Below are 72,089 nucleotides of genomic sequence, written 5' to 3'. Positions count from 1 at the left end.
GGTTCTAATAAGGGTGAAAGAAGCGCGTAGTCAACACCAACACAAAACGCAAAGGCTCTACTATGTTCTGACAAAGAAATGAAGTTCAAATGAGGAGAGAGAAGGTGGCAGCCTCCCTTGGGCTGCCATGGAAGCTTCAGGTCGTGCAAGAGAGTGGGGAAGATGAAAAAATAAAATATCTCATCCCCCTTTTATAGAAATCTCAAAAAGTGCCCCGAATGGACCCCGCCAGGTCCGGAAAAGTGAAATTTGAGTAGACGCGCTCAAATGATGAAACTCTGTGAACGAAAAAGATTCAAAATTAGAAAATAAGAGTAACGGAATTAACAGTGTCAAAAACTGAGTCCCGAGTAGAAAGTTATGCCCCAAACAAGTTTGGCGCAAACTGGGCCAAAAACCCTAAAACTGGAAAACATCGACCAGAAGGGACTTCTAAGAGTTTACGACTCAACGAAAAGTGAAAATGAATCCCGTACGAGGATCTAGGTTCAAAACAAGATAATTTGCAACAACTTTCGTTAGTTGCACAATGGCCCCCACAAAAAGGGTTAACTATAAAACTGCCCCAGAATGAAAATATCTTCCAAAAGATATTTTCTTAGATACTCCTGAAATAAAATATCTTCAAAAGATATTTATGAAAAATACCCCAAGAAAAGAAATTAATTTCAAAGAATTATGCATTCATACCCCTATGGATACCGGGAGCAACTAGAGTACTTTCCTGCAAAAGTAAAGATACATATTTTGTGGAAACCACTCACGATAAAGATACGTGAAGTCAAAAACCAACTCCGAGCACAAGAAGTGAGGTTTTGCCAACAAAGTGACAAACGGGGAAAAGACGAAATAGGGAAAATGACGAAATAGGAATAAGGACAAAAAGTGAATAGTGTCAAAAAATGAAAATTGTGGAAATGACTCGGTCCTCAAAGGAAGTTGTCAATCCAAAGGAAAGAGTCTCAAAAACCATTTTCAAGCACTTGAGATGACACTAAGCGACGAGAAACCGAACTTAGAAAAGGAATTTCAACGAAAAAAATTCATTCGTAAAATTCTAAGGAAAAAGGAAAGAAAGGAAATGATCGGGTCATTACAGCCCCCTAGTAACTTCAGGGTGAGTAAATAAGTTTACTCGTAGGAAATGAGTATGCATAGACTCGATTTCTTTAAAGATTTTTATATTAACTTGAAACAATTCAAAAAGGGTCTTGCCACCTAACGTCTATGTCAAGGTGAGACTCAGGGAGCATCCTAAGTTACCTTAGAGTATAAATCAACAAGAATCATGATATATAGACATATATGAAACGAATCAAAGTTGGGATAATCCAAAGAGCATGATAAGAAGGATACTTGAATATAGATCAACATGAATTGCATTATCAATACAATTAAGCAAGGTTTGGAATAATCCATACAACACGATGAGAAGAATACTCGGATGTAAATTAACAAGAATTATATTATCAATGCAATTAACATGATTGGGACATTCCAATAACACGACAAAAGTTAACAAGGCATAATATCTATGCATTTAAACAAGGATGGAATATTCCATAAAACATGAAAAAGCAAGTATACGAGACACGAGCATACTTAATGGAATCTAGATACAAGAAACAAGTGTACAGTTTCAAGAATGCTGAATGAGATCTAAATACACGAAGTAAGCATAATGTTTATGCAATTAAACAAGGGTAGGAAATACTCCACATAACACGACAAGGTTTTTAGATCTTCAAGAGATAACACTTGAAATCTAAGGGTTCAGAGATTTTGTATGTTGATATAAATCATTACATGTGGTCCATGCCGCCTAGAATCTAAGTCAAGTTACATGTATAGGATCATTCCTAAGTCACGATAGCATAAAGTAACATGAAACGAGATAACTAAAAAAATTAACAAGATTGAAACAATTCAATTAACACAACAAGGACAATGCGTGAAATCAAGGATAATGCATAATATCTATGCAATTAAACAAGAATAGAATATTCCATAGAACACGAAAAGGTATTAAATCTTCAAGGAACACAACACTTGAAATTTAAGAAGAAAAATCTCAGATAAAGCAAAGTATCTATGCAAGTAAACAAGATTGGAACATTCCAATTAATACGATAAGAGTTATACATGAAATCAAGAACAAGGCATAATATCTATGCAAGTAAACAAGACTGGAACATTCTAATTAACACGAAAATGTCTTAAATCTTAAAGGAATAGCAACTTGAAATTTAAAGAGTGAAATCAACCAATGTGGATACTCGGATATCGCCCGAATTAAAACCATACTCTTAGGATCACTTTAGGGCTACTAACCCATGGGTACCTTCCCCTAGTGCACACTATAGTATAGAGAGCTCTCTATCTCCCATACTAGAACCAAGTCCTAGTCATGTCAATTCTTGATTGATATCCCAAGTTCCAAAATCAATAAGTTGTGCAAGTCAAGATAGCATCAAGATACAAGTAATGCATTAACCACATTTCATGCACAACTAAGATTTTGAAAACACACAAGTCATACCCTAAGTTTCAACTATAATGACATGTGAAATGTCAAGAAATCATAGTGTGCATCTATATAGTCTACAACCAGGATATATAGCACATGAAATCCATTGATATAAATATACCACAAATATAAGATTAATGATCTGATTGTTTACTAAACAACACATGAGTAATCAAACCATTCCAAGATAAGGGTGCAAGTTCATTAACTACATTAATGAAGTTAAGTTGCAACAAGTCATGATACATGATAAAAAGGTAAAAACCCCATGAAATACAAGTCTAATTCATTAGAACACTAAGTAGAAATTAATTAATCTAATTAATTAATTTATCTAAAAATCAAAGTTTTCCAAAAATTCTCAAAATAACATATGTGAATGTCCATTCCATGGTGATTGCAAATATCACATCAATTTCACAAAGTGAGCAAGATATAATCATGTGGAATTTAATTAATTAAAATTAAATAAATCTCTAAATTTCAAAAGTTATTCAAATGATCCCAAATAAATATATAACAAGGATTAAGTCATGGCCATGCCATGTATCAAGTCAAAAATTGAATACAAGCAAGATACAATTAACAAGAATTTAAATCAAATTAAATTCGTTAAATCTCTAGATTTGAAAACTCATTTAAATAGCTCCAAATAATTATATAACAAAGATCAAGTCATAACCATGCCATATACCAAGTCAAAAATGAGTTATATGCAAGCTATGATACATCATTAATTTCTCACATTGATATAAAACATGCATACAACTTGTATTTTACAACAAAAGCAAGGAAAACCATTTGGAAAATAAATTATAACATCCCCTACCTCACAAGAGGATTGTTCCTCTTGAATCCAAGGCTAGCAAGCACAAAATGGTAAACCCTTCTAGGGTTATGAAGAGGAGAGTGAGAGGAACAAAAAGTATTCCCAAGGTTTAGCTTGGAAATCAATGGAAGGCTCTCAAAAATCAAAGTCAAGGCTTAAGGCTTTAAGCTTCATCCATGGAGGTTAGGGTTTTCTAATGTTAAGGATAAAATAAAATGTAAGGGAGATGAAATGTGAGTGGAGGATTTAGAATTCTTCCACTCACTAGGTGAACTAACACCATGGTCAATACACACACACACACACATGCAAGACCACATTTGGAGCCTACATTTGTCACAAATCAATGGCTCCTTCCTAGACTTAATCTTAAGCCTACATTTGTCAACCATCCAAGCCAACAAGTGCACATATCCTAGGCCAACAAGTGGGTGAATCTCCACCCTCCATATGTCATCATCCAAGGTATCAAAGTGTTTCCACACAAATGTCAACAAGTGGACCAATGAGAGTGTGACACTTGTCACACTTTTTCAGAAATTGCAAAAAGGTCCTTTTTGAAAATGTCTTCAAAATTAAATTGCAAAATGGTCCATAAGATGAAAAATAATTACTTTAAGTAATTACACAAGTAATCCCAAAAATAAGAAAGTTTCCAAAGAAAATGTGCATCCACACCCCTAAGGAAGAAAGTGAACAAATGGCATGCATTTCTAAGAAAGTAAAAATACACATGGCATGAAATTTAAATATCATGAATGCATGCAAAACCGAAATCAATTCCGAACATGAAAAGTGAGGTTGTGCCAACAAAGTGACATACGGGAAAAAAACGAAAAGTAAATAGTGCCTGAAAAGTGAAAATGCGAAAATGACTCGGTACTCAAAGGAAATTGTCAATTCAAGGGAAAGAGTCTCGGAAACCATTTCCAAGCACTCAAGACAACACCCAGTGATGAGAAACAGAATTCAGAAAAGAAAATTAAACAGAAAAAATTTATCCATAAAATTTGAGAAAAAAGGAAAGGGAAGAAAATGACCTGGTCATTACAATAGTAAACATATATGTACATACATATGTATATATGAAAATACTTTTTAAAGTGAAAAATTAGGCGAATTTTTATTTGTTTTAAAATATCTTCCTTGAAAAATATTTTTTATATAAATTTTTTGAGATAAAAATATATATTTTTTAATTTTATTTTTCAGTGTTTGGCAAAGGTCCTGAAAAAATTTCCAGAACAAAAGCATAAGTTATTTTTTGTTAGGTTTTTGTAAATTATTTTACTCACTAAATATTTTACTTAAATTTTGGACAACCAAATACCAAAAAATAAAAATATATTTTCCATCCAAACAAATGAAGCCCAAAACAATGGTAAAGAAAAAGAATATTAATGAGCTAATGTAACGTGTGGATTCCACGTAAATTCGTAATCTATTTATTTGTCACTTCCTTTTTGCATCAGTTTGTTTGGTATTTACTCGCGTACATATATATAATTAATGAAATTAAATGTTTCTGTTGTACTTTTTATTTTTGGTGCACTGTTAGTTCGTTGAAGATATTACTATTATTTATCCCCACAAAATACATATATTACAATTACACATTCAACTCAACTAGCACATCATTTTTTTTAATTTATTTTATTTTTTTGATAATTTATGAGCTTGCAAAAATTATTTAGTATATGGATCCATCAAGTAACTAATCAAGCAATTTCTTTTTGCCATTATTTTTAAATTTTATTATTATTACTACTACCACTATTATTATTATTACTACTACCACTATTATTATTATTATTATTATTATTATTGTTAATTCGCAAGGGCTAAAAGTGATTGACATATCTTGCAACTAAGAAATTTATTTTTGTTATTTTACTATTATTATTATTAACATTAATATTATTATTAATATAAATTCTACTATTACTATTATTATTAGTAGTAGTATTGCTACTACTAATATTATTAGTTATTATTAATATTATTGTTATTGATATGGTTTATTATTATTAGGCAAAATTGCAAAAAAATACCCTCTGAACTATTGGTTAGTTATAATATGGCCCCTGAAGGGTATTATGGGTATTGAACATTTATGATATTTTATAATTTTTATATAAATTAATAAGTGGGGAGTATTTTGATAATTTTAACCCTCTGGTCGTCGAAAAATGTGGTCCGTTGACCGAAAGAGTCCTTTTTGCAACCTTTTTTGTAGTGTAGGGTTCGATTTGCAATGTTTGATAATTCAGGGAATATTTATAATCTTGGTAATAGTTTATGAATTTTTTTGCACTTTTGTCTAAATTTTTCACAACCTCACCTTTTTCTTTTTTTTTTTCACAATTTTGGGTCTTCAACTCCATTTACATGCATGGACAGTGTCTTTATATGGATAGTGTATATACATTTAGATATACATCAATATTTAACATTTTCTTTTGGGTGTTCAACTCCATTTGGGTTCGGTACTTTGAATACTGCTGTGTAAAAAAAAATTAGAGTTTTTCATGGCACTGAATTGACTCAAACAAGTTCAGAGTTTTATTTTGCTTCTGGTTATATTATTGAGACCATTGGAAGCAATCATTAATCTTTGAAGAGGATGTATATTAGCAATCACTCTATATGTGTTTTAGTTGGTGTTGCAGAGGAGATTTTTTTGGGTTATGGTGAAATAGGTTCACTCGTTATTTATTATTATTATTATTATTTTTTTTTTGGCAATGCGGCAATGGTGTGGGGGAGAGAAATACCGTACGGTGCAAAATATATATATCATAATAAATATAAAATATAAAATAATAAGAAGAAGAAAATTATTCAAATATACACATTAAAAAAAAAACAATTTTAAGAAGTAGAAAAGAAAAAAGAAAGAAAAATGATAAAACTTTAAAAGGAAAAAGTTAAAAAGAACAATTTTAAGAAATAAAAAAAGAAAAAAAAATGAAAAAAATTTAAAATGAAAAAGTTAAGAGTTTAAATTGAGAAAGGAAAATTTAAATTTTTATTTTAAAGAAATTTCAAGAGAAAAATAAAATAAAGATATAGTTTTAGAAATCACAAAATTTAGGGGCAATAAAATTTTTATATATATGAAAAAAATAAAAATAAAATGACTACATACATTATAGAGGGCAGGGCCAGACCAGGGGGCATGTGCCCCCTGGGCCTTCATTGGCTCCATCCATGGATGGTTCCGCCATGGAGGGAGGTGTTTGGCGATGTGGGAATGAAGGCGTTGGCAATTAGTCAATTTGCTGACTTTCAAGTTGAAGAGGGGGAGATAACTCAATTTAAGGGTGTCCTTTATTATCATTTCACAAAATTATGTATTTTTAAATATTTTATAAAATGTCTTAGTAAAGGTAATTTGGACATATCACGTTAGAGTGGGACTTATTTGCACAAATCAATATTTTGGAAGTGTTTTGTGCATGTGAGGGATGTGATATGCACCCTAAACATAGACCGAAGGAAAGGAGCGTGTGTGTACCCGACAAAGCTAAAGAGTGCCCAAAGTAGAGGCTTCCTATTCTGCTCGAAAGAAAGAGCCATTTTCCCATTCTAAATCGTTGAGTTGCTGAAGGAAATCAACCGGTTGCTTCAAAAACTACACTCTACTCAGACAAGGTTTGATTCACTTGCTTTGATACCCTCATCCTAATCTCATTCAAAGTGGCATGCCTTACACTATACAGCAATGACTTCACGCGGACACATATTGGATTCCTGGGGTTAGGGAAGAAGCTGTTAAAGCCTAAACCAGGCAAGTTTCGAAGAGATGCCTTGCAATCTGAAACACACATCCAAAGCCGACGAAGAATCCCCCTCCTTGAACAGGGAAAGAGATGCAGATTCAAACTACCCTAGACAGTACCCCGGTTCAACATGTTCACCATATCAAGTGGAAAGAAGCATGGTCTTCTCTTTGATTCCCCAATAGGGATTCATTCCCAAAAAGCCTATTTCCATAATGAGAAGGAAGAAAAGGAATGACCGGTAAGTCAACAAGCCTTACACGCGGGATTCCTGGGCTTGGTGGAAATCGGCCTTTCTCTCCAGCTTTTGCAAGCTGTATCTGCTACTTAGGCAAGTAGTCATTGTGTTTTGTCTTTCAGTGTATGTGTGCTGATCTTGTTCAGTCTCATTATTTGGGGTAACCCATTAATCTTACTTGGTAGGGTTCATATATCATTCTTTCACTGACTGAAAGGAAAGTACTTTTGTCAAGCCAACGGATCTTCACTCCTTTTTTGATTTCAAATGCAAATAAGGAACAAACTCGCGGAAAAGCCCATTCAGTGACTTTCACGGTCGCCCTCTCGCAACTGCTATTTCTCTATCCCCTTCCCGATTTAAATAATGGTTAGACTTATAAGAAGGTAATGAACTGGGAAAGCCTTTTTTATAGGCCTTCAGTCTACATAAAAGACTCAAAAAAATCTCTATATACATGTCTAAATACTGTAACTGTCCATAAGGACAATATTATAAACTACAAAATATAAATCAATTTGATTCGTTTTTGAAGCTAACAAGACCTGTTGTAGAACCCTTTCTCTTCTGGAAGGAAGGTTGTTCACTGGAAGCTTGGATGGGCTTGGCAACAGTGTCCAATATTTCGAAAAATAGGTTGCTATTCTTTTCCACTCCCATTGTTACAGAAATCACACAAATAGGTAGCTATTCCTTTCTGTATCGAATTAAAAAGTTGTTAACTTAGTTCCAGTCGAAAACCACAAGTGGCCATTACATGATTCATTTCCTAACTGACGCCCTTGAACTTTTTTCGGCTCCACCTCCCTTGGCTCATGGTCGGTGTTTGCAGATCAAGTTTTCACGGACATAGGTAGTAACTACCTTTCACATCCTAATATCTCTTTCTATTGATCTTTGAAAGCTGTATATGCACTGTAAACTCAGATGCGCAACTTAACCGTAGACACCAGCCTTCGACTTGCAAAATAAGCTGGAACTTTTTCTTCTTTCAAATAAGAATCCAAATAAGGTCTATCTAGTCTATATAGGCTCTTCCGTAGCTTGTTCATTTGTGTGTTTTGGATTCAAGGCATCTCTCCGAGACTTGCCTGGTTTAAGCTTTAACAGCTTTTTCCCTATCCCTAGGAATCCAATATGTGTCCATGTGAAGTCGTTGCCGTATAGTGTAAGGCATGCCACTTTGAATGGGATTAGGATGAGGGTAGCAAAGCAAGTGAATCAAACCTTGTCTGAGCAGAGTGCAGATTTTGAAGCAACGAGTTGATTTCCTCGTAAGTAGTAATTATATTCTATTTACGAGCCTATAGTTCTTTATACTGCATTTTGTTGGATTGAGGTGTGATCTAGAGTGAAAATCCAACTAAAGGTTGGCTTGCGAGAGGAAAGGGATGAGGTTAGGGCTCAGAGCTTGTATCCCAGGAATGCCAGATCCGGATAAAGAGGGCTTGATGTGTAATGACCTGGTCATTTTCCTCCCTTTCCTTTTTCCTGAAATTTTACGAATAAATTTTTTCCGTTTAATTTTCTTTTCTGAGTTCTGTTTCTTGTCATATAGTGTCATCTCAAGTGCTTGAAAATGGTTTCTGAGACTCTTTCATTTGGATTGGCAACTTCCTTTGAGGACCGAGTCATTTCCACATTTTCACTTTTCGGACACTATTCACTTTTTGTCTTTTTCCCCATTTCGTCCTTTTCCTTATTCTGTCTTTTTCCCGTTTGTCAGTTTTTGGCACAGCCTCACTTTTCATGCTCGGAGTTGGTTTTCGACTTCACGTGTCTTCATCTTCAGTGGTTTTCTCGAAATACGTATCTTTACTTTTACAATAAAGTACTCTGGTTGTTCCCGGTATCCATAGGAGCATGGATGCATAATTTTTTGGAATTATTTTCTTTTCTTGGGGTGTTTTTTGTAAATATCTTTTAAAGATATTTTATTTCAGGGGTATCTAAGAAAATATTTTTGGAAGATATTTTCATTATAGGGCATTAGTGCAGTTAACCCTTTTTGGAGGGGCCATCGTGCAATTAACGAAAGTTATTGCAAAAATATCTCGTCTGGAGCCTGGATCTTCGTACAGGATTCATTTTCACTTTTCGTTGACTCGTAAATTCATAGAATTTCTTTCTAGTCGTTTTTCTCCAGTTTAAGGGTTTCTGGACCTAGTTGCCGCCGAACTTGTTTGGGGCATATCTCTCTGGTCGGGACTCAATTTTTGATGTCCTTTCTTCTGTTATTCATATTTTCTCATTTTGAATCTTTTTGTTCCTAGAGTTTTGTCATTTGAGCACATCTGCTCAAATTGCACTTTTCCAGACCCGGCTGGGCCCTTTTGGGGCACTTTTTGAGATTTTCTATATATAGGGGACTTAAAGAGAAAAATCAGAATTTTCTTCTCTCTCTTCTCTCTCTTGGTCGGCAGCCATGGCTGCCAAGGGGCTGCCATGCTTCTTCTTCATTTTCCAGCCGCTTCTCTCGAGTGAAAATTCTTCGGCCTTAACATTTAATGTTTGTCTTGATGCCGCGCATCTTTCACCCTTATTAGAACCCATTTCTGATCATTTCTTGAGTTTGGGTTTGAAGTCAAGTTGTGATTTTCATGGAGCTTCTTGCGAATTCTTGTTCATCGTGTTGTCCCTGACAAAACCCTTCGGTATCGTCGGATTCGAAGCACTTTTATTTCGGTGGGCCTTTGAGGTTTTCATCTCAAATTGAGGTAGGGGGTATTATAATTTATATTCTTGTTACATAGCATGATATTGAGGCCTATACTACTTGTTTACATGCTTAAATTTAAAATCTAGAGATTTTATTATTTAATTTTCTTGAATGAGATTTGATTTTCCCGGTTGCTCATAACTTTGTTTAAACATGTAGCATGATAGAATATTACCCCTTGATATGTTGATTGACATATATTAAATCTAGATCATTTGGACAAGTAACGAAGATTTTATTTAATATTTATCTTGAATAAAATATTAAATCATGTAGCCATAATTAGTTTGAAATCAATATGTGTTAGCATATTATATTAGGCCCTAGCATGCTCTTCAACATAGGTAAATTTGAGAGTAATCGGAGTTGTTTTGAAATCTAGTAATATTTAATTAATTTGATTAATTAATTTATTCTGAGTGTGCTATTCACTCCATCAGATTTCCGACTTGATATTCATGATGTGCATGCCATATAGTTTCACATATGTTAAATCTAGAATATTTGATTATGTTTTGAAACCTTTCATTTATTATTTTTCTAGTATTAAAGTTTAATACTCATGGTCGTATCTTGCTTAGATTTCACTTGTATCGTGTTTTTAAATCGAGTCTTGACATGTTGTATAACATATATTAATTTGAAGTCATTTAAATGAATTTCAAAATCTAGAGATTTTAATTAAAAGAATTAATTAAAATCCATTTAATGGTTCCACGAGCTAGATTTAGTTTCCAACCTTGTATTCATGATTTCCTTGACAAGTTTCTTCACGTGTATCAACTCGAGAATAATCGGATAAGTTTTGAAACTTATATTTAATTATTTCCTTTGTATGGAAATTAATTCACATTGTTGTGTCCTATATGAAATGAACTTGTAACATGATATTGAACTTGTCCTTGACATGATCCTTGGCATACTTTATTCATTGAATATTTGGACTTATTTTGAAATCTTGATAATCCCTTAGGTTGATTAAATTTCCTTGTATGCTTCCATCACGTTAATCATGCTTGATATCGAACTCGTGTTAACTTATGAATCGGACTTGTATTTCATGTACTTTCATCTTTTTATCAAGCATCGTGACTCCTTGTATCTAGGTTTCATTAATGTACTTAATGAACTTGCACATTTGTCTTGGAATGATTGAATTACTCATGTGTTGCTTAGTACGTAATTAAATCATGTATCTTATACTTGTGGTATATTTATTTCAATGGATTCCATGTGCTATATATATTTTGGCTATAATCTATATAGATGTATACTACAAATTCTGGACATTTCACGTGCCATCATAGTTTAGAACTTAGGGCATGACTTGTGTGTTCCAAAGTCTTGGTTGTGCATGAAACGTGGTTAATGCATTTCTTATATTTTGATACAATCTTGGTTGCACAACTTGTTGATTTTGGGACTTGGGATATCAATCAAGAATTGACATGGCTAGGACTTGGTTCTAGTATGGGGGAATGTCCTCCTACACTATAGTGCGCACTAGGGGAAAGGTGCCCATGGGTTAGTGGCCCTAAAGTGATCTCAAGAGTACGGTTTTAATCCGGGCGATATCAGAGTTTTTCACATTGGTTGATTTCACTCTTTAAATTTCAAGTTACTATTCCTTGAAGATTTAAACTTGTCGTGTATGTGAAATGCTCCATCTTTTTACTTGCATAGATATTATGCCTTGTTCTTGATTCATGTGTAACTCTTTCGTGTTTCATGGAATGTTCTATCCTTGTTTAATTGCATAGATATTATGCCTTGTTCTTGATTCTTGTGTAACTCTTTCATGTTTCATGGAATGTTCTATCCTTGTTTAATTATATAGATATTATGCCTTATTCATGATTTCGTGTATTACTTCTTGTCGTGTTAATTGGTATGTTTCAATCATGTAAATTGCATAGATTATGTGATTCTTGTATTATAGTATTCTCTTGTCGTGTTGTATGGACTATTCCAAACGTTGCTTAATTGTATCGATAATGCAATTCATGTAAATTTATATTCAAGCATCCTTCTTGCCACGTTTCTTTAGATTATCCCAACCTTGATTCATTTCATATATGTATGTATATCATGTTCTTGTTAACATTGTTTTAAGGTAGCTTAGGATGCTCCCTGAGTCTAACCTTAGACATAGACATTAGGTGGCATGATCATTTTGAACTATTATATGTCAGTCTAAAAATCTGAAAGAAATCGAGTCGATGCATGCTCATTCTCTACGAGTAAACTTGTTTACTCACCCCGAAGTTATTGGGGGATTTGTTCAGGTACGAAGACTTGGTTCGTGATACTTGTCGTTCATTGGGATAGCTTGCAGCTTCGAGTTTCCATTTCATGCAAGTGTTAGCATGAAGTGCCATTGTTGTAGCTTTTTTTATTAAACTTGTATTCTTTGATTCCATTCGTGTAATATGTACATAAGTACGTTCTTTTCATTGTATTCAACATGTATGACATGAGGCCAAGGGCCAAGCATGTTTTTATTTGCACTCGTACTCATTTGGCACTACCTTTTGTTTAAAAATGTAACTTTTTCAACTTTAGAGGTTTGGCATGTCAAATCTTGTAAATGGAATGTAATAAGGCCGTAGGTCATTGTAACATGTTTAAAATATCATATTACACTTGCGTGTATGTTCACATCATCACACATTAGCTTATAATGCAAATTGATCATGTCATGGGGGATTCAAATAAGACTTAGGATCCTTTCTTCATTTTTGGTGCACAACAGGTTCATATGCACCTTTTCGAGCCATTTCGGTCGACCGAAATGCCAGTTCGGTCGACCGATTCCCCTTATGGTTTCATTTGAACAGTGAAAATCTTAATTCCAGTAGCCTTTTTTCAATTCGAGGCTTATTTCAGTCGACCGGTGTGTCACTTCGGTCGACCGAACTGTAATACCCCTAAATTTACAAAGGATAGTTCTAGAATTTCATTAATTCTTTTTACTTGCATTATTTGATTGTTTAATTGCATTAATTAGTGTTATGTGTTTTATTTGTAATTTAATTGCATTATTTGATTTATTTGTTGGATTAATGTGATTACTTGTTTAATGGTATAAATAAATTGAATTAATTATTTTGTGGCATTTAATGTTTTCATTACCTGAATTTTATTTGAAGAATTTAATTAAATGTAATTGTTTGCTAATTTAACGTGACTGTAGGGTTGGTTGCACATATATAGTTTTCATAGGCAGCCGACATTGTTTTACCTAGGTTTGCCTATGGGCCGAATTATACATGAATTAGGGTTTAATGTCTAAGTTTATAAATAGGTGTATTACAGTGGTTTAGGGTTTAAAAGAAACAACAAAACAAAAACGTAAGTTTCTGTGTGGAGGCATAGAGGTAACAGAGATTTGTGAGAGAATTGAACGATAGAAAATAGAACAAGGCTTAGGAGGAGAATAGAGAGGACCAAGGGTGAGTAGTGGTGGATTAAACCAAAACCATAGGAGGTTTGAAGGTGGTCAGGGGTTGCTGGAAATTAGGAAGACGGCGATACAGTTTTGAAACCAAAACAACAGGCAAGTTATTCTCTTTCTCTTTCTGTTTGGCTCGTGTTCTGTGCACATAGATAATCTCTAGGGTTTAATCAATCAGTAACTGGAATTTACATGTTTAATATATGTTATATTAATGATCTGTTTGTGTTAAAATAAAACTGTTACAATTTCTACATGTCTCGTTCCAGTTGTTTTTCTATAAGCATGTTAACTCTGTTGTAACTTTAGACTTTGTAATTGATTTCAACTACTGCAAATGAACCATGGGGATGTTACTGGGATGAGATAAGATCCTTAAGTTCAATGGTGAAGTGGAACAGAGGGGTTGGAATAGAACTGAAATTTCTTAAATTAGTTTCAGTGTTGTTTTTCAAGCATGCTAGTTTAATGGCTTTGTTTAATCTCTGTAATTGATTTCAAATTATTGTAAACAAATCGTGGGGATGATTTTAGGCTTAAATAAAACTCCTAAGATCAGTTTTAAAAACCAACAAAGTGATAGGAATAAGCCGGAGAAGGAGCAGAGAAGCTAAAACGAAGCACCGGGGACTGAAAGCTCTCAAAAGAGGTGAGAGCCAGCGCCATAGAAGTGGGAGCCGGCTCCCACACATGTAGAGCCATCTCTAAGACTTCTAGAGCCGGCTCTAGGCTCAAAAGAGCCTGCGCTTCAAAAATTAGAGCAGGCTCCCTTCAGTTTATGCATTTTGTTATTTGTTTTTACGAACTGTTTGTACTGTTAAGCATGGAAACTGTTCCTAATGGGCCTGGGTCTTCACAGAGGGACTAAGAAGTTGTTTCTGGGTGTTATTAAGACCCTAAATTAATTAAAGTTTAATTCTAAATTGTTGGGATTAATAGTATATAGTTAATTAATGTTCTATATTATTAACGGATGGAAGACAAGATAATTACTTAATTAAATTTCAGCAATTAAATGGGATTTAATGTGTTTATAAAACTTATTTTAAATGCATGGTGAAGTCTTTTAATTAACAAATTGGACTTGTAGCATAGTGCAGGGCTCTGTTTTAAAAGATAAAACAGAATACTAGTCTACAACTTAGTACGCTGTTACCAGATAGAAAGAACTAAGCTGCTTAAATTAATTTAGCAATTTATTGGACTATAATATGATTATAGAATTCATTTTAAATGCATGATAGAGTCATTGATATATTAGATTTGATCTATGCCTGCTCTGGATGCTAGTTGTTGAACTATTAAACCATTTCCAGCAATTACGTGGTTTAATTCTTGGATTTAAATTACTGAACTTTAAACACTTTTCTGCAATGATTTGGATATTGGTTTTAGACTGTAAATTACTAGCTTATTATTTATGTTTTGTAATTTACATGGATATGGAAGATTGTATGCACCGATATGGGACGGTGACATACTGAGGACGGTTTAGCTCAAAACACTTAAACCTACCCTAATGGATTAAAGGATGGATTGGAAAATATTGAATCCTAATTGTGATTAAGTCAGATCAACTGCGACTAAGTTGAATGGCTTCCTAGATTAATGGATGGTAGTTAAGTCATATCAACTGAAAAAGTTGAGAGACTAACTAGTTTGTTTATTGTATGTCAGTTCAATAAATATTTGAACTACATACCCTAGTTTTGGACGGACTTTATATATATGTTTATGGTACCACGAGAAGAGCTTGAGTCTCAGACTCGTTGGTTAGGGTGCGTATATATAGTGGATGCGTAGCTGGTTATAATAGGTTGAGGTGTACCTTGTTAGGTCTAGGTACTCATGCCCACCTTTGGGTACGTTTTGGCATGTTGCATTCTATTTAGGTTGAGAACCCTATTATAGACTAGTGAATGTCCCTTAGTGTGGATATATTTATATGTATGGACTAGATAGATATTGTGAAGTGTCTACGGTGTATCTGCGTATCGGGGTCACTGTATGGATTGCAGTTAGATTAGAACTTGCTCGTGGGCCTGACCCACTCTTCTATTATTTTTTTCAGGTGCAGGATGGTTCCAGCCTTAGAGCTTGATCGTGCTTATCGAGGACAGTCTCTCATTCATCTACTTATGTAGGACTTCTCTCGATGATTCTAGTTTGATATCTTCATTTCCAGTTTTGTTGAGATTTTCTTTAGGGGTCCACTATTTGGATTCCCAAGTTGTAACCTTGAAGGTTTTGGAGGATTGAATTAATATTATTTATCGTTGGAGGATCTTATTTTTTTTTTCTTTTGGTTTTCTTTATTTAAATTCTTAATTTTCTATTCTGTGTTCGATTTAATTGTTTGATATCCCTCGGGTTCGGGCCTGGGCCTGATCAACCAGTGTCTCGGATCCGAGGGGTATCACAAGAACTGGGAGCTCATTTCTCCTCTTTTCCTGGCTTATTTTGGCACACTGATGCTCCATTTTGATCGACCGAAATGGAGCTGTCTTGTGGGTCTTGTTTGGTTCGTTCATTCCCACTTGACCTTAAGCCATTTAATGGTGTACGTGATTTAGTTTGAACTAGATCTCGATCCTTCGGTTGTCATTGGAGCCATAGGGTACCATTTAACCTTTTTATCCTAGTCTCCGCTTCCGGTGATTTCCTTGAGTTTCATGACTTCATAGGAAGTCACTTTGGTGTCCTAGGGATGGTTTGTATCTCTAGAGACCTAGGTTTGTCTTTTGCTTCCGCATTAGTTCTCATTGAGTTCCATGACCTCATGGAAGGTCATTAAAGTGTCTTAGAAGTGTGTAGTGCCTTGGGAGACCATTGTCTTGTTTCTTACTTCCGCATCTGGATCCGTTATCAAGTCAATCCTCGGTTCATCACTGACCCACCGGGTTGAATCAAAACCCGGGTCGTTACATGATGAATAGGTGCCCTATCTTGAGCTTGAAGAAGAAGAAGGAATGACCAGGGTAGCCTACTAATATAGGTTTGATTCCGGGGACTTAGCGAAAGAAGATAGAAGGTTGCTTGCTATAAGGATGTTTTCCGTACCTCACCCTAAAAAAACAACGATAATGTTGAGAGTTTTAGAGCATCCAGAATGGACTGACCATCAATAAAAAATAAAAAAAACAATAACTTCTAATTTTTAAAATATTAATGTGGTGTTAGGTTTGGGTCTAACCGATAGACTTGGATTTAAATTCAACTTAAACTTCAGCAATTAACATTTTACTAATAATAATATTATCATCAAAACTAGTATAAGTTGGTTTAGAGTTAGGTTTTAGATTATTTCAAAGGGTAAAGTGCTAAAAATCTCTTTGTATTTTTGAATTTCTAAGTATATTTTGTGCATAATACTTTTTGAAGTATCATATTTTGTTGAAAAATGTCCCAATGACTAGATCATTTTTTATTAAATGACCATAACATCATTTCTTATTGAATTACACTTTATCTATTTTTCTTATTGAAATAAATTATGAAAAGAAGTTATAACAATTTAATGACATATTCTCGATTAAATTTGCATAAATTTACCTTTAATTTTTTAAAATTAATTATTTAAATAATATTCATGCCATGAAATTAAGAATATAAATTCAGTAACCCAAGCAAGATGCCCAAATAAGAACATCCACACCCAAACAGATAAACTATAAATCTTAAGTAGAAAATTTTATTACAATTTATTTAATTTTTTATGAATATATTGCTTGAAAAAGAAGATTTTTTTAATTTAAATAATTTATTCATTTTTCATTAATATATTGTGTGAAAAGGGAAGATATTTTCTATGGTAAAAAAAATAAAAAAGGATAAATTTTTGCATTAAATATGGTGAAGTGTGCACAAGGGTTCGGATTAACGATGCTCGTGATAGACTTAAGTGATTACGTTATCTTGCATCGTACGGTTCTGATGGAGCCATGCCAAGAGGACCCTTTTACCCTTATTGTGGGTCCTATATTTTGATGCTGGCGAAATTCCATTAGTTCCCAGAACGTTCTCTGTCCACACAAACAGCCAAAACAAACTGTTAACGTAGCCGCTGCGTGGAATATTCCAGAAAAAGAATACGAAACCCTAACCCTAGAGGACACCCTCACACGCTTCGCACGTGACACGCCACTCAGATCAAGCATAGGTATACAGAGCGCCGCAAAGGCCTATTAACACAACAAATACGAGTTGCTCTCACTAACACCGTCCGATCTCACGCCACGTCATGGATCCGCCCCCAATTCTTCATTCAACGGCTCAGATCAACTCTCTGCAAGAGCTACTCGCCTGAACGAAGAAGCTCCTCTAGTCCCTCCTCTACTCTGTCCCCCCTCCTCGTTTTTCAAATTTCTGATTTTTGATTTTTTGGTTTTAATTTTTGGAAAACTTTCTCGGATTTTCTCGGGAAAATTTTGGTGAAGATGAAAATCATGGAGGAAGAGAGGGATTTCGAAGGAGAGGAAGGAGTTAGGGCTGTGAATGGTGGAATTGACGAGGATGAAGTTGATAGTGAAGTGGAGAGCGATACTGAGAAGAGCGATGGTGTTGAAGTGGTGGATGGAGAGGACGAGGACGATGATGGTGATGACGATGACGACGACGACGATGAGGAGGAGGAGGATGAGCCAGAGGAGTTGCACAACTCCGGTGGCCCGCCGGTTCAGTCGGTAGATGACGACGACGAGGACGATGACGACGATGACGATGATGATGACGACGACGATGACGGTGAGGGCGATGACGACGACGACGACGACGACGGTGAGGGGAACGACGACGAGGATGACGAGGAAGTCGAAGGAGAGGTGAGTTTTTATTACCTAATTTGACTTATACGGTTGAAAATCAGTTCAATTTTAGTATTATATTTTGTAATTTTGTTAGATTATATGTTGAAATTGTTCAAATCTGGTCACATATATTTGGTTTGAGTTCTGTTGAAAATTGAAAATTCTAACCATTTTATCTCCTTTCAGATCTATTTATTTTGATTCTGTGTTGAAATTGCTGAAATCTAGGGTTCTCTCTCTTTCCTGATATTTTCTATAGAAACAAACGGAGCCAAGGTTGTTCTTTTGCTAGTGCTTTCCTCTTCTTCTTGCTTTAAATGAACTGATTTTAAAGTATGTTTCTCTCTGTAATTTTACCTGATCTGTTTCTCTCTGTACTTCTTTTGCTTTAAATGTCTTCTAGAACAGATATAACTCTTCAGGTGTTTTCACTTTTCAGAGGTAAAAATGGTATGATTCACAAAGTCTTGAATCTCACATCTTATATTTCATATGTATGTATGTCTTGCCTCAATTAGGGTATAATTCTGTTTCTTACTGGTTGTGTTTGATTTGAGCAGTTCTTGTTTGGTACTCCAAAATATTAGGGATCCATTGTAAGCATATGCATATCCTAATACATATTGTGCTGATTAGCTTTGGTTTGTTTGTGGGAGAAAAAAAGTGGTACCCTACTATATGCTCTGCTGATTAGCCTTGGTTTGTTTGCTGGGGGAGAACCTACTGGTTTCGGGTAGTTTCAAATTAGCTGAGTTGGTATATTTTCTTCCTCGAATTGTTCTGGTTGCATGACAGCTTCTCTTTATTTTGTGCCGGCTGTTTAATAAACAAAGACGTCATATTTTCTAATTGATGATGCAAAATTATCCGTGAAGTTAGAACTACCATAGAAGAGGAACTATTTACTCAATTTCCTGTTTGTAGTTATGAATGACTTCTGCAAGCCAAATAGAAGAGCCACTTGATTTGTTTAATTGGTGTATACCTAAGATGATACGTTGTTGTTGTTATTGTTATTACTGGTTTGTTTAATTAAATTTTTTGTAATGCCACTTGATTTATGCAAATGATGCTAAATCGTAAGCGAGTTAAATGGTTAACTTAGGATGCATTTGATTTGATTGAATTTTTTTGTGAAGTTTTTTTAAATGTTTTTTATTTAAATTTTTGTGTGCGGTTTTATTTATTAAATTTTAAACCCAAGTAGTAGAGCAATGATTAATTTCCTCCATCACAGTAAACTGTCCATTGAGCTAAGTGGAGCTTTTAATAGAATGTTTGCCCTTAAAACTCTGGGAACTATTTTCCATTGAATAATAGAGCATCAGTTTGATTAGAAATGGTCTTGCTTAAGACTCATGATTATATTGTTTATTGCGTCTCTATTTCTTTTGTGCCTCTCTTCTTTCCCCCTTTTTCATCACCATTAGATAATTCAATAATCAGAATGGATCCACCAATCTATTTCCTTTTAGGTTTTGTGACTTGCTGATTTTTGTCATTCTCTATATGTTTCTTTATTCCTTTTTCAGGGTCATGAAAGTTTATTTTACTCTTCTTTGTAGAACGGTAAGGGTTTAATGTTTCAGTTTTATTCTCTTTATATATTTCATAGATTTCATGATGTTGGAAGGGTCAGAGTATTTGTGCACTTATTAGTGTCTTTCGCTAGCATGAGTCTTCACCTATCCTAAATTGACTCAAGAAGCTAACAATCAGGTAGCCTCACAACCATGGTGGTCCCGTTATCTAATCATGAGGGGCAGAATAGAACAATTTTCATTTATTTTGCTGCCTAATTTCCTGATCTTAACACGGGAATACCATGGATAGGGATTCACCTGATATTTCTTTTTTTGCTGAGTCTCTAAAGACCAACTGATCTTGAGCATCTCAAGGTTCCTAATTTGGTTAGGTTTATGTGCTGTGTGATAGACATCCTCGATGCAGAATCATGAACATCCTAATTTGGTTAACTTGTTACAGAGCAATCATGAATTATCAATTATATGGTATTAACACAATAACATCATGGTTTTGTTGCCAAGTGTCTAAATGCCACTTGATCTTGAGCATCTCAAGGTCCCTTATTTGGTTAGGTTTAGGTTTTGTTTAATATCCTCAATGCATAAACAGTAAAATTGTTGCAAAACAAATACTGGTTGTTGAATTGCCATATTATTTTTATGCTGGTTTCTTGCTATGCTTAAGCAAGTATTTGATTTTCTGGTTTATTAGTCGGTGCTCGTGTTCTATCAACTCATGATTTATCTTTCTTCCAAATGGAACTTAATCCAGCTAATGGTTGTTTCATGTTTACCTTCTTTTCTATGATCATGCGTGAATTTGGCATTCAGTAGTTAAAAGTGAGGTACATCTTTTTCTATTGGAGAGTTTAATTTTAACATGCTTGCATCACAACAACTGTTTTTTCCTTTCCTTAAAGCTTACATCAGAAGAATTTCTCTTTCTTGCTGATTTTCCATAATTATTTTTGTACTGTTATAACAATCTCTTTTCTACAAGTTGATGCTGACATCTTACCCATAAACGACTAATGTAGGAGGACATGGGAACCGAGTACCTTGTCCGACCAGTAGGTCTAGCTGAAGAAGAGGAAGACGCCAGTGACTTTGAACCACAAGAGAATGGCGAGGAAGAAGATTTTGAGGAAGATGAGGATGACAGTGATGACAATGCTGGCGGGAAGGTCGAGGCTCCACCAAAGAGGAAGAGATCAGACAAAGACGACTCTGGTGACGATGACGGCGGAGAGGATGATGAGAGACCATCAAAACGGTAGGGCTGGGCCCCTTCTTGTGCTGAAGTCTGACCGTTGACACATAGGTCAATCCCGCCCTCTCTCTCTCTCTCTCTCTCTCAAATACATCTTTGTAGAAAAAGGAGGATAGGATAGCATGCTTCATGCTCGCTGCTCTGCCTTCCTATAACATCATCATGTTGCAGTATTGTTAGTGTTAGAATTGTCGTCATATTGGAAATGCATAGTTCATATGGATTTTCGGAACTATTTGGAACAGTTTGATTAGGCTTCTCTGTAATGTATGGTGTTAGGTAAATTTGAGTTTTTCAAGTCTCTTAGGTTAATGCAGGAATCCTAGGCAGCAGGGTCTTTGTGGTCTTTCCAGTCTGTTGGATTGTTATAAGATATTGTTGTTTTATATATTAATTCTCTCTTTCTTCAATTTATGAGGAATGACGGTGGGGCTAATGATTTATTTTTATTTTTATTTTTTATTTTGTGTATATGCTTTTGTTATGTATTTTTCTACATTTTAAGGACTTATTTGGTATTCGTTTTGTTTTTGGCGTTTTGTTTTAATCTGAAACTATTTATACCATAATTATCTTCCAATTGGATAGGTTGTTGTGGCTGACCCCAATGGAAAGGGGAGCCTTTCTTATTGGAAGGGTGATATGCAAATAAGGTGCAATCATGAAGCAACACGTGGCTTCATCAAATGAATTCATTTGGAACAAATAACTGCATAGGGACACGTGGTAGACAGAATAAAGTAGTTTCTTGCAAGTTAGAGGCAGTTAGGAGATCGTGTTCATTTCATTTGGCAGTTTCAGAACGTGACTAGAAACCTTCAATTGGAATTGAACCACCAAAATCACTCATTCTAAGATGCAATTTATGGGACATCGTGTTCTTACACGTGTCAATATTGTGAGAAGACTAAGGGAGACATGAGACACGTGGCAAAAATTAGACATTCCACTTGGTACAAATCGGACGTTCCACTTGGAAGCATCTTAATAATAGATGGAACTGCCACCGACTATAAATAGAAGACTTTGACATAATAAAAAGAGATCTCCACACAAATCAAACAACTCATATTTTTATTTACACTTCATTTCAGTTCATGCACTTTATGTTTCTTATAGTGTAATTTTACTTTCAAGCACTTTAATTTTAGCACATATATTTCAATTCCTTTAATTTCCATCATTTTTACTTTAGTTCCTAGTTTAATGAATTTCAGACTTTCAATTCAGTTCCTTTCAATATTCCAGCAGCACTTTCACCAAGCATTTTCATCTTTTTCCATTCCACATTTTCATTTCCGAAGTCCTTTTCCACAAGGGCGAAAATAACTTAGCAAGAGCGGTCATTCCAAGCTCTTCACAATCGCCTGATGTTCAAGTCTCCCGAGGCCAGATTTGGAATATAGTTTAGCGTTATTCCATCTTCATTGGATTCTTGGCGAATCTTGGCACACCTGCACCTTCCACCTTTCCACTTAGAACAGACGGAATTTTTGTGGCCAAACAGAAACAAATTAAGTGTTTTGTTGTAAAATGTTTTGAATAATAATCGAAAGCATGTATGATAACATTTATTTGTTGCAGGATTTTTTTTATTATTTTTTTTAAATCTATATTTAAAAAATATAGTAGCTAGTTTAAAAGTGTATAAAAACACCAAATTAATGTTTCATTTTTTGGCAACTATTTACAAAATAGAAACATCAAAAATAAATTGCATACCAAAAAAACCCTAAATGTATGGAACTTGATGAAAATTTTGAAAGGAATTGCACTTGAGTCGATATAAATTTTATGTAAGTTTTATTTATCAAATAGTTTTAAGCTCTTTTCAGACTTTTTATCAATTTAATCAATTAATCTCGTCCCATTTTGGAGTTGAGATAGATTCCTATACAAATCTGAATAAAATTAAGATAGATATTTTTATAGAAATATAAAAATAAATTAAGAATAATAATATCATTTCACATTAAAAGTGTAGTTCATTTTTTCACCTCCCAAAATAAATTGTGATTGATTTTGCGGAGTCAGTTACGGGAGGGGTTGGAAATGAGCATCAAATGAGCATTAGTTTAGATAAGGTGATCTTTTCTTTTCGAAGGAGATGTTGAGCTTAGTTCAAATAACCTGACCTGACCATTTCCTTTCCAAAAGAGATGGTGAGTGCTTGAGTTAGATGCAATGTTGAAAGTGTATGTGAGTTTCTTTGAATTTTTTAAATTGAATGTTAGAACAATTTTTTTTTTTTTTTCCCTCTTATAATACGTAGTCATAATATATGCACCTTTTAAGTTAGAAGTGTGGTTCGAAAGCAAGACTTCAAAAACTTAACATCTAAATCTCTGTCAACACCGCTATGCTCTTGAAAGGGCAGGCCCTGGCCCAAGGCGGTCGCCTAGGGCCTCAAAATTTTTAGGCCTATTAGCAATTGGTTAAAAAAAAAAAAAAAAAACAAACCTAGGCCCTTACCATGAGTGATAGGCCCAAATAAAAAAGGGTAAAGCATAGAGACACCCCAAGAGATTTGGGAAAAGGCCATGCAGAGGAAAGTTAGCCAATTTTTGAACAATGACACCCCTTCAAGTTTAAAAAATGGACAAAAAGACCCTAAAGATGGTGAATTGACCTTATTACCCTTTGATATAAAATTAACATTTTAATTGACTTAAATACCCTTGAATTAAACCCAAACCCAAACCCAAACCCAAACCCATCACAAACCCTAACCTGAACGCTTGTGTAAAATACCCCTCTTCCCTTTTCTCTCTGTATCGCCGTTCGAGTCCTCTGTTCCGAAATCCAACAGCGATTCGAAGCCTTAGGATCTCGGAGCTGATACGGACTACATCTTTGTTGGTTTTCTTTGCATCATCGGAATCGTGGTTGTTCATCACCGGATAGTTTGATTATCGTTGCCGTCGTCCGGTCCGCTTCTCTTCGTCGTCGCTGGAATTGGAAGTGGAAGGTCACAAATCGCGCCTCTGTGTGTGTGTGCGTGTGTGTGTACATTAGATAGATAGAACAAAAATGGTAGGTTAAAGATGCTAAAAGGAGAGTTTAATGGGTCTTACATTTCACACAGGGCTTTTGCCTCGAACGATTTGGGGATTTCGTGGTTATGGTGATATTGATGATTTAGGGTTTCGGTGATTATGAGAGGTGAGATGCTACGGTGAAGGGGTCGAGATGGTTGTTTTGTATGGTGGGTGAGAAGTGGAGGTGCCGATTGTGGGTGGTAGTGGTGAAGGGGTGGAGGTGCTAATTGTGGGTGGTAGTGGTGAAGTGGTGGAGATGGTTGTTTTGTACGGTGGGTGAGCAGTGGTGGAGGTGCTGATTATGGGTGGTGGTAGGAGGTTAGAGAGAGATGAGAGGACTGGTGGTGGCGGCAGCCATGATGGTCATGGTGGTGGTAGGTGGTTTCAGGTTCAATCTTAGCGACATTGGTTGGCTTGAGTCTGAGTCCGCCTTCTCGATGAGGAGGAGAATTGTGGGCTTGGTGTCAGATTCCAGTTGATAATTTGATGGATCGCTGTCGATGACAGCTAACGCAATACTAGCGGTGTAGAAAACGAAGAGTAAGAAAATAACGGATCTATTGTCCAAGGCTGAGTTTGCCCGAACCGAGGCCGAGCTCTGGCGAGGTCGCAGGGGTGGCAATGGCAGAGCTCCGGCAAGGTTGAGGTTGGGGTGGTGGTCACTGTGGTTGTTTGTGTGTGTGTGTGTGTGTGTGTATATATATATATATATATATTTATTTATTTATGAAAAGGGTATTTTGGTCATTTAAATATTTTGATATTTTATAATTAAAATAAATAAAATAATGAAAGCTAAAGTGGACTTTTTACATATTTTAAGGCTCTATTTAGATGACAAATATCACAAGGGGGTGTGGTTGTCCAAAATAAGCCAACTTTCCTCTGCATATCCTTTCCCCAAACCTCAGGGGGTGTCTCTGTATTTTGCCCAAAAAGAAAAAAAACTTAGGCCCCTTTTCATGAGTGATAGGCCCAAAGAAATAAATAAAAACTTAGAGCCATTCGGCCTTTATTACTTTATGTGTATGTTAGCGTGTATTTCAGTAATTAAAGGGTCTCACATTTAAGTTCGCCTCTCAAAATTTTGTCAATTTCAGGGTTGGCCCGGTGATTGAAGACAATTAAATGTTAGAACTTGCCAGAGACGAAAGTGCACATGTGCATGAGCAATGCCATTAATGCATAACCATCATGATAAAAACCAAAGCTTTCTACATTTAATCAAAGATGTAATGCTATTAATACAACGCCATCATGATAAGACTCAAAGCTCTCTTAATCAAAGATGTATTAAATAATTTATTTAACTTTGTTAATAAGTTAGTCATAGGGCTGCAACTTGGGCTGGGCCAGCCCGAATTTACCCAAGCCTAGCCCCAAATTTTCAAGGCTTGGGCAGTATTTTTCTGTTCTAAGTTTGGGTTTGGGCTAGATATTCTGAGCCCGAATTAAATTCGGGCTGAGCTTGGGTTGATATTATATAAAGCCCGAAGCCCAGCCCGAGCCCGAGCCCGAACCCGAGCCTTAGCCCGAAAAGGGTATATTTATTTTAAAATTATATTATTTTACAAGTGTATAATAGCTTAGTTGGTAGTGTGTTTGGAATTTTTTTTGGAGGAATGTTGTTCGAGTTCTTGTAGCGGTACAAATTTCTTATTTTTTACATTCTGAATACAGAGGCGTGGGCTCATGGGCGGGCTTGGGTTGGAGAAGTTAATTAGTGGCTGGGATTAGGCTTTAGGCGGGCTCGAGTTGGGATTGGGCAAAAGATTTTGTACATGGGCTGAACCCGAATTAAGTCTCCAACCCGCCCGAGTTGCAATCCTAGTTAGTCATGTTATTAGTCCGACCGAAGTAGAAAATTTGACCTTTAAGTCTCCAATAAAGGCAAAAATGTGTGATTTTTTTTTTTCAATAAGAATAATAATAATAATAATGATAATAATAATATTGGATGAGTGGACGCATACAATGTTAATGATATGTAGGGATGACAATTTATTCCGCATGAATAGGTACCCGCCCCACCTCTTTTAAGCCGGTTATTGGGGCTCATTTATGAAATTTTGGTAGGGATGGGTTTGAGGAGAGAAAGCCCGTGCGGGTTTGGGGCAGGGGAAGGGTGCCCCGCCCTGTTTAGGTTGCTAATTATATTAATTTATTATATATATATATATATATAACACTATAATAATGGAACCCTAAATATTTTGTTTCCAATTTACAGCCATTTCAAGAAAGATTAGCTTCTCCTGTGCATTAATTTGGGATTATCTTATAATGGAATGATTCAAATGAGAGTGTATTTGAACAAAATAAAAAAGCAGAGAAATTTTTTAAGTGATGGCTTAAACGGGTGGAGCGGGTGTTCGGGGCGGAGAGTACCTCGTTTATTCAATTTTGGGTGAGAAAAATTAAACGGAGCAGGGCAGAGTATCCAAACTGCCATCCCTAATATGTGTCTGTTACTTAAAATGTTTTATACTACAACCTCAATGATGCATACGGATTGATTGCGAATTAAATTTTTTTATACAACAATCTCAATGATGTATACTGATTGAGTGCATACTAATGAACATGTGCCCGAGTAGACTAATATTTTTGATAAAAGCTTTGAAATTTTTATATTTAATAACGAAATTGAGATTTTTTTTAAAAAATATACTACTTCTTTCGTATTAAAATAAGTATAAATAGGTGTTCACTTGACTTTTTTAAATAATATATTTTACATCTTTTTATATACGTGTTTTGAGTTTTAAATTTTCAAACTTGAATATTCAAAACTTAAAATGGTAATTTAATAACGTTCTGAGTGGATAATGCATAAGGAGGCAATGCATGTCCCGTATGTCTCTTTAAAAGTTATTATTTCTCAAATACGATACTTAAATTGGGATGTAAAAAATATAAAAAATCAATGAATCATTTTATATTTTTTTGAAATTAATAATTAAATATAAAACTTATAACTTTTAAAATCCTAATTCAATACTTAAATGAAGAAATTTGATGACTCTTGTCCATAGATATTATTAGTGTCCAATTGTAGACATGAAAAGGACGGGAATTGGAAAATGACAAAAGCAATACATAAATTAATGGCGCGTTGGGGCGCTCGTAATTAGCGGTGGGAAGAAATACATAGTGTCGGTGATATAAACTGCCGCGTTTCTCGGGCCCACATCTTCATAACATAACGCGTCTTTCACACTATCCTCCATTTGTATTTTGTATCTATCATCTAGAGAGACGTGGATTGCAAAAAACCTTCATAATTTAGTGAGCATATAATATGACTCTACAGTGAGTTATTATTATTACCTTTTTTTTGGTTAGAATAATAGAATGACGTATCTTATTTAAAATTTTAAATATGTAAGAAAGAAATAAATTCTTAATTTTTCTTCTTTTATAATTTAAATTCAAAATGGAAGTGGCCTCTAATATTATTCATTGATATTTCTCATATACCATTCAAAATGAATAGAGAGAACCCTAGCTTTGCCATCGGATAAGTATTATCCTTCCTTTTTAGTCTTTATTTTTTGTTTTTAATTTATTAAAAGAACAATTATATTCCTATTTTCTTCTAATATATATATTTTTAATATTTAGGCCCCCAACTAATTCAAGGGACTCGTGTAAGGCGTCTCTCCACATGGATCAAGCAAAGTTCGCACTATATCTGTAGATATGATCCCTTAAACAATTATTTACACTTACGAAGAATCGATCATTTTTACTTAATTATTCACGAGACACCAATCTTTTCTTCTAATTTATCCTACTCAGTTCTATTTTTTCCTTTCAATGTCACAATTATACCCTCAAGTTAAAATTTAGGACCAACAATAATGGTAACGAGTATGAGTGTGACTTGGGTGAGAACCCGAGTAACTCAAGTCCTCTAAAATAATTTACCAGTATTTTAGGAACGCACACTAATAAGTAGATATTTTGATTTATCCAATATATATATATACACACACACCAAATGCCTTTTAACTTAATATTATTTTTTCACCTTCTAAAGTAAATGATCTAATTTTCAAGTTCACACGTGGACAAAAGTGGACGAGTATGTTTTCCTCCTAGCTCCTACCCATAATTTACCAGATTTTTTTTATTCATAAACAAAATAAAATTATTTTTAAAAGGAAATAAATAATAATTATCTTAATTGTTAGAAAAAAAAAAAAAAAAATTCAAAATTCAACCGCGTAGAAACGCCTGTAATAAATAAAAAAAGTGTTGCAAGATTCATTTCACAACTACTAATTGAACTCTAAACCGAAGCTCTTATTATTTCCTCCATCTACTCTCTCGCCCTCTCTCTCCAATTTCACTATCGCCATAACTCTAGGGTTCATTTGTTCGTCATCATCCTTAACAAACCAGATTTCGAATTTCTTTTCGTTCAGATCTGGTTTTCGAGCGAGCAATCATGTTCACACACTGACATAATTGTAATGCTTAACTAATTTGCTTCTTCTTTCACTGTAAATTTTTTGAGAGACGGTGGTCGTCCTCAAAAAATGGTGATCTATGGACCTTTAAGCCCTGGTCAGGTATGTGATTTCGACGATGTCTATCGATTCATCGATCGTTTACATTAGTATAAATTGTTGTAATCATAAATTTGATGGCGGAATTGTAATTGCAGTTTGGTTTAGATGATTAAACTCATAGGTTGTTATTTATTTTTTCTGTTAACTATATTCATTTGGCTATGATTTAGTTTCGGTTTTTTGGTTGGAGATCATTTTATACGTAAGGTAATATATATGTATTTATTGATTATATGCTATGTAATTATCATTTGTAGTTCAGTCACAGTGGCATTGATACTATTATGAAACATTGTCTGCTGTCATTCTCAGGATTCTTTTTTGAAATTTAGAATTCCGAGTGTTTATATCTCATGCTTAAAAGTGATCATTCGTGCTTTGGATTGATGGTGAGGTTGTCAATTGTGTTGCTTTGGCTTAAGCAATGGCATGCAAAACTAGTGACAAATGTATGTCAGTCCATAATTACTGAAGGAGGCCTAGTCTTTGATTTCTATTCATTTTAATTTGCATCACATTTAGTAAACAGGGAGGCATTTGCCTAACAGTAACTTGTTACAAGGATTCATTCAGCTCTATTCATCTTAATTTGGATGACATCTCTAGTAAACAGGGAGGCATTTGCCTCACAGAAATTTGTTACAAGGATTGATGGGTTGGGCTGGGAAGGGGTGTCTTATCTTGAATGAACATATTACTATTTTTCCCATGGCAAATAACACACCCACATTGCACATCACATAAATTTGTTACAAGGATTGATGGATTAGGCCGGGAAGGGGTGTCTTCTCTTGGATGAATATATTATTATTTTTCCCATGGCAAATAACACCCACATTGCAACTTTGGAGACCCCTCAACCTTCAATTTGGAAACTAGCGGAGGTACCGCTAAGCTACAACCCTTGGTTAATTAATTTGTTATAAAGTAGTCCATCTTGGAATTATGTACATGGATCTAAATAGAGCAGATTGGAGAATTGGATTCACATGATCAAATTCGAGTAGTTGGATTAAGGCTTGTTGAGTTGAGTTGACAGTCCAACTACATGAATCCAAGGTAGTCAGTTGTGTTTTATTAGAGAGCGTCTAGAAGAACAAGTAGGGATTCTCAGGGTTAAGCTGTTGTTGTTGGATAATTTGTTTGGTTTGAATGTATACTGATTGATGGTTTTATTGTTAAGCTTGAAGGCTAGTGATCAGAATAAGAGATCATATAATTAAGATGCATGGTTTTAGTTGAGATTCTTGTGACTCCCAGTGGGATAGGAGAGTAGAGTGTCAGGCGGAGATTGCAGAGATTACTATTTTGGAGGAGATTTCGTGGCGCCAAAAATCTCGAGCTCTTTGGCTTAAGGAAGGAAACCGTAATACGAAGTTCTTTCACAGACTTGCCAATGCTCACAGAAGGGGCAATCACATTGGGAGGATTCGAGTGGACGGAATGGAGTTGTGTACGGAGGAGGGGGTGCGTAGGGGGATAGCTTCTTTTTACCTGAGGCTTTAGCTGTTACAGTGGAGACCCCGTCTTGATGGCCTTCATTTTGACTCAATTTCTACGATTGATAGGGATGGTTTGGAAAATCTCTTTTTAGAGGAAGAGGTGTTGAGGGCGCTGAAGAGTTGCAACGGTGATAAGGCTCCGGGTCCGGACGGATTTACTATGAGATTTTTGTTGGAAAGCTGGGAGGTGGTGAGACATGAGGTGATGGGTACCTTTTATGAGTTTCATTCTAATGGGAGGTTCGAAAAGTCGTTGAATGCATCTTTCATTGCTCTCATCCCTAAGAAAGGAGTTGTGTCCGATGTTAATAAGGACTTTAGACCAATAAGTATGTTGGGTTGCATTTATAAGCTTATTGCTAAAGTTCTCGCCTTGAGATTGAGGGAGGTTCTGGACGGTGTCATCTCAGAGTCTCAAAATGCATTTATTGGGCAGGCAACTTTGGATTCTGCTCTCATTGCCAGCGAATGTGTGGATTTTAGGTTAAGGAGCAGTGTTCCAGGAGTTCTGTGCAAGCTTGACATTGAGAAAGCATATGATCATGTTAGTTGGAATTTCCTGTTATATCTTCTGGGGAGGATGGGTTTTGGGGAGAGATGGAGGAAGTGGATCGAGACTTGTATTTCTTCTGTTAGATTCTCTGTACTGGTGAATGGGTCCCTATCTGGCTTTTTGGAAGCTCTCGAGGTTTGAGACAAGGGGATCCCCTTTCTCTCTTTCTATTCATTATTGTTATGGATGCCCTTAGCAGATTGATGAGGAGGGCAGTGGATTTGAGTTTTATCAGGGGATTCAGGATGGGCCCGGATTCAGGGCAGTAGATGGATATCTCTTATTTACTTTTTGGGACGATACTTTGGTTTTCTGTGATGCGGACGTGTCCCAACTTAGATATTTAAGGAGTGTGCTGGTCTGTTTTCAAGCAGTGTCAGGGTTGAAAGTTAATGTGGGTAAAAGTGTGATTGTCCTTGTCTGGGTGGTCTTGGTATTAGGAGGTTGATCCCCTTTAATAGGGCCCTCCTTGGGAAGTGGTTATGGAGATTTGGTTGTGAGATGCATCGATTATGGAGGAGGGTTATATCGTGTCGTTTTGGGGAGGAGAGAGGGGTTGGCCTTCCAAGCCGGTTAGATCTGCTGCTGGCGTGGGAGTGTGGAAGTTTATTCAAAAGGGGTGGGACGAGTTTTGGACGAGTTTTCTAAGCATATTATATTCAAAGTTCAGGAGGGTAGGGATGTCCGGTTCTGGGAGGATCATTGGTGTGGTGATTGCCCGTTGTCTCATTTGTTTCCAAGACTCTCTAGGATTGTTGTGGATAGACATGCTGTGGTAGCGGACTGTTATCGGCTTGATATTGGAAGGCTTACGTGGGATGTGCGTTTTCGGTGCTCTCTTCAGGATTGGGAACTTGATGATGTCCTTGGCTTGTTGGATCTTTTGTATAGACATGATTTGGACGGTAGAGGGTCTGATTCCTTGGTTTGGATGCCTTCCCCTCGGGGGAGGTTTGATGTTCGTTCTTTGTTCCTTCGTCTTGCTGGCTTTCATGGTTCAATTTTTCCGTGGAAAACGGTTTGGCGTTCGAAGGCCCTTCTCAGGGTGGCCTTTTTTGTTTGGATTGCGGCTTGGGGTAAGATTCTTACTTTGGACAATTTGAGAAAGAGAAGATAGATCACAGCAAACTGGTGTTGCATCTGTAAAAATGATGGAGAGTCTGTGGATCACCTTCTTTTACATTGTTCAGTGGCTTATGATTGCTGGAGTCTTATTTTTGGTCTCTTTGGCATCCATTGGGTTATGCCTCGGTCTTCAAGGGAGTTAATTGACGTTTGGAGGGGCTAGAGGGTGGGGGCCCATGCTCGTGACTGTTGGAGAGTGATCCCCCTTTGTGTTTGGTGGAGCATTTGGAAAGAGCGAAATAAAAGATCTTTTGATGGGGAGGAAACCTCCATTGGGGTGCTGAAATTCTCTATTATTAGTTCTCTTTATAGTTGGGTGAAGGGGAGAAATTGTATATCTTTAGATGATATTGTGGACTTTTTTCTTTGGGTCCATAGGGTTTTATTTTGGTTTGGTTCTTTGTTTTTTTCTTGGGATGCGTTCCCCTTTTGAACGATTTCTAATACATTTTATTTATAAAAAAAGAAGATAATTAAGATATATAAGACATTAGTGTTTTCTTTGTTGTTCAAACATACTGCTATTTTTTATTTTTATGGGAATTATTCAGAATCATGATTACAATATTTGTTTGATAATTATGTACTATTAATATATATCTGACTCAGTGCTCTTTCTTTTCTAATTTTCTTAGTCATAAATAGCTTTTCTCTTCTTTCATTTGAAGTTTACTTAATGTACATTTGTTTATATCTGATGCACCTTGAACCATGAGATTTCTCTCTCTCTCTCTTGCTTGCTCCCTCTCCACACATAAGCATTTGAGTTGCATTTGTTAGAGAATGCATGGTCATGAGTTCAACTTTCACCGCCACCCAATAACTATTATTGGCACATGTGTTGGACCAAAAAATTGGCTACACCTGAGGGGTTGTGTTAGAGCATATAAATATTTAAGTTACACTCTCCAACAACTTAAACTTTGAGAGTGGGTTAGAAAATATAAATATTTTAAGAGAGTGGATTAGAAAATATAAATACTTAAGCTAGACTTTCTCTAATAGTTTAAGTGTTTAAAGTAGATGATATTGGACAAAAAATCTGGCTACACATGAGGGAACGTCTTAGAGAATATAAACACTTAAGTTAAACCTTAAATAATAGCTTAAGCTCAAGTATAATATAAGTATTTATATTCTCTAACGGCATTTTTCTTATGGTGTTTTGTATCCCCATGCTTTTATGAACTCAGTCATAAGGTAATATATGCTTAACAAATTTCGTGCATTTACTGATTGCAGGTGTCATTTATCCTTGGGATTATTCCTATATTTTCTGCTTGGATATATTCAGAGTTTTTGGAGTACAAGAAAAACTCAGTCCCATCCAAATTGTGAGTTAGATGGTTGTTCTACTCTAAAAAATATGTATTGCCCGTGCAGAACTTTTTCCCTTACGAGGAAAATGATCATATTTTATGCTAGCAAGTCACAAATTTGAACTTTAAAGTATTTATACACTGGGATCTGTCTGTATTACAAAGTCTTCTAATAGCCTGCCTCTCTAAAAGATAATTCTGAAAATTCATGATAATTTGAACACTTCTTACATACTATTTCGATATCATCATCATTCTAGAAATTTCTTATTATGACAATTAAAATAGTTTTGAGTGATAAAGGAGGAATATCACGTGTTCTGTTCTCATTCGAACTTTCCAGAGAAGAGTGGAAGACAAAAGGTTATTAATTTGTAATTTGATCAACGATACAAAATTTATCTTCAAAACTGCACTAGTGTGATTCCTGAATTGTTCCTTTTTACGAAAAATTCTGTGATTGCTAGTGACACTGATATACTTTTAATCTATTTATTTGTGTATATAAATTTAAATAAAAGTGGAATAATTTTTTATTTTTTCTGAGATATGATAACATAATCAGAAATTTTACAAGAGATCATGTTCAAATTCATTGATATTTCCATTAAAAGATACAAAATGATTTGAAACATATATGGGTAGAAAATTCCATTAGATTGTAGTCTCGTGAAGCCTGTAATAAGTACAGAATTCAAAGTCAATGATCATTAAAATATTCAGAACCCAATGAATTGCATAAATTTGAACAAATAAAGAGTGATCCAGTTGGTAGTTGAGGTGCTTAAATAATTCTAGAAATGTGTCACTTTTATCTTTCCCCCCCCCCCCCCCCCCCAACCAGCAGGGAATGTGTTTATTCTGTATTTTTTGTTTTCCGAAGCCAGACGTGTTATTCTTCCCTTCATTTTTCTAATTTCAATTTGTATATTTTACTTGCAGGCACTCCAATATCAAATTAGTTGAGTTGGGAAATGGAACAGTTAAGGAAGATGATAAAGCTGTTTTATTGGAAGGGGGAGGTCTCCAGTCAGTGTCTCCTAGAGTTCGGAGTTCAAATATGACATCTCAGATTGTCAGGTTTGTAATAGACAGCTTTTGGCTTCTTTAATTATTTAAAATTGACTAAGTTAGAACACTTATTAGTTCTGCATCTTTTCAGATTTTTGCTGATGGATGAGTCTTTCTTGCTTGAAAACCGATTGACACTGAGAGCCATGTGAGTATATTCATTATCAAAATATGCAATAATAAATTTTTAGTAATTTGAAGGACAAAGGATCAGAATGCTGACTTTCTTATTTTTCTTCTTCCTTCCGTACCTCTTTTTGTCGCCTTTCAGATCAGAATTTGGTGCGCTTTTGATTTACTTTTACTTATGTGACCGTACAAATCTCATCGGCGAATCAAAGAAGGTGCTTCCAATGACCTTATTTATACTTCTAATTCCTTATTGTGGTTGTTCATCATTGTCTTTTGTGACTCATGTGGAAGACCAGTTTTAAATTTTAGAGGGAAGTTCAATATGTAAAAGAATCTACAAATTTAGATTCTTTTCCAGTTTGACTAATGTTTTCATCGTTTGAATTTCATGTGAAATCAAAATATAGTCCTGGCGTGACATATGGATATTGTTAAATTTTGTATTGTAGGAAGAAATGAAGAATTTTTTTTTTTTTTTGACATTAGCGATTTCTCATTTTTATGCTGCCTAATTCCAACTACTTTAATGTATTGGAACAATATATCTTAAAGATGAACACACTGCTTCGTATTAAGTAAATAAGTGTCAAACAATTGTTCGTCACACCCAAAATGTCCATTTGCTTGTACCATTCTTTGGTTTGACCTCATACTATCTTGAAAGCATTTTACATTTTCAAATTTGAAACAGATTCATAGTGAAATCTTTCTACCTACTTTGTTATATTAAATTGTATGTACTAACAGGACAATAGTTCTTAACTTAACTTGGAATGTGATTTACGAGTTAGAATTTTTTATTTAACCCTCATATTATCATTTATTGTTAGGTTAGCAGGACTTGGGTCGGCATATTTCGTGATCAAAACTAGAGTCTGTAATTTTTTATATTTAGATAGATTTTTGAAAGCTAGTTAGTGTAAAGTTAGTTACCTCTTGTCCAAAGGCAAAATTGGATGAAGCTACAACCAAGGGCAGAATGGTATTCTTCGAGTATAAAGCATCTTTGATTATAAAGGTATTTTCACATTACTATATGCCCTCACCAAATTAAGGTTCGTGCATTTATGCATTATGGTTTTAATATTTCATTTTGGTGTGGAAAAATCCTAATTGAATTGCATAAAATTGTTTTTAGAAATAGTTGATTCAAAATTTTTGAAGTATAGAAGACAGGGCATGGGATTCATGTCGAATGATCGAACTTTCCGGAAAGCTAGTTTCCTTTCAAACTGAAACTCTAAAACCCTATTCTCTCTACTACTCTGTTTTGTCTATAAACACCTTATATCTCAGAATACCAAAGAGACACGTTAGAGAGCTTCACAGAGCACTATTGTGATATTAAAGTGTGTGTGTGTGTATATATATCTATATTATTTTCATTCATCATTCTGCATTAGGTTGTTGAGTGATATATATGAGTGTTGACAACTTATTGCTGGTGCGCTAAATTGAAGATCAACACTAACTTCTCAATCATCCGAGATTGGTTGGATGACTTGGCTGGGGATCAAAGTGCTATTGAAGAAGCAGATTGTAAAATCTGTTGACGAAGTGAACTGTGTGCCTGGAAGCTCTGAGTGTGAGTTTGGGGTATCAGTTTGTGTCAAGAGGTAAATATATATATATATATATATATATATATATATATATATATATATATATATCTATATATAAACCGTTTGTGTCAAGTGGTAATTAGGAGTTGGGGGCATTTGAATTGCTAACCCAGTGTAATATCTCTTTGGTTTAGTGAATTTGATTTGACTGGACCAGGTCTCATGGTTTCTTCCTTTGAGGTTTTCCACGTAAAAAATTCCGTGCACATTGCACTTGCTTTTACTTTACTTTATATTGCTTATGGATCTTGTGCATACTCTCTGTCAGAGCCTAAGGATTCGGTCCTTACCCTATCATTAATTCTTCTTCTCACCCATGGCTAGCCCCATAGATGATATTTCAGTTTATTTAGTCATTTTGATGACTTATGAGGATTACATAGGGTGTCAATCACATTCCATGCCTTCCTGGTAAAGTACAATTATATATAATTTCTGCTGCAGCAGTTGGGTTGGAGAGGTTGTATAGCAGGGGCCCAAGTTCATGATTTCTGGAGGGTTGCGCCATTGTGCGTCTGGTGGTGTTTATGGCTTGAAAGAAATAGGAGATCCTTGAAGGAAAGGAGAATCCTATTGGGACGTTGAAGTTCTCCATTATTAGCATGCTTTTTTGTTGGGTTCTAGGGAAAAATTGTAAATCCATTTAGGAGTTTGTAGATTTTTTGGAGTCGTTGAGGGTTTAGAGGCTCTATTTGGCCTTGTGTAGCTTTTGAGGGATGCTTTCCCCCTTTTGAACGCTTTTTATACAATTATTACTTATCAAAAATATATATGCTAATTTATGTCCATTATTAAAATTTATTTCAAATATTATCGTATTATTTGTTTCTCAATATCTCTTTTGAATAGTTTGTTTTTCAAAATTCATGAATCAACTGGAGTTTATTCTCCATTTTCATCCATTTGCTCAGATTTACATAGTTGTCTCCAAAACTTGCATGAATTGCAGATAAGGTGCTTGTTTGATGTACTTTAAGCTGTGATGCCGTTGAATATTAACTTGATCGGTGATAATGTTGTACCTTCTAATTAGTTTGTCGCTTAATCCTCATCTGTGTGTGCAGAGTTACAGTCGCGATCTTTTCATATTTCTCTACTTCCTTCTCATCATAGTTTCGGCAATTACTTCTTTCAAGATCCATCACGATAAGTCAACATTCTCAGGGAAATCAATACTCTATCTAAACAGGCATCAGACTGAGGAGTGGAGAGGTTGGATGCAGGTTAGTCAGTTCTTACGATGATGTATCGAATTCTTGGAATTTCTTTCTCTAATTTTGTTGTTACTGCTAAGGTGAATATTGGAGTTTAATCAGATATAGTTGTTATTGTGGTCAAATGTAAAATCTATACTATATAAAAGAGAGATCTTTTTTCTGGCATTGCCTTCATTTTTCAGAAAATGCCATTAAGCATGCTTACGATCTTAAGCATAAGTGCGAAATTCAACATAATTCAAATTATTCCACATCACTGACAATTCTCTGCAAATATTGTTGACAACTTCTTTACTTGTCAAAAAAAAAAAAAATTGTTGACAACTTCTCACAAAAATCTAAAGGAAATTATTGCTAACTTAGATAAGTAGGAAAAAAAACTGAGGTAGGGAGATACTATTAGATTAGCCATCTAGATGGACAAGAAAGGAACACATTCTATAATATGAGTATGACTAAAATGCATATCTAAATAGTGGTGTTTGGTAAGATATTAAAAAGGAACACATTCATGAGACAGTGGAAGTAACACTTCTCTTAGTGGAGTGGCTTAGTCATGTAGTAAAGATCAATTATGCACCAGTTTGGAATAGTGACATGGTACATATTGAAGGTAATACTAGGAGAAGAGGATGGCCAATGTTGATGTGGAGATACGATCATAAGATGGAATACATGGTTGGTAGTTGTAGTTTATTAGAAACTATGGTCTTAAATAGAGTGGGATGCCGAAATAGGATTCATTTGACCAATCTCAAACAATTGTAGTAAGTTTTATGCGTTGATTTGAGGAAAGAAATGCTAAATATTATTTGAAATAGGGAGCATGCGCGGATGTGTGCACTTATGCTTAAAGGGATGGTTTCGATCTTTTTGGAGTGATGTCTTTAAACTATTGGTGATTTTATCATTTTGTTTATTTTTCCGGGTACTTCTCGCTTGCTTCTGATTTTTCATCTAACATTTTTCTCAGTTCTAAGCTATTCCAGTATCATGATTCCAAGATTCTGAATTTATTACTAGATTTAAATGCTAGGGTGATTATTAATATTCATGTTAAATGGCATACAAAAATCTGATGGCCTAGTAGGTCTACAATTGTGTAGAAGTAGTTTTTCTTGTATGGAGAACTAAAACTCAATGTTTATTAAAGAAGTTTTAGAAAATTTCCAAACTGTTGGGAACCAATTTAACCTGGAGAGAAGTGAAAGAACAATATATAGATAAAGGGTTTGTCATATCACTCTTATTTGGTGATAAAATTTCTGTTAAGTCACTGGCTATCATGTGTTTTTTGACGAGTCACAACATGAAACCATGTTGTCTTCTCTTTTTTTTTTTGACTTTTACGTTGCAAGAATTGTATTTAACCACCTTGAATTCTATTGCCTACACAATGCCTCAGAAATTTTGGTTAGCTACTTTATGTTGGCACCATATATAAGATGAAGGCCAAATTCATTATCACAGAATTTGGATGATTTATAAACTGCCGTTCACTGTGGGCAGATATGCATGATTCAACCATTTAATGCTGGTGTAGCTTCTTTGTCAAGCCATAAACTCTAGCTCCTTTTACTTGTGACATGATACATGCACATGCTCATAAAAGGACCAGTTAGGCTGCATATAACTATTGTTGTTGCATTGCCATGCCATAAAAACTAGGAAGCACGGACACTCCAAAATGAGCGAAGAATCCGTGTCCGACACGTGTCGGACACGGACACGCCCCGACATGTGTCGGACACGCCAAAAAATGTGTTTGGAATTTTTTATTTTTTTTGAATTTTTGGACACGGCACGGACACGGCTCGGACACGGTACGGACACTCCGCGGACACGGACACGGACACGGACACTTCTGGAAATTTTTTTTTTTGAATGGTGATATGTTCCTTTTTTTTGTTTTGTACTACCCTTTTGGTATTGTAAATGGTAAAAGCCCTAGGTCAAATGATAGATGGGAATAGATGATAGTACACTGACTTGCTTTTGTATCTTTTTTGGGGACTAGCCTTTAGGTTTTTGTGAATGTTAAGTGCTAACAGTAAAGTCCTGAATGTTAAACAGTCATGAATGTTAATGGTCCTTTCTGTCTATGCTTTTGTATTTGGAGTAAAGTTGCAATGATGATTAAATGATACTAGTTATTATTCTAATGTCTTGTTTTTTATTTGGTTTTATAACTCTGCAACATTGTTCTTTTATAGTTTACTAGTTATGAGTTATGATTTGTGTTTTTTTCATTATGAGGTTGATGAAAAATAGTAATACTCAGTAATTTTTAAAGTACTACATCATATATATATATATATATATATATATATATATATACTATTCACCGTGTCCCTGCCGTGTCCGTGTCCTATTTTTTTGGATTTGCCGTGTCGCCGTGTCAGTGTCGTGTCGTATCCGTGTCCCGTATCCGTGTCCGTGCTTCTTAGCATAAACATAAATGGTTTCTTTTTATCGATATGTAGTTAAGTGTGAACCATTGTGTATCCTCCATATGAATTGTGTCTTTTTATTGACAGGTAGTTAAGTGTGAACCATTGTGTCCCCTCCATATGATTGTGTCTTACACTCTTTTCTTTTATGTACAGGTATTATTTTTAATGTACCATTACTTTGCTGCAACAGAAATTTATAATGCAATACGAATTTTTATTGCTGCCTATGTGTGGATGACTGGATTTGGGAACTTCTCATATTATTATATTCGCAAAGATTTCAGCCTTGCTAGGTTTGCTCAGGTATGTAGTCTCCTAGGAAAATGATTTCCAATCCAAGTTCTCTTCATACTACTCCACTTCTGATTGTGTTAATTTCTTATTTGACAGATGATGTGGCGGCTTAACTTTTTAGTGTTATTTTGCTGCATCGTTCTTAACAACAGTTACATGCTATACTACATATGCCCCATGCACACTCTTTTTACTCTAATGGTCTATGGGGCACTTGGTATTTTTAACAAATATAATGAGATTGGGAGTGTCATGGCTGCAAAAATCATTGCCTGCTTTTTAGTGGTCATTCTGATGTGGGAAGTACCTGGAGTTTTTGACCTGGTTTGGGGACCGTTTATTTTCCTTCTTGGTAAGCAACTGAATATAGTTTTTCTTTTTATTTTCTTCTCTACATTACCCAATTAGCCTTGAGCATTACTAAATTCTAAACACGGCAATATATATAAATTGCATTGCAGGATATAGTGACCCAGATCCTTCAAAACCAAAATTTCCCGTCTTGCATGAGTGGCAATTCCGCTCAGGACTTGATCGATACATATGGATAATTGGAATGATATATGCTTACTTTCACCCAACGGTAAGTTTCTGTATGATATTTCAATTATTCTGAGGCATAGGCCTGCTTGGTTTGTAACTATGGAAATAGTTTTTTGTTCTTAGAAAACTGAAAACAAAACATTGTACAAAAAATTTTGCTTGGTTCGGTTTTTTGAAAACTCAGCTATAAAAATGTCTGTTTTAGAGAACTATAATTGATTGTTTTCTGAGAACAATTTTCTGTTTTCTAAATTCTTGAGAACTGTTTTCTCAGTTACAAACCAAGCGGGCCCATAATTTATATATAGTTCTTGTTTCTATTTTTTTTTAATAGGTGAGACTGAATTTTAATTATCTGATAGCCCCCCTCCCCCAAATCTTAAGTCCATGGCTAAATTGTTAGCATTTGTTACCGTAGGTTGAGAGGTGGATGGAGAAACTGGAGGAAGCAGAAATGAAACGTAGGATTTTAATCAAGACAACTGCTGTGATTATTTCCTTGACGGTGTTATATCTATCTGAGCCAGATCTTTTCCCCTTAATTTATGTGTCTGATGAAATTATTTATTTATTTATGTTGTTTTATTTTTGTAACTTTCAGATGGGATATTTGTGGTTTGAGTATGTATACAAACTTCCCAAGGTTACATACAACAAGTACCATCCTTACACGTCATGGATCCCCATAACGTAAGCATATCCATTTCCCCTACTGCTGTGCTATTATAAATAATGAAAACCTTTTTTTGCTTGTGGTTTAAGTAGAATTTATTTTTTTGTTGATCAGTGTCTACATATGCTTGCGAAATGTCACCCAGCACTTCCGTAGCTACTCCTTGACCCTATTTGCGTGAGTGGCCTTGGATCTGATTCATTATTTTCTTAAATTCTTTTCCTCTATGCTTCAGATATCATCGCAGGATAAGATAAAGAGAGTTTGTTTATATGTTGGAATACATATGTTTTGAACATTTTTTATGGTATGTTCTCTTTCCTTCTATAGATGGCTTGGAAAGATCACATTGGAGACCTACATCTCACAGATCCATATATGGTTGAGGTATGATTACATAAGCTGGTGCACTTGTCAAAATAATAATAATAATATTAATAATAGTATTGACTGCATAAGCTGGTACTTCCATTGATTTGCAAATGCAGCAATGATATTTACAAAATAGTTCCGTAAAATTCCTTTGATTGGAGGTCGCATTCCACTCTATTGGCTTCTTGTTTTTTTAAATCCTAAGCAGAATGTTAAAATTATGCAGATCAGGGGTGCCCGATGGTCAGCCTAAATTGTTGCTTTCTTTGATCCCAGACTACCCTATGTTGAACTTCATGCTCACCACTTCCATATATATTGCTGTAAGTAAACCATGTCACTTCCGGAAATCTACGTGAAATTCAAGTGATTAATGTCGTTTCATTGCTTGCAGGTTTCCTACAGGCTCTTTGATTTGACGAGTAGGTTGAAAACAGCGTTCGTGCCAAGTAAAGACGATAAACGGCTGATGCACAACATAATCACAGTGGTAGCAATCTTGAGTGTTTTGTACACTTTGTCTTTTATACTCTTAAAGATCCCACAGGTGCTGGTAAGAATTCTCGTCAAATCATCTGAATTTATCTGATTGTGAAAATTTTCATGTGAGGGGGGTTAGGTGGTATAAAATGCAAGAACATGCACTTCCCTTGTATTGAATAGACAAATGGCTAACATTACTCCCAATCTCCTTTTTACTATTTTGGTATTTTAACAAGTGATAAAACTAGCTACATCGGCTCGTATAAATGAGTGAAGTACCCATGCCAATACATGGACACTAGGATATGGGTATGAAATATATTTTGACAAGATTGGTAGGATATGCAACTAGCGAAACATCTTACAGTCAAAAAATTATGAATATTTAGTATCCTTAATTTCATAAATCCTACAAATTGCACATATATATACCTGAAAGAGGTATTGACCCCATGGAAAATGAGTAGTATACAACTTGATCCTATAGGGATGCTAGTATACAGACTTGAGATTAGGGAGGCGGGAGCTATACCTACCAAAAAAAAGTTTACTTTGGTAAGCGTACGAAGATCTATTTCCTCTGGAAACTGCTCAAACTGAGAAGAAAGCGCTCGAACTGACTTTATCCATCGTGATGAAGAAAGGAAGATTTGCAAGAAAAGAAAAATGATCCTCTTTCACTAGAGAATTTTATTATTCATAACTAAAGTACACACATTAAAGAAATACCCTAAATAAGGGCGTATATTGAGCGGGAATCATGACTCCCCACCTGAATGCACTTGATTCACTCCCAAATTGCATGGAAAATGTCTCCTAATGACAATCACTCCGTTTCATCCGAGTAACCAATTTTCTTTTTTTGGTATTAACCATCTTCAGCTGTGATTATGTTGTACCTAGTCTCCTCATGCTTTTGATCCACTTGAAATCAACAGGGGTGATATTTCGGAAATGTATAGCAATGGAAAATCGAATTTTGTCCTCGAGATGTCCACTTTAAACGTGTATGAAGCACGGAGGCTCTTACCACAGCGCGGTGCAAATGGTATAGAAATGGCGGTTTGCCATTATAGGTATTAATTTTGGGCACAAATTTTTGTATAGAAGAAGGTGGCTGATGAACTTTAACCTCTGAGTGCAAGGTTTGTACCATGTGTTGTCATTATTTTTGTACGACTAAAGCGAGTAAAAGATTCAACCTCTAATTGAGGTACTATCATGTTTTGCGATATTTTTTTATTTATTTTTATTTTTATTTTTATTTTATATTGTTGTTTGTACTCCGGGGTCATCCCTTAAATGTGGTAGGGCCACTCCGGGGTATTTAAGAACTTGGGCTAAATTTTGCTTTAAAATTATTTTAAAAGATTATAAAAGTAAATATATAATTTTGAAACATACTCCCAATACTCATGTGACCAATCTCATTTATACATGATAAAGATAAAGACAATGATTCTGACATATATTTCTAAAATTATCTTTTCTTTTACAAAAATGAAACACAAATTTCCCTTTATCTTTGTATACTCTATTGTGATAATAATTAGGGAGATCTTTGGCATTACGTTGTGTCCAATTATTCCAGCTCTGCTCTAAATATACAAATCTTGATGATTTTCTTTCTTTTATTCTCTTTTTTTGAAAAAGCGTAAATATATAGATTAAGATGGGGATAAGTGATGTAAGTAACGAAGATCCCATTTTATAAATGTAGCAAGTCAAAACCCAAACTAAAAGATAATTAACATTTGTATTAAATCTCAAAATATAGAATGCTTCACACCAGAACACTACCATTCACGTAAAACTTTTTACACAAAAAGAGCTTTTACCTCCTTGTTTTGATGTATACTTGGAAGTTCCAAAATCAATTTAACAAATCTTAAAAAGTACATTTGAATGTGATGTTTTTGTATTTTATACATCCATAAAACACAGATTTTTGTATTCATTCATGTACAGCGCATATATGAATATATATTCATGTTTGAATACATAATAGATAAACATTACATGCAAGTTGAAATGTGTACAGGCATATATATGATAATATTCATATAGATGCAGTGTACTCTTATTATATTTCATTGTCAAGTTCATGTTATATGTTTGGACATAATTTGATTGTAATTCAAAATATGATATCCTCAAAAAGGAATTGTCGAAAATTTCTGTAGAACATTTTATAGATAACCAAATGTTTGAAAATGTCCAGCAATATTTTTGACATCCAAGCAATAAAATACGTAACTTCGTTACTGAAAGTTAAAACAGATCCTGAAAAAGCACTAACATCTACAAAAACAAATTAGAATTATAACTTCACCATCAGGCATCATTTAAGAGTCGTGATCCAACATCTATGTGTACTTTATATGCAAAAGACGGAGGAGAGATTACTTGAGCTAGGTGGTCCAAATTCATTGCCAATGAAATTCAAATTACTGGGATGAATTTGGAGGGCACTAGATTATCCTTGCTCCACAAACCTAACGATCATTTTAAGACTTCGACGAAAATTTCAGCACCCCAATTGTTTTAACACGGAATACAAACTACCAAAAACTTCGGTGTCTTGATCATGTACTTTTAGCAAGAGTCAGATATTCGGTTAACCAACTTGGTGCTACTCCAACCATCTCCCGAAGGTGATCATTTCTAATCTTATCCTTTCTAGCCTTACTGTACATCCATCCCAACATTTGCATACTCAATTTATGCAAATGTTGTTTCCTATGTGCCCTACATTCGGTACCATAAAGTATGACTGGTCTAATAGATGTTGCATAGAAATTCTCTTTCAATCACAAGGGGATACACCTACAATTTCTCCCTCATTATGAATAACTTATCCATTTTTCTTTAATAATATCGTCTTCTACTAAATTCCGTGAATTTTCACTCTTAATATATTTAATATGGCTAAAATCTCTAGTTTTCCTCTCCCTTAGCTTAGCAAGTTTATATATATTCTTCTCCCCATCTTTGATTCCTAGTTTAGCATAGAAATCTTCATATGCTCTATCTACTTTATTAACTCTTTATTTAATTCCTTATATTTGTCAAAGGTTTCACTATTTTTAGTTGTTGAGAGAGAGAGAGAGAGAGAGAGAGAGAGAATATATGAAAACGTATATCTTATTGAGCGAGTAATACAATAATACAATGGTGTTTATATAGGAGAGGATACGGGAGTAGGTGAGTGGAGAACAAGTAAACCCTTACATGGTAATTCTATATATGATAATAAGGGGTAGGTGACAACTCATACAATACTAACTGTACACGTGTGAATATTGTACAACGTAACAACTCATACAATACTGTACAACACTCCCCCTCAAGCTGGAGAGTAAATGTCAATAACTCCCAGCTTGCTACATATGGAATCAATAGAGTTCTTGGGAAGCGCCTTAGTGAAGATGTCTACCAGCTCCCTACTAGAAGGAACAAAAGGTGTAACAATCTCATTTGAGTCAACTTTAGATTGAATAAAATGGCAATCTATTTCAATGTGTTTAGTTATCTCATAGTAGACTGGATTGCTAGCAATATGAATAGCTACTTGATTGTCACAATGAAGAGTAATTGGGTACTGGACTGAAATCTCAAGTTCCTGTAAAAGAGTTTTCAACCAAGAAAGTTCACAAGCAGTGTGTGCCATGGCATGATACTCTGCTTCAGCACTGGACCGAGCCACAACTGACTGTTTCTTACTCCTTCAAGTTACTAGATTTCTTCCTATGAAGGTGCAGTAACCCGTGGTGGATTGTCGATCAGAAGGAGAACTGGCCCAATTTGCATCTGTGTATCCCTCAATCCGAAGATGTCCAGAAGATCGATAAAGCAAACCACGTCCCGGAACACCCTTGAGAGACTTCAAAAGGCGTACAACTGCCACCATGTGAGGTACCCAAGGACTGGTCATAAACTGGCTCACAACATTGACTGCATAGGAGATGTCTGGACGAGTGATTGTGAGGTAAATAAGTTTACCTACAAGTCTTCGATACATTTCTGGATCATCGAGTGGATCACCATCATCCACCTTAAGTTTTACATTAGTCTCCATGGGGTGTAGCTACAGGTTTCGAACCAAGATATCCAGTATCCTATAAGAGAGATTAAGAGTATGCTTCCGCTGAGAAAGACTAGTGCCTTGCTTCGACCGAGCCACCTCAATTCCTAGAAAATACCGAAGTTTGCCCAAATCCTTAGTAAGGAAGCTAGAACTAAAGTGATGGATTAGAACTTGTATCCCATCTTTGTCATTGCCGGTGATAACGATATCATCTACATACACCACAAGAATCACAATGCCACATTTCGTTTTCTTAAAAAATAGAGAGTCGTCAGCCTGGCTTCTGGTCATACCATGAGCTACCACTACTTTACTGAACTTATCAAACTATGCACGAGAGGACTGTTTGAGGCCATAGATAGACTTCTTGAGATGGCACACAAACTCCCTCCTTTTTTTGATAAGTAATAATGAATTAAAAAAGGCGTTCAAAAGGGGAACACGTCCTATTAACAAAAGAGGAACCGGGGTCTAAGGCCCCAAAGAATTCAAAAAAGTAATTAAATCAATAGAAGAGGAACCAGAACTCCTCTTCACATAACATCAGAGAGAACGAATAATAACAAGTTTCAGTGTCGCTGTAAACGACTCATTCCCATCAAATATTCTACTATTTCTCTTCTTCCAGATGCACCACCAAACACAATGTGGGACAGATCTCCAATAATCACGTACACCCCTACTCACACAACATCTTCTCCAGGCATGAATCAATTCCTTAGTAGAACGTGGCATTACCCAACACATGCCAAATAAACCAATAATAAGATTCTAGCAATCGTGCGCCACTAAGAAATGCATTAGGAGATGATTAACTGACTCCCCATTTTGCTTGCATAGGCAACACAGATTAACAAAACAATTTCCCCTCTTCCTCAAATTATCAATCGTCAAAATCTTACTCCGAACAACGGTCCATACAAAGAATGCCACCCTAGTATATGCCACCCTAGTAGGAGCGATAGAGCACCAAACGATCTTCCATGGGAAATCAGAGGTTACAAAATTAGACAGACATAAGAATAAAGATCTTACTTCAAAGCGACCGTGAGAAGAGAGAATCCATGTCAAATTGTGATAACCCCTGTCAATTCCTTCCTGTCGATACAATTAGTCCAAAAAAATGCTCACCTCGTCCAACTCCCAGTCCTGAAATGAACCCCGAAAATGAACATTCCACATAATCCCACTATTAACAAGCCGATAACAATCAACTACGAAGGCATGTTTATCAACTGCAATACTATATAATATGGGAAATGTATGAAATAAAGGCTGATCCCCACACCAAAGATCTTCCAAAAAACGGATGCAACTACCATCACGAACTTTGAATCTGATATGAGAGGGAAAGGCATCAAATCCCTTCCGAATGGATTTCCATGCCCCAACTCCTCCCGCAATAGAAACCGGGCGTGTAGTCCAACCGCCAATATCTTCCCCATACTAACAAAAGACTAATCTACGCCAAGGACGGTGTCTTTCCTTCCCGTATCCCAACAACCATTTTCCTAGGAGAGCTTGATTAAAAGGAATCAATCATCTAATACCAAGACCACCCAACTTCATAGGTTTGCATACTTGCTCCCATCTGACAAGGTGATACTTGAACTCTTCTTCCCTTCTGCCCTAAAGGAAATTCCTTTAAATTTTTTCAATTCTATCAGCAACGGATCATGGAACTTAGAACATAGATAGAAAATATGTGGGAAGGCTTGATAAAGTGCTCTTGATAAGAGTTACTTTGCCCCCCTTAGACAAATATTGCTTCTTCCATCCTGCCAACCTCTTTTCATACCTGTCAATCACAGAATCCCAACTCCCCACTATCCTGGAAAAGACCCCAACCCAAATAAGGAATAGGAAAGGAACTCAACCTACACCCAAGTACTGCAGCTAAAGAAGAGATATCTTGAACATTCCCAACCGGGACAAGTACACTCTTAGCCACGTTTACCTTTAGCCCGGAGATCGCCTGAAAACAAGCCAGGATGTACCTCAGGTATCTAAGTTGAGACAAATCTGCATCACAGAAAATCAGGGTGTCATCTGCAAATAGCAAATGAGAAATCTCCACCTGATGGTCTATATCTCTTCCCACCCGGAATCCCTTAATGAGACTAAGATCCTCTGCCTTGCGCATAAGTCTGCTTAAGCCCTCCATAACAATAAGAAAGAGGAAAGATGACAATGGATCACCTTGTCTTATACCCTGAGTGCACCTAAAGAAACCAGCGGGAGAACCATTCACAAGAATTAAGAATTTGACAAACGAAAGACATGTCTTAATCCATTTCCTCCATCTACTTCCAAACCCCATTATTTGAAGCAAATAGAGTAGAAAATTCCAGTTTACATGATCTTAAGCTTTCTCAATATCAAGTTTGTATAGAACTCCAGGAACACCATTGCGTAATCTTAAATCCACACATTCGCCTGCAATAAGAACTGAATCAAGAATTTGCCGTCCTCCAACAAAAGCATTCTGGGAATCTGAGATAATCCCATCCATTACTTCTTTCATCCTTTGAGCAAGCACCTTAGCGATGAGTTAATAAATACAACCCACTAAACTAATAGGACGGAAATCCTTAATGTTAAAAGCGCTTCCCTTCTTAGGGATGAGGGCAATAAATGATGCATTTAGCGACTTCTCAAAGACACCAGAAGAATGAAACTCCTGAAAGGTACTCATTACTTCATTTCTCACTACCACCCAACTTTTAATCAAAAAACGCATGGTAAGCCCGTCAGGCCCCGGAGCTTTGTCCCTATTACAACTGGATAAGGCTTCTAAAACTTCTTCTTCAGTAAAAGGAAGCTCTAGCCCATCTCTCTCCAACTCAGAAATGACCTCAAAAGGGAGTCCATCAAGTTTGGGTCTCCAACCTAATGGTTCTTTGTAGAGCTTCTAATAAAAAGAAACGATCCCACTACGCACCTTTTCCTCCCTCCACAACTCCACACCTTCCACCCGTATACGTCCTATGTGATTACTCCTTCTATGAGTATTAGCAAGTCTGTGAAAAAATTTTGTATTACGATCTCCCTCTTTCAACCAAAGAGCCCGGGATTTTTATCGCGCCACGAAATCTCCTCCATACTAGCTATCTCAGCAAGAACTGCCTGACAGAAAGCTCTCCTAGAACAAAGAGACTCCATGTAATACCCCTAAATTTTTAAAGGCTTTTATTTATTTATTTTATTTCAATTTATTTATCTACGTGGCTATTTGAATTGTTTGTGCATTTGTTTTAGGATTTTATTTGTTGTCATTAAATGCTAATTATTTAGTGTTTATTTATTTCTTTATTTATTTGTTTTATCTACTTGGCGAGTTGAATCGTTTGTAGAGTGTTTATTTGTTTGTGATTTAAATTTAATTATTTAGTAGAAATTTTCTAGATAGTTGTAATTTTTAATTGATGTGATTTTATTTTATTTTATTTTGTTTATTTTTATTTTTTTTGGTTAGTTGTATAGATGGGTAGATATATATATATATATTTATATATGTAAGTGTTATATATATATAAAAGGATGTATGCGCGTGTGTGTGTGTGTATATATATATATATGCACCATAATGTTAAGGTAATTAGGAGGAAAGTTTTATTATTATAATTTCCAAGGTTATTATCATTATTATTGTTTTTTTATGTGCACAGTTAGGTATAAGGCATGTGTGATGGTATTAGTATTATATTACTATTATTATTATAATTATTTTTTTTTTCATTTGGAAGTATTCATGGGCTGGTGGGCTGGAGGATTTGATGATTAGAATTAGGTTATTTTATTATTTATATAGGTTAGTGCTTTGTCTAGGTATTGAAAAAAAAAAAACGCAAACAAAACCAGTGAACAGAGAGGAGCGGCGCGAGAGTAAAAAGAAGAAAAGAAAGAGAGAAAGAGAGGAAGAAAGAGAGGAAGAGGAAGAGAGAAAGGAGGAGAGTGGTGCGGCCAGCAGTGGGGGGCGACACTTGGAGCGCAGAGCTAGTCGATGGCGACCCGTAAGTCGCCGGCGTCAAGGGAAAATCGGAGGAGAAAGAGTTGCGATTTAAAATTAAAAAAAAAAAGGCAAGTCTTCTTCTATTCATTCCCCTAGACTTTGTATGCGGTGCAGATCTATGATGATTATAGGGTGTAATTAAAAAAAAATAATAAAGTTTTTAATTGCATGATTTCAATTAGATTTTATTGGGTGAAATAAATGTGTATATATTAATGTATATATAATTAGTTACTAGTTTGAAATCTAAGGCCTAAAGGGGTCTGTTTTAGAAACTCATGATGGGTTATGGTGGTTTGATATTTGTATATATTTTTTGTTCTTGGTTTTCTATTAGGTCTTACAAAATACCACTCTTGGCTGGTAGTATTTTTATGGGTTCTTACGAATTTCTGTGGCATCACAAAATGGGATGTTCTGTTGGGTTAGGAGAAATTCAATGGCATCATGGGTGGTCCATAAATTGGGCATTTACACAGGCTGTTGCATAGTTTTATAACATGTGACTATTTTTATTATTATGCTATTGTCATTGCCGGACTTTGAGTTCATCATAAATTAATTAATATGGTTTAATTATTTACTAACTACTGTACGGTTACGGTGTAATATAATGAAATTTGTTTAAGTGTGCAATTGATTTATTTAATATTTATTGATAGTTACCATGTCATAGAAATTATCTTAGAGAATAATAGGATGTTAATTGTACATGCAACGGTACATGGCCTTATTTGTATGTTAACTTGCTAGCATGCTATTTTTTTTTTTAATAGTTCATATTGTTATATTTTTTTTTATAGTCGTTACTATGATTGTTAATTATGCATGAGTTAATGTAAATAAATTTTACTTGCATTATAAGTTAAATGCATGATAAGTCTAGAAGCCTTTACCATCACATAAAATACTCAGATAAATTCTAATATTAATGTAGGTGAATTTTAAGTATACATATTTATATATAAATGTATAATGAAGGACCATTATCAGGATATGGTCTTAGAAGCACCATTGTTAGGATATGGTTTGCTGATACCTATGTGAGCTGGCTAATAAGCCTAGACTCATATGTTTTGTCATACTATTGTCAGGATATAGTTGTGACTTTTGATTGTGCCATTGTCAGGATATGGCTATAATTACTTACATATGTATATATTGAGAGTGTACCATGATACGAGCTTGAGATCTCGGGATCGATGGTTAGGGTTGGCGTATACTGCCGGATGAGATGAGTAACTGGTTATAGGGATGCGTGTGCCCTGGTAGAAGAGGTACTTATGACCATCTTGTATGCGCTTGCATGAGACCTACTATCCGGTTGATGCTGTCTTATAATCTAGTGAAAGTCTATAGTGTGTATACTTATGTATATTGACCTACATAGCTATTGCATGAGTTAGACTAGGATAGACTATTTATCGAGTCTCTGTTTGGGATGTAGTAGAAAGGGCTTGTTCGTGGGTTTTGACTCACCTTTGTTGTTATCTTTTCAGGTCCTCGACAGTTCCTGACATAGAGTCAGTTCGTGCAGAGCAGATGCCAGACTTCATCACTCTTCCAGTGTCATAGACGTAGGACCTCCACTATGTTTTCTCTATCATTTATTATTTCTGAGTTAGACATTTATTTGTTTCGTCTTTAGTTGGGATTTTTATTAGGGGTCCACATTGTATGGATTCCCAAGTGGTACACTGGAGGTTTTATTCTTGTAATGAGAATTTATTGGAGATTAATGTATTAGAGGATTTATTATTTAATTATTAATTTAGATTTCCCTTTCGGCGTTTTTTATTTATTTAATTTTTTTCCCTTGTATTATGTGCTTGTTTATTATTGATTGGCTGATATCCCCTGACTTTGTGCGCGGACCTGATTAACCCGTGTTCTGAAATTAGAGGTATCACAGTTGGTATCAGAGCACTCCAGGTTCAAGTGTCTTTAGGGTTTCGTTTGTTATAAGACTTCTGCGTAGCGCATTCTTTTAATTAGAGCCTAAGTATAGGATTCATTGTATTCCTTTACGGTTTGCTTAAATCATACTAATGTCTATCTTTCGTGTTAACAGAATGGTTAATACTTGAAGAAGATGGGAAAGACAACAGAGGAGAGCGGCGCGTAGACAACAGGATCATCTGCGATGTCAGCAGGTTGCAGAGGAGCAACAACTGCCTAGGTTTCAGGAAGAGGAGCAGCAGCAGCAGACTCAGGGGTCTCGGGATCAGAATGAACATCAGGGCAGGTATCCTGAGTATCCTCATCAGTTAGCTGACATCATTTCTCAGGCTGTAGCAGCAGGCATAGCAGCTGCATTCCAGAATCAGCCATAGGTTCAGCAGGCACCTGTGCCAATACCGGTAGTTCAGGCTAGTCCTTGGGAGAAGGCTAAGAGTTCTTTTACAAAAGGGAGCCCACCTCAGTTCTCAGGCTCCACCGATGTGAGTGTGGCTTATCAGTGGAAGAAAGACATAGAGCGTTATCTTCGCTTGGTTGAGTGCACGGAGGTGCAGAAACAGATGCTTGCTATCTTCAAGCTTGTAGGGGATGCACTCCAGTGGTGGGAGTCAGTTACCACCATAGAGGAGAGGACTTCATTAACTTATGATCAGTTTAGTGCTTGCTTTGATGAGAAGTATTTTCCATATGCAATCAGAGCAGCTATAAAGAAGGAGTTTCTTAACTTAGATCAGGGGAACATGACAGTAGCAGAGTATGAGCAGCAGTTTACACGCTTATCTCTATTTGCTCCAGAAGAGGTGGATACCGAGATGAAGAAACGTACTAGCTTTGTTAAGGGGCTGACCTGGTCAATTAAGCGAGTTATTACAGGAAGTCCAGCCTACACTACTTATGCTCAAGTGGTGGATGCCGCTTTACAGCTTTATCAGTTGAATGTGGAATTCAGACAGACTAGGGGTGAGAAGCGGGGTGACAGAGACTCTGTGAATCAGTCAGCTGAAAAAGGATATGGTAATGGGCATAGACAGAATGATAAGAGCAGATTTCAGGGACAACAGCCTTAGAAGAAGCATAAGAATGGTTCAGATGCTCAGAGAAATGGGGCACTTATTCAGAGGCAGCAGAATGGGGCACCACAAACAGTAGAGGGTCAACCTCAGGGTAACCAGCACAAGAAACAATTTGGTCCTTTCAAAGGCTTTTGTTATGGTTGTGGAGAGCCCGGACACACAGCCAAGAGGTGACTCAGGGCTATGCAAGGACATCATATGCAGCAGGGGCAGCGACTACCATTTCCCTTACCTGCTCCACAGGTGCCACGCATTCAGGGACAGGTGTTCCCGGCTTTACCAGCGCCACCGCCACCACGGGGACAGGCACCACAGCAGTTGCACTATGGCAGGGTGTATAACCACATGCCACAGGACGCTCAGACTTCTCAGGCTATTGAGGGTATGTTTCCTATACACGGTAGATATGGACGTGTTTTATTTGATACGGGTGCTATACATTCATTTGTGTCTAGTACATTTGTTGTCTTATCTGGAATGACTACACAGTTATGTGATCGACCCCGTAGTATTGGTACACCTTTAGGTGTTACTTCAATTTTGCATGAGAGTGATGGGCCTGTGACACTAGATGTTGGTAGACTTAGATTTCTAGCCAACCTATTGGTCTTGGACATGCATTCTTATGATGTGATACTTCGGATGGATTGGTTATCTCATTACCATGCTCAGGTTAATTGTCACGATAAGTCTATTGTGTTTGCTATACCGGGTCAGGATATGTATATTATTGCTATGCCACATTCTAACGGGGGATCGAGCACTCATTTGTTGTATATTGAGGTGGAGTCTGAAGAGGAGATTACTGTAGCACTGGATAATATACTGATTGTACAGGAATTTTCGGACGTATTTCAAGAGATTCCAGGGTTGCCACCGAGTCGAGAGATAGACTTCGTGATTAATCTAGCTCCAGGCACTACACCTATTGCTAGGGCACCATACATGATGGCACCATTGGAAATGCGAGAGTTGAAGGATCAAATTCAGCAGCTTCTCAGTCAGGGTTTCATTCGTAGAAGTACCTTACCTTGGGGAGCACCAGTGTTGTTTGTGAAGAAGAAGGATGGCTTACTTTGCCTGTGTGTAGATTACAGGGAGTTAAACAAGGTTACTATTCGTAACAAGTATCCTTTGCCCAAGATCGATGACTTATTTGATCAGTTAAAGGGAGCTACTTATTTCTCCAAGATTGATTTGCGATCTGGCTATCATCAGTTTCGAGTTAGGGAGCAAGATGTTCCTAAGACAGCATTTCTCACAAGATATGGATCTTATGAGTTTTGGGTCATGCCTTTTGGATTGACTAATGCGCCAGCTGTCTTTATGGACTTGATGAACAGGATCTTCAGGGCTTACTTAGACTAGTTCGTCATTGTTTTCATCGATGATATTCTGGTTTATTCTAAGTCAGAGGAGGACCATGCTAGACATCTTTGTATAGTGTTGCAGACACTTCGTGAGCATCAGTTGTATACCAAGTTCGAAAAGTGTGACTTTTGGCAGCGAAAAGTAAAGTTTCTGGGTCACGTGGTGTCAGAGGAGGGAATAGCGGTGGATCTAGCCAAGGTCTCAGCTGTTTTAGAGTGGGGACAACCTACCTCACCCACTGAGATTCGCAGCTTTCTGGGACTGGCCGGATATTATCGCAGATTCATCCAGGGGTTTTCGAAGATAGCAGGACCACTCACCCATCTGACTAAGAAGGGGGTACCGTTTGTGTGGGATAATAAGCATTGTCAGACTGCATTTGACACATTGAAGAGTAAGTTGACTTCTGCACCTGTTCTAGCTACTCCCCAGAGTGGGAGAGAGTATCTTGTCTACACAGATGCTTCTTTGCAAGGTCTGGGATGTGTTTTAATGCAGGAGGAACGACCGGTTTCTTATGGGTCTCGTAAGTTTAAGCCTCATGAGCTTAACTATCCAACGCACGATTTGGAGTTAGCAGCTGTGGTCTTTGCTTTACGTATTTGGAGGCATTATCTGTTGGGGGAGTCCTTCAGACTATTCAGTGACCACAAGAGTTTGCAGTACCTTTTCACGCAGAAAGAGCTGAATATGAGACAACGTAGGTGGTTGGAGTTTGTGAAAGATTACCATTTCTCTATACAGTATCACCCAGGGAAAGCGAATGTAGTGGCAGATGCACTCAGTCGCCGACCTAATGCTAGTCTTTCTGCGATGTTTGCTACAGAATGGAATGCTTTGAAGACTATATATGAGTTGTCTGATGCTTTTGTGGCGTGCATAGTAATTACACCTGCTATCATTCATAAAGTATTGAATGCACAACTTATGAATCAGCAGTGCATTAATAAAGTTACGGAGTTAGCTTCTGGTGATGTTTCATTTTACTCTGCTGGGGCAGATGGGGGCTTGAGGTACAAAGGTTGCCTAGTCGTACCTTCTGCTGATGATTTAAGAAAAGATGTGATGACGGAGGTTCACAAATCTGAGTTTTCTATCCACCCAGGTGGAGATAAGATGTATCAAGACATGAAGCGACAGTTTTGGTGGGCAGGTATGAAAAGGGATATAGCCAGCTTTGTGTCCAAGTGTAGTACCTGTCAGATGGTCAGGATTGATCATCAGAGACCGCCTGGTTCCTTACAGCCACTTCTTATACCGGAGTGGAAATGGGAAAGTATCTCTATGGATTTTGTGGAGGGGTTACCTAATTCCAACAGGAATCACAATTCTATTTGGGTCATTGTTGATAGGTTGACCAAATCAGCTTATTTCTTGCCTATTCGAACTGATTTCACTTCAGAACAGTTGGCGAGGCTTTACATTGCAGAGATTGTGAAGCTGCATGGCATACCGATGTCTATTATATCAGACAGGGATCCGAGCTTTGTATCGGGATTTTAGGGGAGTTTCCAGCAGGCTTTGGGTACCGAACTACATCTTAGCACTGCTTATCATCTTCAGACAGATGGGCAGACCGAGAGGGTCAATCAGATCATGGAAGATATGCTGCGTTCTTGTGTCCTTGATTTTAAGGGCAACTGGGAAGATTATTTGCCACTTGTAGAGTTTGCCTATAATAATAGTTTTCAGAAAACTATTGGTATGGCACCGTTTGAGGCGTTGTACGGCCGAACATGTCGATCTCCTGTTTGTTGGTTAGAGGTCGGTGAGAGCAAATTTCTAGGTCCTAAATTTATTAAGGATACCTCTGAGAAGATTGCTCTTATTCTTGACCGTATGCGCACTGCCCAAAGTAGGCAGAAGAGTTATGCAGATCGTTGTACTCGCAGTTTAGAGTTTCAAGTGGGGGATCAAGTGTTGCTCAAAGTGTCTCCCATGAAGGGTGTAATGCGCTTTGGGAAGAAGGGGAAGTTGTCACCACGTTTTGTTGGTCCTTTTATGATTACGGATCGAGTGGGAGCTGTAGCTTATCGGTTGGCATTTCCGGATCATCTACATCGGGTCCATAATGTCTTCCATGTGTCCATGTTGCGTAAATTTATGCGAGATGCGGATCGCTATCAGCATATAGATATTGGCGAGATTGAGTTGCAGCCGGATAAGACATATGTCGAGCCACCTTGTCGTATTCTTAATCGTCGTGAGCAAGTGCTTCGCAACAAGATTATTCCTCTTGTGCGTGTTCAATGGAGCCATCATAATGAGGCCGAATCCACTTGGGAACGGGAAGATGTCATCCGTTCAAAATTTCCAGAATTGCTGCAATAAGGTAAAAGATGAATTCCGAGGACGGAATTCCTTTTGTTAGGGGGGAAGAATGTAATACCCCTAAATTTTTAAAGGCTTTTATTTATTTATTTTATTTTAATTTATTTCTTTACGTGGCTATTTGAATTGTTTGTGCATTTGTTTTAGGATTTTATTTGTTTGTCATTAAATGCTAATTATTTAGTGTTTATTTATTTCTTTATTTATTTGTTTTATCAACTTGGCGAGTTGAATTGTTTGTAGAGTGTTTATTTGTTTGTGATTTAAATGTAATTATTTAGTAGAAATTTTCTAGGTAGTTGTAATTTTTAATTGATGTGATTTTATTTTATTTTATTTTGTTTATTTTTATTTTTTTTGGTTAGTTGTATGGATGGGTAGATATATATATATATATATATATATATATATATATATATATAAGTGTTATATATATATAAAAGGATGTATGCGTGTGTGTGTGTATATATATATATATATAATATATATATATGCACCATAATGTTAAGGTAATTAGGAGGAAAGTTTTATTATTATAATTTCCAAGGTTATTATCATTATTATTGTTTTTTTATGTGCACAGTTAGGCATAAGGCATGTGTGATGGTATTAGTATTATATTATTATATTACTATTATTATTATTATTATTATTTTTTTTCATTTGGACGTATTCATGGGCTGGTGGGCTGGAGGATTTGATGATTAGAATTAGGTTATTTTATTATTTATATAGGTTAGTGCTTTGTCTAGGTATTGAAAAAAAAAAAAAACACAAACAAAACCAGTGAACAGAGAGGAGCGGCGTGAGAGTAAAAAGAAGAAAAGAAAGAGAGAAAGAGAGGAAGAAAGAGAGAAAGAGGAAGAGAGAAAGGAGGAGAGTGGTGCGGCCAGCAGTGGGGGGCGACACTTGGAGCGCAGGGCTAGTCGATGGCGACCCGTAAGTCGCCGGCGTCAAGGGAAAATCGGAGGAGAAAGAGTTGCAATTTAAAATTAAAAAAAAAAGGGCAAGTCTTCTTCTATTCATTCCCCTAGACTTTGTATGCGGTGCAGATCTATGATGATTATAGGGTGTAATTAAAAAATAATAATAAAGTTTTTAATTGCATGATTTCAATTAGATTTTATTGGGTGAAATAAATGTGTATATATTAATGTATATATAATTAGTTACTAGTTTGAAATCTAAGGCCTAAAGGGGTCTGTTTTAGAAACTCATGATGGGTTATGGTGGTTTGATATTTGTATATATATTTTGTTCTTGGTTTTCTATTGGGTCTTACAAAATACCACTCTTGGCTGGTAGTATTTTTATGGGTTCTTACGATTTCTGTGGCATCACAAAATGGGATGTTCTGTTCGGTTAGGAGAAATTCAATGGCATCATGGGTGGTCCATAAATTGGGCATTTACACAGGCTGTTGCATAGTTTTATAACATGTGACTATTTTTATTATTATGCTATTGTCATTGCCGGACTTTGAGTTCATCATAAATTATTTAATATGGTTTAATTATTTACTAACTACTGTACGGTTACGGTGTAATATAATGGAATTTGTTTAAGTGTGCAATTAATTTATTTAATATTTATTGATAGTTACCATGTCATAGAAATTATCTTAGAGAATAATAGGATGTTAATTGTACATGCAACGGTACATAGCCTTATTTGTATGTTAACTTACTAGTATACTATTTTTTTTAATAGTTCATATTGTTATATTTTTTTTATAGTCGTTACTATGATTGTTAATTATGCATGAGTTAATGTAAATAAATTTTACTTGCATTATAAGTTAAATGCATGATAAGTATAGATCCTTTACCATCACATAAAATACTCAGATAAATTCTAATATTAATGTAGGTGAATTTTAAGTGTACATATTTATATATAAATGTATAATGAAGGACCATTGTCAGGATATGGTCTTAGAAGCACCATTGTTAGGATATGGTTTCCTGATACCTATGTGAGCTGGCTAATAAGCCTAGACTCATAAGTTTTGTCATACTATTGTCAGGATATAGTTGTGACTTTTGATTGTGCCATTGTTAGGATATGGCTATAATTACTTACATATATATATATATTGAGAGTGTACCATGAGACGAGCTTGAGATCTCGGGATCGATGGTTAGGGTTGGCGTATACTGCCGGATGAGATGAGTAGTTGGTATTAGAGATGTGTGTGCCCTGGTAGAAGAGGTACTTATGACCATCTTGTATGCGCTTACATGAGACCTATTATCCGGTTGAGGCTGTCTTATAATCTAGTGAAAGTCTATAGTGTGTATACTTATGTATATTGACCTACATAGCTATTGCATGAGTCAGACTAGGATGGACTGTTTATCGAGTCTCTGTTTGGGATGTAGTAGAAAGGGCTTGTTCGTGGGTTTTGACTCACCTTTGTTGTTATCTTTTCAGGTCCTCGACAGTTCCAGACATAGAGTCAGTTCGTGCAGAGCAGAGGCCAGACTTCATCACTCTTCCGGTGTCATAGACGTAGGACCTCCACTATGTTTTCGCTATCATTTATTATTTCCGAGTTAGACATTTATTTGTTTCGTCTTTAGTTGGGATTTTTATTAGGGGTCCACATTTTATGGATTCCCAAGTGGTACACTGGAGGTTTTATTCTTGTAATGAGAATTTATTGGAGATTAATGTATTAGAGGATTTATTATTTAATTATTAATTTAGATTTCCCTTTCGGCGTTTTTTATTCATTTAATTTTTTTCCCTTGTATTCTGTGCTTGTTTATTATTGATTGGCTGATATCTCCTGACTTTGTGTGCGGACTTGATCAACCTGTGTTCCGAAATTAGAGTGTATCACACTCCACATTCCCGTCCGGCTCCTCAAGTCGATTAATCTCAAAAAATTCAGCAAAGATTCTATTCTTCCCCCATTCAAGATTCCCAAAAACATCCTTATTCCACTGCTTAAGAGCGAATTTAAGAGCGAATTTGAGAGCTCTCAACTTCTGTGTTAATATGAAGCTTGGCGCACCTGTAACAATCGGTCCCTCCCACCAAGATCAAACTTTCCCTTGGAACTCCTCCGCTCTCAGCCACATATTCTCAAATCAGAATGGGGTTTTTCGAGAACACAAACCTCCACAATCCAAAACCAAAGGAACATGATCAGAGGTAACCTTTTCTACTACTGCCTGAACAACATTCGGGAATTTTTCTTCCCACTCCCCAGAGATAAAAAATCTATCCAATCTTGAGAAAGTAATTGGATCACTACCATTAGACCAAGTATAGGCTACACCTTCCATTGGTAGATCAATGAGAAGATGCTCATCAATGAAGTTGGAAAACTAATCCATATCTAAGGACTTTCTTCCCCCAGTAGACCTCTCTGACAGGGACTTGACTGAATTGAAATCCCCACTCAAGCACCAAGGGAGAGAACACAATCCTTGAACATAGCTTAGTTCCTCCCATAAAATGGATGGTGCAAGCTAGATATGCTTTTTGATAGCAAGAAAATAAAAAATCTGAGCTCGCTCAAAAGTTATCTTATCCTTCTTTCTGAAATATCCTAGATTAGCCATGGCAAATAGATTGAAGAACGTCGCTTCATCTGTCAAAAATCTAGCTGGAATACTATCTTGATTCAGTGGAGAATTTGGAACACAAATTCTTGAAGCAATTCGGGGAAAATCTGGACCCGAGACTTCTAATAGCAATACTTGTCCCATCATCCTATCTCTATCAAGAATGTCTAAGATAGCTTGAATAGCTTCTTCATCAACCATGTAATTAACTCCAAAAAGAGATACAATAAAGTAAGTATCCTTGACTTCACGAATATTTGCATAGAAATAATATACCATATCCAGAGAGAAAAAGCTTTTGTCGAGTCTAATAAAGAAAAGCCAATTATTCTTTTCAATGTAAGTCACTAACTTCTGTCTAGCTGTGTCTCGAAGCTTTTGGAGATTAACATTCCTTTCAGTCTTGATAGGACCATCCTTGTAGAGACTGACATAAGCTTGCCATGCAAGTTCATTGTAGAAGTGTGATTCTTCAAATTCAATTCTTCCAGTGCTTCAAACAGACGAACAATCAATCAGAGTGTTTCTTGAAGCATTAGAACCACTTTGAGGTTCTCGGATGACTATACCAGTTCAGGGCCTTTTGGGAGGCTTTGGTTGTGCAATTCCTTTGCCTAGCTTCCTTGGATAATTTTGGTGCCATGTGCTTCACAAAATTTTTCACTTTGAAGCTTGCAAACTCTCGTGGGAATTCTATCAAACACTTGGTGTGCAACCACAAAAGTGTTTATAGAAAGCTTGTTTTGATCTTCAATTTCCACAAAAATCAATTAACAATGTAAGTGTATAATCCCCAAGCACAAATAAGAAGCTTCAATACCCTAAGTAATCAAATACTTAACCAATCCACTAAGTATTTCAATCCCAAACTTCAATTTCATTCAAACCCATTTTGCAATTTTCAATTTTCAAAATCTTCTTCAAATATTGTTTTTAATCTTCAATGAGTTCATAATTCCATGTATGCAATGGAAAATTATAAAGATGAAATCATGAACAAATATGATGTGAATTATTATATATGAGCATGAATGAATTTATGAGAGTATATGTGAGAGGAGAACAAAAATCGCATGCAAAGAGGAAATAGTATGGTGCTAAACAAGGAGCAACTAGCAGTTTTTAATACCCCCAAACCCGTAGTAGTGAACCGGTTCAGCCCTGTGGAACTAGTTCATGAAATCCAGTCCACTTTGGCTTGGCCATTTAGACAGCCTTGAACCGGTTCAAGACTTGCAGTCTTGAAAAACAGTGTAATTTTTTGAAAAAAAAACTTTTTTCCAAAAATCAAGTTAATGATCTAACATATTGGTGATTAATCTAAACATCAAAGAAAGACTAAAAACTTAAAAACCAAAATTCTTTTTTGAATTTTTGAATTTTTTCCTTTTAAAAAAAAAAATTAAAACAGCAAATCACCAATCATTAAAATCATCAGGTTAACACATGATTCAAAACTCTTTTATGGAATTTTATAAGTATCTCAGAGTTCAAATTTTTGACTCCATAAATTTTTCAAATAATTTCAAATCTCAGAAAATAATCACAACATGAAATCAAACTTGTAATTTTTTCTAAAAAATTTAGAAATTAATCTAGCAAGTTCATGTGCGTGTATGAAATCCAATCTAATCAATTTTAATTGAATTTTAACAGATCATTGTTTAAACCTTATTAATCGAAAAATATTAAGATAAAATTGTTTTGACAATTTTTCTAAGCAAGGTGGTTTCCACTCTAAAGAGCAGTTAGCAATTCTCCAATTCAACTTGTCTCCACCTTTCTTTTTACTTAATTAGCTCATCTTCAAAGTCTAATTGGAGCTTTCGATCATATCTCAATAAATAGCCTTTTCCTTAACAAAGAATTCCGCAAATTTTAAAATCTTCTTTTCTTTTTAAGCTGAATATTTTCATTTTTCTTTTTAAAGTCCTATTTTTTTCCAGACAATAACATTTATAACTTTTGTGATCAATAAACCATAGTCAGCAGATCAAAATATTTTCAATTAAATTTTTCAGAGATGGACTAATGCACAAAAGTTTATGAACTTTAAGAGATTCAAATCTAAAAATCTCTTAATCAATGCAATCATCTATCATTGTATAGATTACAAACCAAGAATTTATTTTTATCAAATTATCATGTGTTTCAATTTGCATTCAAAGATAAATCATAAATTCATCGAAAGAATTTTCACATGTATATCATGAAGAATATGATAAAAAAAAAAACTCAACACTTAAACTAAACCCTAACAAGTGAATAAGTGATCCAATGGCAGCAAAATATTCATTTTAAGCACAAATAATGATCATTGATTGTCTTAAGACTCAATTTAAAGATGAAGTCCTTTTGGAACTTAGTTCTACGGTACTTGGTCAGATCTTCTTTTCTGATCCACACAGTTTTCATTCTTACTTCCTTGAAATTTATTTTATACGTTAGCTCTTTCTTAGGCAAACTTTCAACTCTAGAATTTTTAGGTGACACAAAATTCTTTTTCTTCTTATAATTCACCTTATTCTTAATATGAACATCATGCGAATGAATTTTAGAAAAATCTTTCTTTTTCCTTTGAAAACATGAGTGATACTTATGTCCATTCTTACCACATAAGGTGCAATACAACAGTTTAGGCACATAAGACATATCAGAATGCAATGCATCAGGCAAACACAGTTTAGGCATACAAACATCAACATGTTTAACAAATATTGGTTTACCTTGTTTACCAGATGAGCATTATTTTATCATTCACATGCTTACCCATTTTAATTATCTTATTCAAACTGTTTTGACTCATAGTGAATCCTCTCAGTTTATATTCTGCAACTTTCAAATTAGTTTGAAGATCTTTAATTCTCAGTCCATGATATTCTTTCCAAGAGTTAGCACTACTTACCTTCTCTTTAAGAATGACGATCTTATCATTAAGCTTAGTAATGATAGAATTGCTTTTAAGAGCTTTCATCTTTCCTTCATCAATCTATTTCCTTAGATCTTTATTCTCCCCTTTTACTTGGATAAACTCATTTGCTAACTTCTTGATAGCCTGTTTGATTTTAATGGTTTCACCGACCATCTTCTTCAATCTTTCATCGTCATTTTCATCCTCTTGTACCTGCTCATTATGAACTTTGTTGTCTTCATTATCTGAAATATCAGAGTCAGATAAAGTAATGATATGATGATCTTTTTCAAGAAAAAGCGACATAATAAAAATCATTAAAATCATCATAAGGAGAATCACTATCACTTAAAGCAGAATTTTCAGAAATCAAAAATTTCGTTACTTTTCCTTTATTCCTATCATTTTGTTCTTTTCTAGGATTAGGACAATCATTAGATACGTAACCTTTGCACCATAATTCCAGTAAGTGAATTTAGTTTCTTTTGATTCTTCTACATTCATTTCATTAAACCTGAATTTCGACGTCTTGTCAAAATTTTGAGGATTAGCCATGTTGCCATTCTTTCTCCTCTGTTGTCTTTGTAAGATCTGATTAAATTGCCTTGATAGAAAAACAAAATCATCATTAGAGTTGTCATCGACATAATTCTCAACCTGTGTTGATTTTAAAGCAAGATTCTTGTCCTTCTAATTTAAATCAAAATTCTGCATTTCAAAAGTTTTCAATGAACCAACAACTTCATCTACTTTAGAGCTAGTCAAGTCCCAATGTTCAGTGATAGTTTCTACCCTTATTTGAAATCTTTTAAGTAAAGACCTTAAAATTTTCTCACAGATTTTCTTGTCACTAACCCTTTTGCCTAAGTGATGTAGTTCAGATATTATTTCAAGAAGATTAGAATAAAAATCAGAAAAGGATTCATCTTCTTTCATCACGATGTTCCCAAAGTTATGAGAAAGCATCTAAATTTTGGATAACTTCACTTTTGAAGTCTCTTCATAAGTAACCTGCAAAATATCCCAAACTTCTTTAGTAATTTTACAATAAAAAATTCTAGTATATTCAGATGGAACAACAAAATTAATAATTGCGTATAAAGTTTTTCCTTTAGCATTATTACACTAAATTTCAACAGCAGTAAAAGCAAAAGCATCTTTTAAAACCTTGACTTCTTTACCCTCTACAATTTTATCTTATGTAGGTGGTGTATAGCTAGATTCAACAGTAGCCCAAATTTTACCTCCTGATTTTGCAAATATGCTCTCATATTTGATTTCCAAAAATTATAACAAAGGACCGCGTAGATTAGAACTGCCTTCTTTCAACGCATAAGATATGATGAAAACAAAATTTTGAAATCAATCAAAACTTTCCACAAGGATTAACTCAATGTGTAAAGATTGGCTCTAATACCTATTTGTGAGTTTATACGCAGCGGAATATTTAGAAAGTTTTGTATTTTTAGAAACAGATCTGTATCGTTCTAACTTTCCTTATTTTAGCAATTAATAAATTAATATCATGTAACATAAAATAAAGCAAAGTAAAGAGTTAGAGATGACACCATGATTTTTAGCGAGGAAACCCCAGTTGATAAAATACGTCAACTATTTGTGCAGGAAAAACCTCGTGGAGTGTGCAGTCCAAAGTAAACCTATCCACTATGTTTGAAACAAAGTACACTGAACTTTGACTCTGGCTCACTCACTATCATTCTACCAAACACCAATAGCTGACAATCCTTTAGCTTTGCGACATCCCGTCCAACAGCAACTTGACCTCAAGCTTATGCTTGATCTTTGTAGAAGAGTAGCAGGTAGATCAAACAACACTCCACGAATGCTTTGACCTTTTTCAAAGCGTGATCGCTTTTACTTCTGTTCTTCAATATCAGGATTCAATGTAGAAGTAGATATGCTTTTCTCTGATTAACATAGATCCAACTCTATGATCAGGATCAGGATTTTGAACAACACAACTCTAAACTCACTATGTGTTTATGTGTATGTTCTATAAAGACGTACGACAGATAAATCTCTTGGATTTTCTAAATTATAATCTTCCTAAGGCTTTTTAAGAACAATGAAGTTGTAGTGCTAAAGTCGTGAATAAACCTAGATGACTAACAAGGTTTATATAGAGTTTAGAATGTTCTACTTCCTCTGAAAATATGAAAAATTTCGTGCATTGGATTTAGTATACTTCTAAACAACCTAGGATAAAAATCTGAAAAAGGAAACTTAAATCAGCACCTGAACAGGACTTCTTCAAGGATGCTGAATCGATTCAAGAATGACAAGATTTAATTTCGAAGCCAACTTGAGGCCTTGAACCGGTTCAACGATGTTGAACCAATCAAGTGTGTCACACTTGAATTTTTGGTTCTGAAAGGCTGAAACACTATTTTTGGTTAGTCTGAAAATTATACCAATTATAGAATGTGACCTAACCTTTTCAAATTCATTCCTAAAGTGTTGTTCTTACCTTTTTTGAATAATCTTAGTCATGGTAACTTTGAACAACTTTCTAATTTTGCAGTCACTGTCGATCCCGATATAGTAACTTGAATTATAACTCGACAATGACTTATTTTGTTTCCGATAATTGCCAATTACAAAATAATATCTCACAAATTTTCCATTCCTATTTATGTCGGTTGCATTTTTCTCATTTTTTGGATTATATTTTCTTAATAAATATATTAAGACTACTATTAAAAAAAAATACAATTAATATATAAATTTATCAAATTTTAATTGCAAGTTCTATTTTAATTCCCCAAATCCCCCACAACTTCAACTAATTAATTAATATTGTTCCGCCCTCTTCCTCCATTCCTTTTACCATTATGATCACTACTTTGATAAATTTGATTATGTTCAATCTCCAAAGTTGTTTATGACTCAAAAGATTACAAAATAATTAATATTTGTTGGATAAAGAAGTGCTCACACTAATTATATACTATTTTTTTTATTGGTTGGGGAGGGGGTTGTAAGTAACATTTAATACATTTTTAACATGTAAAATGTGAAAATATTTCAAAGTCCTTTTTACTTGAGTTCTAATTCGTGAATGTGAAGCTCCTCAGGGGTATAACGGTATTGGCAGGGATTCGGGAGACAAGTCTTTAAGGTTTTGCTTTCAAATTATACTCCTAAGTTTAATGATGCATTTATTGTGAGGCAGATACACGTGTTAAAAAAAAAAATGGGTCACGAATGAAAGAAGCTTATTTGTGTTTTTTTAAGTCCAACCGGTACGAATGTGAGCTTTGAAGTTTTGTACCTTTTCTTTCTTTAAAGACTTGACTTTAACATTACATATTGTATTATAGAATTAGAATATTTCTTCTTCTTTAAAGACTTGACAATAATACTTTCTGCAGCAGCCGTTCATTTTGGATTGTCAAGTAAAACATATGGTCTTCCGACCCATTGTTATTGTTTATTTTTTTATTTTTTTAAATAAAAACTTTATGTCATTTATTTATGGGTAAAGTGCATTAAACCCTCCTGAATTATTAGGGTATGCGCAAGAAACCCATCTGAACTATAAAAGTAAAACCCCCCTGAACTATTGGGGTATACGCAAGAAACCCCCTTGAACTATAAAAGTTGCAAAAAACCCCCCTGAACTATTAGGGTATGCGCAAGAAACCCCCCTGAACTATAAAAGTTGCCAAAAAAAACCCCTGAATTATTGGGGTATGCGCAAGAAACCCCCCTGAACTATATATTTTTTTGCAGTTTACCCCATCCGCGCGAATTGATTGATTGAAAGGGACGATAAAGCAGAGGAATTTGTGGCTGGGATCAGAGTGGTAGATGTCATCTGAGGAATGTTTGGATAAGCCAAGAAATCTGTTGCTGTGATCGGTGGGTCTCCTGTCATAGCTCCATCATAGCCGTTGTACCACCCGCCAGATCCGTCGGCCATATATATCGCACTTCTCTGCACCGTTGCGTCAGCCCATCGCCGTCACCGCCTTGCCCGCCGTTCAGCTCACCTTGCTCGTCGGTCCATTCCATCGTCAATTCCAAGCTCGTCGGCCCATTCCGCCATCTCCATAGCCGAGCACACCGCCGTCCGTGTTTCGAGCACACAGTCGTCCACAGCTCACCATCGAGCCCCCTTGAGCTCGCCGCCGCCTCCACAGTTCACGGCTGAGTCAACCAAGCTCTCATCATAGCCAAGTCCTCTGCGCACAAGCCCCCATCATCCGAGACCGAGCCATCCCGCCAACCTCGGATTTCTTTGGTCTCTTCTCTCTCTCTCTCTCTAGCTCTCTGTTTTGGGTTGTGTTGGGTTAAAAACATCTTTTGGCAGAAAAAAAAAATGTAAGAAGCGTATAAGTTAAAATAACGCAGTGTGTTATAAGGGTAAACTGGTCTTTCAAAATTTTCGGTGCCGGAAGCTGATGTCATGGGAGTAAATTGCAACAAAATCATAGTTTAGGGAGGTAAATTGCAACAAAATCAAAGTTCAGGGGGGTTTCTTGCAAATGACCAATAGTTTAAGGGGGTAATTTGCAACAAAATCATAGTTCAGGGGTGTTTTTTTGTAGTTCAAGGAGGTTTCTTGCAAATGACCAATAGTTCAAGAGGGTAAATTGCAACAAAATCATAGTTCAGGGAGTTTTTTTATAGTTCATGGGGGTTTCTTGCAAATGACCAATAATTCAAGGGGGTTTAATGCCCTTTACCCTTTATTTATTAATTTGTTGTATTGTTGCATCACAGACTTCACAGTACCTTCATTCTTCAAGCAACACAAAAATTAAAAATAATAAAGAATAAAATAAATACAAATTATAGTAACTTCTATCCATTATTTCCTTTTAAAAAAAATACTTAATTAGAAAAAAGAATAAAAGGTTTTTGTAGATTTCATTTTAATAATTATTAAGCCACGAGCAATACTGTTTGTTATTGGTTGTTAACTAGCATTTGGGAGCATCTAATTGTTGTCTTAGATTTGAAAGTAGTGAAAATTCAATTTAAATCCCTTCTCATACAGTTCTTTGAATCCGTCACCGTGCCTAATTACACCATATTAATAGGGAATTCGAGGGCAGGTGGTAACCAAGATGAATATGATATAATATTAAAAAAAGAAATTTTAAAATATATTGTACATTAAATTACTATATTACCCTTATTATACGGATTATCTCATTTCCTACCTAGTACCTACTCTCTTGGAGTTTCAGTTCGTACAAAATCAAAGGGAGAAACAAACACAACCAAAACCCTAACTCAAACCAGAAAATCAAACACATCAAATCATAAACCCAAACTCATAAATACGAATATTTAAAGCAAACCGATCCAATAAACATGAGAATTTCCGGAGTAATTATATACCAGTTTAAATTCACAAAATCAGAATAGTTGGAAGTTACCTGCATTGGCTCTGGTAGTAACTACTAAGTATATTCTCATGGAATGGGCTTTTCAAAATTGAAGCCATAATGGCTTTAATCAACAGACCACGTCGTCTCTGGTTACTTGGTCCAAAATCCTAACAGGAAAGCCCTTTTTTATAACAACCAGCATATCCCCACCAAATATACCATGAAAATATCATAATAATAAAAAGGTCTGGCTTATTACACACCCTTGTTTTTTTTCTTTGTTTTTTTTTTTTAACCTATATACTCTACACTCTTGTCAAAATAGACAATTATATCCATGGACAAGAACGGACCCAATGTGGGATTGGTGGGGGCGGATGCCCCCACTAAATTTTTTATATTTTCATTTTGTATTTTAATTTTTTTAGAATTTATGAAGATGCCTCACTAAAATTACAATTTGCCCCTGCTCGATATTTTGTTTTTTTTTTTTTTTTTTTGGTATTTTATACTATAAATTTTTAAGAATTTATGAAAATTCTCCCACTAAAATTACAATTCAGCCCCACTGATTTTTTTTTTTTTTTTTTTTTTTTTTTTTTTTTTTTTGCATTTTATACTTTATATTTTTGCAAATTTATGAAAAAACTCAATTAAAATTATAAAAATGGACCCGCTGTATAAGTCTGCCCCCACAAATTAAAAGTCTGCCCCGTTTACAAAATTTTCTGAGTTCGTCACTGTCCATGGATGTTAGTCCGGATGGAACAAGCTCTCCTTCTCAAATGGGAGGTTGAATGTTCAAACCTTAGTGGAGGAATAATAGGCAAAAGTGCAAACAACCCCCCTGAACTATCACAAATCGGCATTTTACCCTCCTATATTACAAAAATGAACAAGTTAATACCACAACTATCACAAATCGTGCAAATTAACCCCTGAAACTCAATTCTGGCCACTTTCTGGCCCACACGGTCAACACATGACTGTCCTTTTCTTTTAATTCCGAAATTACCTTGGAAACTTACCGTTGTAACCCTTTGCCTGTAAATGAACCCATTTGTTCATTTTTCTTCTTCCATCTGGCCTCTAATTTGCTCCACCTTTGCACCAAACACTAAGACAAATTTGAAGAACAAAGTTTAAGGTAAGATATACATATATATATGTGTGTGTGTGCGTGTTTTTCTGTATTATATATATATATATATATATATATATATATATATACGTGTGTACTAGAGAAGGAGAGGAAGATCTATTTGAGCTTGTAGAGAGAGAGAAAGACAGCGGCAATTATGGATAATACTCCAAAACTATCACTACCGTAGCATAATTGATAAAAATCGTAGCCGTAATGTGAATATAATCGTGTGCAGGGATTGGGTATCTCTTTAGGAGTATATCGTCGGCGATAAAAAGCTCTCTTAGCTACAATCAGAGGCAGATTGTGAGGTTGGGTGTGGCTAAGGACCTTGAAGACATGTTGAGTTGGTAGTTTATGTTAGGTTTTTGTCTCTATGGGTTGCTATTCTCGTTGGTGCTGCGCATAATTTAGTTGGATATCGTCGATGAGGTTGTGCATACGTGAGAGGCATCGCCTGCGGCGACTATGTGGAAGTAGACGTTAGAGGCACGTGGTAGAACAGGTGGCCACGGTTGAAGGCCATGTCAGAAAGCGGCCTTGATATCGACAAAGTTAGCGGCGACGGCGACTGATGAGGGAAAAAGTAAATCGGTGTGGCAGAGGTTACCCCTACGCTGGTAGTGATGACGATCAAGGACGAATTCAGGAATTATTAATTTGGGCCGGCTGGCCGGGGGGGGGGGGGGGGGGGGAGGGGAATTGGGAATTGAAAGATTAAAGAGTTGAAAAATTTTAGAGGAAATAAGGTTAGACTTTAGAGGGAGAGAATGAGTGAACTCTCTGATTTGTGCAAAATTAGGAATTTAAGAGTTGCTTTGGCTTAGTGATTGTTTAGGGCTTGTTTGGCTTGGGCTTATTTGGTTGGCCCTTTTTTAAAAAATTGTAACTTAGATATTGGGCTTGTTTGGATGGGTCAAAATTGGTTGGGGGGGGAGGGGGGCCTAATACTACCACTAATTTTTTCTTTTTTAAAATATTGGGCTAAATATACCTATACTAAATTTTTATTTTATTTTATTTGGGGGGGGGGGGGGCTAAGCCCCCTCAAGCCCACCCAAGCCCCCCTTGGATCCGCTAGTGATGACGATCTTAAGCGCCATGAGGTGATTTAGGACGTTCGTGGTGACCACTGTTACCGGCAAAGGAGTCGTTGATGGCGACAGTGATTGGATTATTGTGTCAGCGAATGAGAGTCTGCCACAGTTACTTGAAAATTGAGTGTATATCACATGAGGGGCATTTAGGGTATTTCATGTTTATTATTTAATTTCGTATTTTTTTTTCTTAATTACGATGGGTAGCTTTGTAAATCTACAATGAGGTCGGCCAGAAAGTGGCCGGAATTGCATTTCAGCGGTTAATTTGCACTATTTGGATAGTTATGGTACTGACTTGTTCATTTTTGTAGTAAAGGGGATAAAATGTTGATTTGTGATATTTCAGGGGGTTGTTTGCACTTTTGCCGGAATAATATTTATAGTGAGTGTGTTTGTTTAAACTTTAAAAAAAAAAAAGACAATTCTTTGTGTAGTAAAGGGATCAATAGAATGATTTTCTTAATTTAAAAAATTTTCTAGTGTTATAATCCAACAATTATATAGCATGTATGGGAATTTTATCACCATCATCATCTTTGCCTTATTCTCATAGAGTCGGCCACATGATTCTCTATCTCTATTCTTTTTTACTACCCATATTGCCTGCTATGTTTAATTTTGTAAAGTTATTTTGTGTTGCCCTTCTCTTACCTTCTAGGGCATTTGGTTAAAATGCAATACGGGTATCATTGTTAGTTTGTGAATTTTAGAAGACTATTAACGTCCTTTCAGTTAATAAACTAAATGGTTTGCAGTAACTCGATAGCTATCCTAGTAGTGACATTGTTAGAAAATGAAAATTCCTGTCAACCTCTTTTAAATTTATAAAAGAGTAATGCTATTGTACCCATTTTTCAAGCCTATTTGTCTAGTCGATGGGATTTTCATTCATGTGATGTATTGATAAAGCAGTGTGGGTCTCATCCACCACATCAAATGATCAAAGGAATAAAAATCCTTAGGCTACACAAATAGGCTTGAGATATAGGTTCAAGAAATATTTCACCTTAATTAAAATAGGCAAATATGTCATACCATAAAA

At 35.6% G+C, this 72,089-nt stretch overlaps 2 protein-coding genes across 2 annotated transcripts; both read left to right on the top strand.

Annotated features, from left to right (window-relative positions):
- The first annotated feature begins 17,688 nt into the window (after window positions 1-17,688).
- On the top strand, window positions 17,689-21,560 carry LOC132287195 (uncharacterized). Its single transcript, XM_059789769.1, has 2 exons — window positions 17,689-18,369; window positions 20,918-21,560. The coding sequence occupies exons 1-2, from the start codon at window positions 17,986-17,988 to the stop codon at window positions 21,155-21,157; spliced, it is 624 nt and encodes a 207-aa protein (XP_059645752.1). The 5' UTR covers window positions 17,689-17,985; the 3' UTR covers window positions 21,158-21,560.
- Window positions 21,561-28,462: 6,902 nt separating this feature from the next.
- LOC132287117 (protein REDUCED WALL ACETYLATION 2-like) lies at window positions 28,463-43,393 on the top strand. Its single transcript, XM_059789656.1, has 16 exons — window positions 28,463-28,765; window positions 33,188-33,279; window positions 34,207-34,344; window positions 34,427-34,483; window positions 34,607-34,679; window positions 37,154-37,312; window positions 39,913-40,062; window positions 40,150-40,405; window positions 40,515-40,636; window positions 41,015-41,101; window positions 41,198-41,286; window positions 41,384-41,446; window positions 41,600-41,656; window positions 41,868-41,964; window positions 42,036-42,194; window positions 43,063-43,393. Exons 1-16 carry the CDS (start codon window positions 28,733-28,735, stop codon window positions 43,066-43,068), a joined length of 1,638 nt encoding a protein of 545 aa, XP_059645639.1. The 5' UTR covers window positions 28,463-28,732; the 3' UTR covers window positions 43,069-43,393.
- The last annotated feature ends 28,696 nt before the right edge of the window (window positions 43,394-72,089 follow it).

Source organism: Cornus florida, unplaced genomic scaffold (genome assembly GCF_030987335.1).
Source record: "Cornus florida cultivar Cherokee Brave unplaced genomic scaffold, ASM3098733v1 CherokeeBrave_3.0.0_Hap2_Chr01, whole genome shotgun sequence".
Classification (NCBI taxonomy): Eukaryota; Viridiplantae; Streptophyta; class Magnoliopsida; order Cornales; family Cornaceae; genus Cornus; species Cornus florida.
Note: the sequence above shows the minus strand (reverse complement) of the source record. Positions and strands in the feature narration are given on the sequence as shown.

Bases quoted from the DNA above. Each gene is read 5' to 3' on its own strand.
- LOC132287195 (XM_059789769.1), top strand. From the start codon at position 17,986: ATGAAAATCATGGAGGAAGAGAGGGATTTCGAAGGAGAGGAAGGAGTT. The intron at 18,370-20,917 runs GTGAGTTTTTAT...CGACTAATGTAG, and splicing joins ACGAGGAAGTCGAAGGAGAG to GAGGACATGGGAACCGAGTA.
- LOC132287117 (XM_059789656.1), top strand. From the start codon at position 28,733: ATGGTGATCTATGGACCTTTAAGCCCTGGTCAG. The intron at 37,313-39,912 runs GTTAGTCAGTTC...TTTTATGTACAG, and splicing joins AGTGGAGAGGTTGGATGCAG to GTATTATTTTTAATGTACCA. The intron at 41,447-41,599 runs GTGAGTGGCCTT...TTCCTTCTATAG, and splicing joins TACTCCTTGACCCTATTTGC to ATGGCTTGGAAAGATCACAT.